This window comes from Sorex araneus, chromosome 4, assembly GCF_027595985.1.
Source record: "Sorex araneus isolate mSorAra2 chromosome 4, mSorAra2.pri, whole genome shotgun sequence".
Taxonomy (NCBI): Eukaryota; Metazoa; Chordata; class Mammalia; order Eulipotyphla; family Soricidae; genus Sorex; species Sorex araneus.
Window position 1 is genome coordinate 205418533 of NC_073305.1, and position 68779 is coordinate 205487311.

The window sequence follows — 68779 nt, forward strand, 5'->3', positions numbered from 1 at the left end:
ACAGAGACACAGGCAGGAAGGCTGGAGCCAACAGGCGGCTCCCTATGGAAGGGCCCCCGTTCCTTGCTGGGCTGCCCCGCCCCCCCCCCCAAGCGCCTGTACTCCTGCCAGCTGAGAGATGACCAGGTCCAAGCCAGGATGAGGGGACAGAGGCATTAGGGACCGTATAGGTTTGGACACGGAGCCAGGTGAGGGGGCGCCGGCGGGAGGCTGGCCGGGGACCAGCCCAGGATTTGGTCCTTTTTTTTTTTTTTGGTTTCTGGGTCACACCGGTGATGCACAGGGGTTACTCCTGGCTCTTCACTCAGGAATTACCCCTGGCGTTGGTCGGCCGCGTGCAAGGCAAACGCCCTACCCGCTGTGCTATCACTCCAGCCCTTTGGTCCTTTCTGATAGGAAAGCGGGGGCTGAAGCAGACTGGACATGGGCGATAAAAGTTCAGCTGAGGACGGCTCAGCCAGAGAAGCTGCCAGCCCCGGCCGAGTGGGGGAGACAGAGCTGGACCCTACCCCACCCCACCCCACCCTCCGCCTGCACCCCACCCAACCTCCCGCCTGGACCCGATCCTTTGCCCCAGCAGCCTCCAGTCGTGAAGAAAGTCAAGATAGGTATCACCAGCCGCTTGCCCAGGACTGTTGGAGGTTTAGGCCCGGAAATCACCCGCCGTCTGGCAGTTCAGTTCCTCCTTCTCCCACCGCAGCCGTTAGGGGCCAGACGGATTGGACTGAGCACGCACTGGCAGGCGGCCCTGCTGGCTGAGTCCTTTGGGTGGGGCCGTCTTCTTCCATGGGAAAAACTGAGGCACAGAAGGGGCAATTGTCGCTAAAGGTGAGAGGCTTAGCCTGGCCTGCACGCAGGGAGTCTGCAGCTGGGTTAGTCCCTCAGCCACGAAGCCCACTTGATTGTGGGAGCAGCAGAAGCGGCTGCAGCAGGAGTAATGAAGGGCCCGGAGCAATGCGGCTGATCGGGAGTGAACCGGCACAGTGGACGCAGCTCTGGGGAGCTGAAGGCAGCGGTGAAGGCAGGAGGGATGGTGCCGAGACACAGCGCTCAGGCCTCTGTCTAAAGAGATGGCCAAGGGCTGGAAACGGTTCCTTTCCAGGATGGGGACTTCAAGGGGGCAGGGGAGGAGGGTTTCCATTTATGATGACACCCAATACTTGGATTAAAATGGAGAATTAGGGGCCGCAAAGGTAGTACAGTGGGTAGAGCGCTTGCCCTGCATGTGGTCAACCTAGGTTTGATACCCAGTACCCCATATGGTCTCCCAAGTACCACCAGGAGTGATCGCTGAGTGCAGAGTCTGGAGTAGCCCCTGAGCATTGCCAGCTGTGCTCCAGAAACCAAATAAATAATAAAAGAAAAGAAAAAAATCAAGTGAAACGGGGCTGGAGCGATAGAACAGCGGGGAGGGCATTTGCACGCGGCCGACCTGGGTTCAATTCCCAGTATCCCATATGGTCCCCTGAGCACCGCCAGGGGTTAATTCCTGAGTGCAAAGCCAGGAGTAACCCCTGAGCATCACCAGTGTGATCCAAAAAGCAAAAAAAAAAAAAAAAAAAGTAAAACAAAATGAAGAATTATATGAATTATATTCAGTGAATAAACTCCTCTGTCCACCCCATTCCTTCCATGGAAGATCTGCCGAGGCCAGGACTGCTGGACTTGGCGGCCCGTCCTGGCCAGGGCTGTGGTGGAAGGAGAGTCCTTGGCCCTGAAGTGTGCTCAGACCCCATAGTTCTGGAGCCTCTGAATGGACCAGTTCTCCTATAACATCAGCTGCTATTTGTTTATTTTTTCTTTTCTTTTTCTTTTTTTGTCCATAGGTATGCTTTACTCTGTGATAAAGAGATTTGTCTTCTAGGGTACTCATCACTAAGGTGGGAAGTAAGACCAGATTTTTTTGCTTGTTTTTTTGGCTACACCCGGTGATGCTCAGGAGTTATTTCTGGCTCTTTAATTAATTTAGTTAATTTTGTAATTCTGTGCTCAGGAATTACTCTTGGGGGAATATATTCTTGGGGGAATATATATATATATATATATATATGTGTGTGTGTGTGTGTGTATACATAGATAGTGTTAATATAAAAAATATATATAGTGTTTATGGACTGGAGTGATAGCACAGTGGGTAAGGCGTTTGCCTTGCATGCGGCCGACCCAGGTTCGATTCCTCTGTCCCTCTCAGAGAGCCCGGCAAGTTACCGAGAGTATCCCACCTGCATGGCAGAGCCTGGCAAGCTACCCGTGGTGCATTCGATATGACAAAAACAGTAACAACAAGTCTCACAATACAGACATTACTGGTGCCCGCTCGAGCAAATCCATGAACAAGGGACGACAGTGCTACAGTGCTGTAGTGTATAGGGCAACAGGGATCAGTCACTCCTGGCAGAGCTCAGGGGACCATGTGGGATGCTGAGATGGAACATGGGTCGGCTGTGTGCAGTACAATCACCTTACCACTGTACTCTCTCTTTGGCCCCAGGAGCAGATTTTAATTCATTCTTGGGCTTGGAGTGCCAACTTTCTGCCTGCCCGTCACATGAGCGAGCATCCAGGTTCACTCACAATCATGCACTTTGGCTCCGAACCTGGTACCTGATGAATGCCAGCTGTGTAGATCAGAGTTTCCCAAGGACTAATACATATCTGTGAACTTGAGGGCACTGACAGTTTTGTCAAAACTTCCTTTGGCTTCGTTGATTTTTTTCAAATATTGAGAAACTGAGGGAATCTTTGTGCAGTCTCTTCTTATTTGCTTTTGTTTTTGGGTCATACCCAGTGGTGCTCAGGACTTCCTCCTTGGTCCTGGTTCAGGAGACAGAATGGGATGCAGGGGTTGAACCTGGGTTGACTGCATGCAAGGCAAGTGTCCTACTCGCTGTATTATCTCTCCCCACCACACTTCTGCCCTTTGAGTGTCGCCCTCTGGACCCCTGAGCCCCCCTGCCTCCCGCAGTCCTCCTTGTCTGGGGGGCTTCCTTTGGCAAGTACTTCCTGGAAGTTCTTGGGGCAGGAAGTCCTTATCTATCAATCTCAGGACTTCAGACCTTAACAGAATCACCCCCTCCCATCTCTTCCTCTGCACCCCTAGTTCTCCAGCACACACTGCTGTCCCCCAGCTCTGACTCCCCCCCCCCCCCCGCCCCATCCCACTTCACGCCCTGCAGTTCCATTCCCTGTTCAAACCAGGGGAGTCTTGTCCTCGGCCACGCCCACCTGAGCACCATTTTACGCCCCAGAGACTCCCCGTGCACTAGTGGGAAAGTGGGTGGGGCAGGATGCGGGGTGGGTGGGTGGGTGGAGCCAGGGCCACTTCCTTTCCCCTTGGGGTTGCTGTCTGCCCAGTCCTGTTCCCGCTTTGTCCGGAGTTGAAGCCACCTGACCCTTAACGAGGGAGCAGGTAAGGGAGTGTGATTTGGGGAGCAGGGGGGCTAGGGGTGGGCCATGGCTGAAAAAGATGCTGCCAGGTGATGGAAAGGCACCCCAGAAGCCACTGACGCTGCGGACGAGGAGGGCGGGCGGGAGGGAGGGACGGCGCTGCGGGGTCTAAGTGGCATGTGGGGGGCGGGGGAGAGGAGAGCTGGTGGGGGAACCTGCCAGCCTTGGTTCCCTGGTTATTTCTGATAGCGGTAGAAGCAAGGGTGGGAAAAGCCGTTAAACCGCAAGTCGGGCCTGGCAGTTGGCAGGGAAGTGGGCAGGAGGGAGGGCTGCGCCAGGTCCTCCGCACCCTCCTGTTGTTGTATTTCTCTGACTTCCTCCCAGGTCCCAGTTCCTGCTCAGGCCTGTCGCCATGGAAGTCACACTGCTTCTCCTCCTCTCCGTGGGCACCTGGGCCCAAAACTCAACGGAGCTCCAGACCCAAGACTCAACGGTGCTCTGGACCGAAGATGTAACGGACCCGTTGTACGATACAAGTCCTTGGCCGACATCTGTGGTTCTGGAACCTTCTGCTTCTTTGGCCACGGAGAGCACTGCAGTCCCAAGCCTCAGTTCAGGCAAATCTGATCCTGTGCTAACCGGGGACCCTGTAAAGGAGGATGCCCCTGGGGACCATATCAGGACGCCGCCTCCTTCAACTACCTCCTCAGGCCATGCTGTGCCCTCTTCAGAGACCCCCACTGACCGCCCCGTATCTGTGCCAACAGTCATCCCGGAAATTTCCACCCAGAAGTCTTCAGTGTTCCTGGACGTCTCTGCCACAACCGATGACTCTGCTGTCTCCATAGCAACACACTCTCCAGGCAGCCAGACTGTGGCTGGTGAAATCCTGGCAACCGGCTCTCTGGAGCCCTCCACTCGGGCTGATGGATCGCCTATATCCATGACAACCGGCTCTTTGGACCTCTCCAAAGGGACCAGTGGACTCCCTGTCTCCATGGTAACTACTTCCCCGAATATCTCCAAGGAGACCATTGGCTCCCCCACTGCCCTGGTTAAAATATTGACCACCGCTTCCTTAAGCGCCTCCACAAGCATAGTCAGGTTGTCCCCAAATTCAGACGAGGGGACGAAGGGCAACTTGCTGCCTGTGCTGGTGACCCTGCTGGTGGTCATCGTCCTCGTGGCTCTCCTCCTGCTATGGCGTCGTCGGCAGAAGCGGCGGACGGGCGTCCTGATGCTCAATGGGGTGGCCAAGCGCAATGGGGTGGTGAATGCCTGGGCCGGGCCTGCCCCCATGTCGAGTGAGGAGGCGCTGACGGTCACAGTGGCAGAGGCTGGAGGTGACAAAGGCTCTGGGAGCCCCCCAGGGGAGGCGTCGGGCCGGAGACCCACGCTCACCACATTCTTCAGCAGACGCAAGTCTTGCCAGGCCCCTGTGGCTCTGGAGGACCTTGGGCCCGGGACAGCCCCTGGGCTGAAGTCGGAGGAAGAGGCGCTGATGGCGCCAGATGCGGCGGCGGAGGCCCCCCCTTCTGACGGGCCAGAAGCTGGTGACGGGGGGCACCCGAGTTCGTGTGAATGAGAGACTGGAGGGCGGACTCATTTCCAGCCTCCTTCGCTTCCCTCGACATCACCTCCAAACCCTCACAGAGCTTTCCACCCACACAAAGTCCTTTTTGGATTTTGTTTTGTTTTTGTTTTTCATTTTGGTTACACACCTGTCAGTACTCGGGGCTTGCTCCTGGCTCCATGCTCAGCGATCCCTCCTGATGGGGACCGGGGGGCCATATGGGGTGCTGGGGACAGGACCTGCAGCCAGGCAAGCCCCCTATTGGCTGTACTATCTCCCTGGCCCCCCATTTTTTGGATTCTCAGAGCATCTTCCCTCTCAATCCTTGTCCATCTCTGAAACCGTGATCTCCGGGCAGCACCTACACACGGCACCCATATGCAGCACTTCCCCCAGCACTCCCATCCAACTCTGCACCCAGCACCCTCATCCAACTCTGCACCCAGCACCCCCATCCAACTCTGCACCCAGCACTACCATCCAACTCTGCACCCAGCACCCTCATCCAACTCTGAACCCAGCACTCTTATCCAACTCTGCACCCAGCACCCTCACCCAGCTTCCACCCAACTCTGCACCCAGCACTAACGCTGGGGCTCCCACTTGCTAATGCTTGTTTATTCTTTCCGAATCCACCTCTCCCCTCCCCAGCACCTTTCCCCTCTGACTTTTATCCCTGGGGAGAGGGATGGAGGTTTGTGGCCATGCCTGGAGGTGCCAGGAATGAATCCTGGCTCGCCGCTCAGTGTCACTCCCCGCAGTGCTCAGGGAAGCATGTGCTGCTGGGGGTTGAACCCAGGCTTCAGCTGGCAGAGCTGAAACGGTCCGGCCTGGCCCTCTGCACTGCTCTCGACTCCATGCCAGGTGTGAACGCCCGGGCCCAGGGCGGTGTTGGAAGAAGGATACTCAGGATGGAAAGAACTCTGGAAAGAACTCTGGGCTCCATGCGGGACAGACTCCTGGCCAGTCTGTACCCGGCCACTGGGGGGCCATCTCGGGAAGTTCTTGGAGGTGCTGGACTCTGGACGGGCCCCGGCCCAGTGACTCCCCGTTGTCTGTGCTCCTGGCGGCAGAGTGAGACGATCCTGCAGGCCTCCTCTCTGCGGGGGTGCGGTTTGCCACAGGAGGTGAGGATTTGATGGTGTTCATGCCGGGTAGTGGTGGGGACAGACGGCACGAGGGAGGGGGCGGGAAGGATGGCAGAGCCCGAGATGCCAGCCCGAGGGTGGAGGATGCAAGGGCTCCTGCGAACATATGTGCCCTCGTCTCTGCTCAGATGGCGCGGCGCGGAGAGGGGGTGCTGGCCGCTGAAGGCTGCTGGTGGGGCGGGGGGGAATGGGGGCCTCGGGCACACTCCGGCGGCATCAGGACAGCAGGACCCCCACGCCCCTGCTGTGGCCTGGGCCAGGCCAGGCCGGGGACACACGGGCCCAAGGCATTTGGTATTTCTCCAGGCCAAAGAGGAAAGTTGCGAAGAGGAAGTGGTTGAGTCAGAGGGTGAGCGGATGACTAGGGAAGAGGCCACGTGGCCTGACCTGCAGTGAGGCAGGAGTAGCAGACTCTGCTCACGGGGGCTGTTCACCTGTCACCAGGCGGTCGCACTCACCCCTGGTGCTGAGCTGGTGTGGAAATCTGGCAACTAGGCGACACCCCAGTCTGGGCCATTTCTTACTGCTCAGAGGTGCAGCTCGGACTAATTGGAACCCCAGAATGGCAGAAGTGAGCCCCAAGTTCTCAGATTTGCTTAACCAAGTAACCCAACTGCAAGTCTTGGAAATACTGTGGCTGCGCTCAGAGGTCACCCCCGCCTCTCCCGACATGGCCTCAGGAGGCCTCTCGCGCTTCCCATGCGGCGGCTGCCGAAGCCTGAGGAAACGCCCATGGCAGTGGCTACGGCGCCTGGTCTTGCTCTCACAGCCCAGGAATGTCAGAATATGGGAACCGTATCCAAGCAGAGACACCAGCATGATCTTAGAAGTGCAGAAAAGGAGGGGAGTGGCCCCCAAGGGGTCCCCTTTTATAGGATCTTTGTCACATGCCCTGTGGTTGGCCTGGCACGGAGTCTTCAGTGAATATTCAGTTAAATGGATGAGCGAGAGGAAACTGTGATCGTGAAGAGTGAGCAGGGTGTTGCCAGGCTAGAAGCAACGTCACCTGCTTTTGAGACCTATGGCGACAAACATGGAAAACAGGCTGTTGAGTTCCCAGGGGAGGGGTCTGGGGAGGAAGCAGTGGCTGTTACAAGCCCAAACACAGGAAAAAGAGAAACATCAAGGACTGAACATATGGCTTATGAAGATAATTCTAAATGGGTTGTTAGACTTGTTATAATTGTTTAAAATCAGGTTTTCAGAAGCTCTGAAGTGACTTTTAAATTTGAACACAAAATTTTAAGGGGAGGAAACCAGTTATTAATCTGTAAATATGTCTGATTCTAGTTTTATAATAATAAAACTGGATGCAAAACATAGGTCAACGGGGCTAGTACAGGGGTCAAGGTGTTTGCATTCCTTGTGCCCCTGGCACTATGTTTGGTCTGCCAAGTGCTGCCAGGGATCACTCCGGAGCACAGAGCCAGGAATAATCCCTGAGAACTGCCAAGTGTGGGGGGGGGGGGTCAAAAAAATAAAAAAAAAAAAAGAAAGAAAGCATAGAACTTTTATAGAAATTAAGATTGGGAGGAAATATCTGAAAAAAAGTTTACTATCACTATGTATATGATAAACTTGATGATTTTATTTTGTTTATACTTTTCTGATTTTCCAGATTTTATACAATAAACATCACTTTTCACTTGTATCACTTGTATCACTTGTTCCGTTGCTCAGATTTGCTCGAGTGGTGCCAGTAACGTCTCCATTCATCCCTGTCGCGTGCTAGTGTAGCCCAATGGCATCTGCTCTCTCCAGGAACACGAAGAGCCTCAAACAGTTCGTTCAGGGTCTTGACGAAGAAGTCTGACCATGTCGTAGGTAGGCGGTCAGGTGTTCTTTTGACGTCCGGTGGAATCCAGTTGGTAACGGCTCTAGTCCAGTGGTTGTTTCTGAATCACATTATGTGTCCGGCCCACCTGATTTTCGATGCTTTGGCAAACGAGGCAGCATCCCTGATCCTCTATTGTCCACGGAGGTGGGAACTCCGGATTCCTTCTCTCACTTGAGTGAAACATGATACTCCAAGCATAGCTCTTTCGATTCCTCTTTGGGAGACCTGAATAGCGTTCTTATCCTGTTTTCCTAGGGCCCAGGTCTCTGTGGTGTATGTTAGTGTGGGAAGAAAGGTGAAGTCGAAAAGATGTTTCTGGAGCCAGAGGTTCTTTTTCCTCTTAACAACTTCTTCAATGCTCTTGAAGGCGTTCCATGCCGCTCTCTTCCTCCTGCACAGTTCTGGCTCCAAGTGGTTGGTCATATTGAGTTCTCGACCAGGTACTCCGCCTCCTCGTGGCAGAGAGGGTGGCAATGGTGCCAACGGGCAAAGAGTGAGCCAACAGGTGCTGCCCAGAGATGCAGGCAGGTGCGTGTTTGTCAGTGTGCAAACATCACTTTTACATTTTGAAAAATACAAAGTTATTGGCCGGAATGGGGAAGGAGGGTGTCTGCTTTGAGGAGGATTATGGGAGAGGAGACGGGGAGGCAGATTGGAGCTGAGCTATGCAGGGCTTGAGAATCCAGACTTAGTTCTGAAAACAAAGGGGGCAAGTTCAACCTTAAAAGTTGGTTTAAGGGGCTGGAGTGACAGCACAGCGGGTAGGGCGTTTGCCTTGCATGCAGCTGACCCGTGTTCGATTCCCAGCATCCCACACTCCCCTAAGCACCGCCAGGAGTAATTCCTGAGTGCATCCTGAGTGCATGAGCTAAAGAGTAATCCCTGTGCAACACCGGGTGTGACCCAAAAGCAAAAAAAAAAAAAAGTTGGTTTCACTGCTTTCTCCTGCGCCTCAGCATGTAGTAAATACATACTGACCCAGTGAAATGTGAGAGCCGTAGGAAACCCCCTCCCATGCTGCTCATTGCCTGGACCAAGTTCAGCGACATATCAGAGGTCTGAGGGCTCAAATCATTTTCTCTCTTCAGTCTCCATCATCCTCCACCGGGCCCTGCCTCTCCTTTGCCCACACTTACCCTGAATCATTCCTGCTCACCCTGACCGGCTCCCTAGGTGCAGTGGGCTGAGGGGAGCCACTCAGATCTGGGTACCATCAGGGATGGGGTCTTCCCCGAGCTCAGGGACATGCTAGAGGCAGCTCAGTCTAGAATGGCTAGCAAAAGAGAGGCGCACATCGGACCTGGGAGATAGTGCAACTGGCTAAGCACTTGCTTAACTCTGCCTGCAAGATGCCGGTTCAATCCCTGGCACAGCATGGCGCCCCAAGAATAGAACCAGAAGGTTCTAAGATTCTCAAAGGGCAGACCTCAAAAAAATATAGAGAGGGGCTGGGGCGATAGCACAGCGGGTAGGGTATTTGCCTTGCACACGGCCGACCCGGGTTCGATTCCCAGCATCCCATATGGTCCCCTGAGCACCGCCAGGAGTAATTCCTGAGTGCATGAGCCAGGAGTAACCCCTGTGCATCGCATCACCGGGTGTGACCCCAAAAGCCAAAAAATATATAGAAAAACATTTTTAAAAACTATTTTTGTTTTAGGTTATACCTGGGAGTGCCTTGGGGGACCCTCTCCAGTGCCAGGGCTCCAACCTGGGTCAGATCCATGCAAGGCAAATGCCTTAACTGCTGCACAATCTCCCAGAAAACTTCCAACCTATCCAGGCTGAGGAACCCATACAATGGTGACTGTCCTTGACTAGCGGGCTTGGGGCTGAGCCGGACAAAGAAGCCTCTGTTCTCCAGAGACCGTCCACCTGCTCCTAACGATGACCTGCAGATGGGCACCTGCCATGCCCATCCGACCTGAGGCATCAGACAGCCCTGTGGGACCATGACTCAGGTCCCAGGAGGTGTCCTCGTGGAGACCTTCCTGCGTTTGTGCCAAGGTGGCTGGAAGTCAGCCCATCCTGCTCGGGCCCACAGCACACATACCCACATAGCTTGACTTCTGGCCAAACTCCTCCTCGCTCGTCAGGCTTCAGCTCAAATGTCACTGCTTTGGCAAAGCTGTGCTCGCTGCCTCCACCCTGAACGCACAGTGTGTTTCTGCTTCGTGTGACCGGGGAGAGCTGGCATGAGTAGACAAGTCCTTCACGCATTAAAGTGTCATCCTTGTGGCTCCTGCCAGAGGAGCTCCCCATATGCAGCTGAAGATGGAGAATCAATGAATGAGCCAGTGATTTGGGGGGGGCTTCCAAGCAGTGCACAAGGAATCTGGTGACCAACGAGGATGGGCAGTTTGATGTGAGGACTCCGGTGCCAGAGACCAATAGGGCCGTGATGTATGGGACCATGCAATGCTGAGGTTCACACTTGGGTCTCAGTGACCCTAACTACTGGGTTATCTCCCCAGCCCCGATTGTGATTATTATTTTTTTTTCTGGATCACTCCTGGCAGTGTTTGAGGGGTCATATGTGGTGCTGAGGATTGAACCCGAGTTGATGCATTCAAGGCAAGCACCTTATTTGCTGTAGTATCACTCCGGTTCCCAATAGTGATTATTGTATTTTGATTTTTGGGCCACACCTGGCAGTGATCAGGGCTTACTCCCGGGTCTGTGCTCAGGGATTGTTCCTGGAGGGCCTCAAGGGACACGATGGGGTGTTGGGAGTCAAACCCAGGTTAGCTGTGTACAAGGCAAGGGCCCTACACAGTTATGATTAAGAGTGATTATTTTAATGGGAAAATGTCAAGATCAGATCTTCCTTTTGACATCTGGCATCCAGAAGGAAGGCTGGAGGGCCCAAGGTGAGAGCCTTATTCTAGTCCAACTATCTTGGGAGTCTGGCGTAAGGGGAAAGAGGAGGTCAGGCTTGCAAGATATTTACCCTGAGCATAGATTTTTAGAACTAATTTGGCTATTGAGGTAATTGGGGAAGAGGAGGTTAGATTTCAAAGTTCTATCTTGGGAAATCGAGATGCTGACATCATTATGTGGAAATGCAGAGATGAGCGGCTTTTCTGGGGGAAAACATGAGTTCATTTTTAGAACTGTCAGACGGAGTATTTTGGAGATGGCTAGAAGAGTCGTGACCTGGAGCTTGGGAGGGAGATGGAAGGCGGAGGAGAGAGTGAGGAAGAATCCTCTGCTCTTCCACCGCACAGATGGGCACAAGCATAAATTATCTCATTCCCTGCCTGGCATGAGCGAAGAATCTTATATGAAGCTGGGGCAGGCGAACCTCAGCATCATTCAAATGCCAGATCTCGAGTATATAGAGGGAAGGGTCAGTGTGGGCCTCTGGAGGGGACCTTCTATAGGGTCATGCAGACTCCTTGCATCCAGTGATGGCCATTCCCGGGAGTGGCAGGAGGTCCCTTTAGTGGGACAGATTTGGAAGTGGCTCCAAGCCCAATCACATGACTGATCACATGACTGCCTCAGTGCACAGGTGTCTGGGAAACGTAGTTTATCTGGAAGCCCTGGAAAAGAAAGGTCCCACTTCTGGAGGAAACAAAGGTCTGGGGGGCTGCATGGAAGAACAAGTGCCTGCCAGAAGTGGGAGATCTCTGTTCGGTTTTTATTTTTTGGGGGGTCACATCCGGCGATGCACAGGGGTTACTCCTGACTCATGCACTCAGGAATTACTCCTGGCCGTGCTCAGGGGACCTTATGGGATGATGGGAACTGAACCCGGGTCGGCCGCATACAAAGCAAACGCCCTACCCGCTGTGCTATCACTGCAGCCCCTCTGTTTGTTTTTATTTTGGGTCACACCCCTAACCAGGAGTAACTCAGGGGTTACTCCTGGCTCTTTAGTCAGGAACCACTGCTGGCGGGGCTGGGGGACTATATGGGATGCTGAGGATCCAACTGGGCCTGCGCATGCAAGGCCAGCGCCCTGCCCGTGGTACTGTCCATCCGGTCCCTAGAAGAGGGAGATCTGATCGTGTTGGGGGGGGAGGGGCTGTGACAGGTCCCTGGTTTTCTTGCTCCCCCCGCCCCCCCACCCTGCCAAGTCTCTGTCCTGACCTGTGCTGCCCAGAAAATCGGGCAGTGGGGAGGGGCACTGCGGGCGCTCTGGGGAGGGACAGTGGGAGCGCCGTGTGGTCTCTGGGTTCCTAGTGTCCCGGTCAGGGGAAGGTCAGTAGGTATTTGAGATTAGAAAGGGCAGAAGCAGCAGGATCCAAGGCGCTGCCGCTTGCTCCTGGGGCAGGGCTGAGGGCCTGGGGCGGGCCGGGCCTCACTCGGGGGCCGGGTCTCCGCACCGACCAGCCGGCTCCGCCTCTGAGGTGGGAACAGATAGGGGTGTGGGTCCCCCGGGTCCAGGGGAGGCCGAGGGCACCCAGGGAGCTCGGCTGAGGGGCCGGCCAGCCGTCCCTCTCCTCCCCTCGATCCACCCCCAGCCCGCGCTGGGCAACTGTCAGTCTTGGCCGCGGCCGCCTGCTCCGAGCTGACATGGACCCTGAAGGTAAAGGAGACCCCGACCTCTGTCTCCTGGGCCCCTCCGCCCGTCTCCGCTCGTCTGTCCCCTCTGCATTGTCTCAGTCTCTTTCCCCCTGCAAACCAAGTCTCTTACCTCCTCTTACAACCCCCATCTCTCTCCAGTGCTCGGAACTCCGGTCCCCCCAAACACCTCTGATCGCAGCTTCTCTCTGTAGGACTCCCTCCCCAGCCAACTCTTGGAAAGAAAGCTGCTAAGTCCCAGGAAAAATGGGGTGACCTCAGGGGGACATTGCCATTAGGGGGCGCAGGGGGCGCAGGGCCCCGGGAGGCGGGCAGGAATTGCTCTGGACTTTGTCCCCCGCCAGCAGCGCGGGTCCCCTGCGGCTGCAAAGTCCAGGCAGCTGCGGCCGGCCGGGCAGGGCAGCGGGTAGAGGTGGGGGCGGGCTGGAGTCCTGTGATTGGCAGGCGGTGGGGGTGGGCCGGAGCCTGTGATTGGCAGGTGGTGGAGGGTGCCTCTAAGAAGGCCTACACTGAGCGAGAGGGGCCTCATTTAGGGCTAAAGACTCCGGTCAGAGTCCCGGCGCTTTGGCGCACAGGCTACGTGACCTTGGGCAGGCGACCCACTGCACAGCGACCATCAGCTCACCTACTTTTCTCACCAAGTCTTTTCTCTTCCTGGGCCCCTCAGACCTCCCTGACCTGGGGCTCCCCCCTGGCCTGGGGCTCCCACACCCAGCCTCTCTGACTTGCCACGGAACCGTTTCTTAGAAAGAATCTCAGTCTGAGCTGAGTTCCAGCTGATCTCCTGCCCCTGCCCTGCTGTGGGCTGTGTGACCCCTAGGCCTCGGGGTACCTGTCACCGCCCACGTCCCCAGCCCCTCCCCAGACCCTCTCTGACCCCCCCTCCGCAAGGCTCCCGATTCTGGGGAGGGTAAAGGGAGTTTCTACTGTCCCTCAGGGCCCTCAGGCTCCCGTAGACTAACCTGTCCACCAAGACCTCTTGTTCTTTCTCCTGTGTGTGCTCCCTACCAAGTTACCTAGCCCCCCCAAAAAGCAGGGTGACCTGGAGGGGGCATTGTCTTTTGGGGGCAGGGGGCGGTACCCCTTTTCTTACCCCTTGGAGGGCCTTCTCTGTGCCCTGCACACGGCAGCAGCCTCAGTCCCCCGTGTCTTCTGATATGACTTCCTCTTCTTTTATTTATTTATTTTTTCGGTTTGGTTTTGTTTTGGGGTCACACCGGTGATACTCAGTCAGGGGTGACTCGGCTCTGCCCTTGGGAATTACTCCTGACAGTGCCCCGGGGACTGCACCACTTGTGACTTTGTATAGAAAGTCCCAGCCCCAGCGTGTGGCAGCTCCTAGACTCTCCCAGCAGTCTGACTGCTCCTGGCTCTGTTCCAAATCACTGTTATGTCGCCACATTCCAGAACAGTTATGTCACTCCCCCGGGAAGGGGCTGAAGCCACGGTGCTTGCAGAGCTGCCTCCAGGATTCCACGGTGCAAAGCTGAGAACATCCCAGCACATCCCAGCAACTCTTTTTTTTTAAAAAAAAAAAAATATATATATTTTTAGGGATAGGTTACGGGTGGTTGGACACTAGGAAAATAATAAAAAAAAATTCATTGATCTCCTGAGGTATACGTTTGCAACACCCCAGAAACTTGGCTGTCTCAGAGAGGGCCCTCTCGCTCCTGTGCCTCTTTTCCTTCTGTCGTTACAGAGATTTTCCTTTGGTTTGGGGCCACACCTGGCGGTGCTCAGGGCTGACTCCTGGTTCTGTGCTCAGGGGTCACTGTGGCAGGGTCTAGGGGACTCTGTGGGCTGCCGGGGATCGAACCTGGGTTGGCTGCCAGTGAGGCAACTACCCGACCTGCTGTACTACCGCTCCAGGCCCATTTATAGAGAATTTCCCTGCTAGACAACGTACACACAAAAGTAGAAAAGTGACAATTCTGCGATCTCTCCCACCTCGGTGCCCAGGGCCTTCCCCGGCCTCCCCTCGGGAGTTGTGGCTTGACTCGAACATGCTGGGTCGCATGCCGCCTGCGGTGCTCCAGAGGCTGCTCGCTGATGGCGCCAGGGGTCCCAAGACACTATCCTGGCTCTCGAGGTGCCCTGGGCCCTGTGAGCCTGTGGCCTCACACTCACAACCAAATATATTTTTTTGCCACCGTATCTTCATCAGGCCCCAAGAACTTTTCTTTCTAATCATTATCCAACAATCACAACTAAACTTACAAAATATTTCCTTAAAGTTATCACTTAGGGGGCCAGAGAGACAGTCCAGGGAAGAGGACACATGCATGCAGCGGCCCGGTTCCATCCCTGGGTACCAGAGTCCCCTGAGCACTGCCAGGGGAGGAATTCCCAGCATCCCACGCTTCAGCCACACCTCACCTCAGGTCCTTTCAGGGAGCCTCAGGCCTGGCTGGCTGAGAACCCCGGGAAGAGTCATTCCTCTCCTTGAGCCCTTGGTCAAAGAAAAGATTTTCTGCCCAGGTTTTCAATTCTCAATGTTCTAATTCGGTTTCACTGTGTTTGAATGAGGTTGCAAATAAGAGCCTTATCTTGCATTTGGTTAGTTTCTGTATTGCCATGCTTTATTCTCCTTTCTGCCGTGCTGTTTGTTGACGAAAGCAGGTTAACTGTGTTTCCTGTGGTCTGACGCTTGCAGTCTGCGCCCCATTATACAATTCTGCTGACCTGATTTCCCTGCAAATTGGTGCTTACACCCAGCAGTCCGCTCTGACCTGCCAGCTTTATTGCCAAGGCTCGAGTGTGTGCGCATGTGTCGTGTGTTTGTGTCAGCCGGCAGGAGGTTGGGACAGTCTCCTGTGACATCACCCCGTGTTAAGCTGAGCCGTCTGTCCCCTCCATGTTGACTTTTGAGGTTTAGCACCAGGATCTGGTGATGCTGAAACAAGGTTCTTGCCTTTGGGCGGAGTGTTAGCTCTTGTGTGCTGGTTCTTTGTTTGTTGAAGTCAATTTACAGAGTTGTGTACTGTCACCATGGTCCGCTGCCCGGGTCCTCACCTCCCAGATCTCCTGGCTGTGCGGCTGTGGCCTGCGGCCCCGCCTGGGCACCCGGACTCACCGCAGAGGTCCCTCGGAAATCCCCGACGGCTTCCACACCTCTGCTGCCTCTCACGGCTCTTTCTGTTGCTCGACAGCCTCTGCGTGCCCTTTACTGCTGGGTTTTCCAGGGCCGCCTCCTCCGCTTATCTGCCAGCCGATCTCACCACTGCAGAGCGCGGGCACACCAGAGCTCCACCCCCCACCCGAAGCGCGTTTGAGCTGCAGAACCCCCACCTGGGCATGGGCGGTGGGTGCCACCCCGCCTTCCTGCGGTGCATCTCCACCTTAACATCTGCGAAATCGAACCAAATCTTTTTGCCAGCTCTGTTGCCTATACGCTGAGCCACCAAGGCAAGATTTCGGGATCTTTTCTCTCTTTTTTGGTTTTTGGGCCACACCCACCCAGCGTCGCTCAGGGCTACTCCTGGCTCTCTCTGCTCTCTGGGACTCACGGTGGGGGGTGGACCATCTGGGGTGCTGGGGATCGAACCTGGGTTAGCCGTGTGCAAGGAAAGTGTCTTACCTACTGTACTACCATTCTGCCCTTAAGGAAACGTCTTGGGTTTCTGTGCTTGTAAGATGAAAATAATTGCCACGGTGAGTTTCAGATGAGAGGGTGTAAGAGAAGGGCATTGCCCATGCTGGCACCCCATGGGCAGTACCTTCTGCTGCCCCATCCCGGCGCCCCTCACTGACTCTTCTTTCTAATGCACTAGCTCCTTGCATCCGTTCTCAGCATCCTGGACTAGAACCCTAGGCTCCCTCTTGTGTGCCACTGGCTCCGCCCAACTCTGCGGCAGCAAACACATTACCCGCCTACAACCCTAGTCACTGCCCACGTTTATGGCGGTGAACCCGCCTTTTGCCTCTAATTCCATCTCTAGTAGTAGCTGAAATGAACCTTCTAGAAGGAAGCCATATTATGAAATCTGTTTCCTTGTTTAAAATTCTATCGGGGGTCGGAGCGATAGTACAGCAGCTAGGGCGTTTGCCTTGCACGCAGCCAACCCAGGTTCCATCCCCGGCATCTCATATGGTTCCCTGAGCACCACCAGGAGTAATCTGAGCACAGAACTAGGAATAGGTCCTGAGCACTGTTGGGTGTGGCTCCAAACACCAAAACTTAAAAATTAAAAAAAAAATTTCTGTGGCAGTTCCTAGGAGTTATCCCCCCTCAGGCTATGTCACCCCTGAACTGTGCTCTCACCCGCTGCCAGTGTTCCCTGAATCCTCCTTCCTCCTCCCTTCCCTCCTGCTGTGTTTTGAGCCTTAGACATCTGCTCTTTCCGTCTGAAACGCCTTGCCCTCCCTTGCCCCCACCTCTACCGGCAAACATTACTCATCCTTCCCCAGGGCCTCGGAGTCACCTTCCTGTCTGTCCCCACAACCCCCCTCCAACTGCCTCCCTCCGGCAGACAAGCTCACAGGTGCCAGCGGCGGCGGCTTTGCAAATCGGAGCTCACTTAATTTCCACTATGGGGTGATAGTCATTACTCTGCCTGGTATTCATGAGGGACCAAAGGCCCCAGGAGGTTGACTTAATTGTGACTTAATTGTCCAGATCACTTAGTATAAAGTGGCAGGTTGGTACCCAGGCGTTAGGGCTTAGAACCCGGGCCCTGATCCACACCCTCACCCACATCCACATTATCCAATGTGGCTTGCTGATTGGATAAGTATCTCTGAGTACCTAATACCAAGCAAAACAACACGAACATGCCAAGAATTGACCTCTTTTTGACCTATGAAGCAGCGCCTCTGTGAGGTTCGGCGTGCCGGGGAGAGGCTGGGGGTGGGGGGGCACCTGTGTTTCCCCCACAACCCTGAGACAGACAGGTAACCTCTTGCCTTGCATATGGCCAACTAAGTTAGGTCCTGGCACTACGTAGGGTCTTCTGAACCTTGTCAGGAGTAATCCCAGAGCCAGTGGTATGCCCCAAGCACAGTCAGGTGTGACCAGAAAACCAAACCAATACATGATTTTTAAGAGGCTGGAGAGCCTGGCTTTCCTTCAGTGTGATGGGAGGAGGAAGGCCTGAGTTAGGGTCTGTGCGCGCCCCCTACTGAGCAGACCTGGAAGAGGAATGAAGCGAAGGGGGACGGGGGTGGGTGGAGATTATGCAGAGGGAATTCCAGCGTGGTGCCCAACGAGCAGCCCCTCCGCCTCCTCTCCCGCTGCAGTGAGAGGCTGGCACAGGAGGAATACACTGGGAAGAAGAGAGCCGGAGCTAATTGTGGAGCTGGGGGTTTCCGTCCGTCTACTCACTGATTATGATTATTTCGGTTTGGGGGCCACCATTGGCGTTATTCAGGGTTTACTCCTGGCAGGGCTCGAGGGACCTTTTGTGGTGCCAGGGAATAAACCTGGGCCCCCAAAAGAGCGAGAACAAAAGGGATTACCTTGCCGCAGAGGCAGGGTGGGGTGGTGGGGGTGGGGTGGGGGTGGTGAGAGGGATACTGGGATTATTGGTGGAGGAGAATGGGCACTGGTGGAGGGATGGGTAAATGATCACTGTATGAATAAAATGCAAACACAGGGGCTGGAGTGATAGCACAGTGGGTAGGACGTTTGCCTTGCACGTGGCTGACCCGGGTTTGATCCCCGGCATCCCATATGGTCCCCCAAGCACTGCCAGGAGTAATTCCTGAGTGCAAAGCCAGGAGTAACCCCTGAGCATCGCTGGGTGTGACCCAAAAAGCAAAAAAAAAAAATGCAAACACAAAAGTTCATCACTTTGTAACTGTACATCACAGTGATTCACTAATAAAAAAATTTAAAAAATAGAAAAATAGTAAATAAACCCAGGTCAGCCGCATGCAAGGCAAGTGCTCCACCTGCTCTTCTTTCTGGCCCCTACTCGCTGACTGTTTGGTTTAAAGTCAGGCTTAGGCCAGGGAGATGGCTCGCCAGGCTACTGTACATGCAGGAGGCTACATGTCCCCTGAGCTCCGCTGGGAATGACGAGGAGTAGCCCCTGAGCACCGTTAGGTGCGGCCCCCAAATAATAATAATAATAAAATTGATGATCATAAACAACTCAAGCTTAATAAGCTTAATAATAGACAGGAAAACTGACTCCTCCCCTTTTTTGTCTTGGCAAATCTGCCATGTAGCTACCGTCATAGGCAAGATGTAGACTAACTCAATCCTATCCCTGAACAACTTGGCGTTGTCCTTTAGTGGCCGATCCCTGGCTCTGACCCCAGCCACCTAGTGATCTCTTCTCTGCATCTGCCCTTTCTCCTTTCCCAGCCTGCCATGCGGATGGACTATAGCATGTACCCTTTCGATTCCCGCTGCTGCCTTTTCTTTTTCTTTCCTTTTTGTACTATATCCAGTGGTACTCAGGGGCTACTCCTGGCTCAGTGCCCAGGGATCACTCCCTTGGCCCTGTAGCCTGACACTCCCTTTGTTGTGATCACTCCCTATGATGCTCGGGGGACTAATTTTAATGTTAGGGATTGAATTCAGGCCTCCTGCAAGCAAGGCATGTACCGCATGATTTGACTCTCAGCCCTAGTTCAGGCTTCTTTATTTAGAACAATACATTTGGGGCTGGAGCGATAGCACAGCAGGTAGGGCATTTGCCTTGCACGCGGCCGACCCGGGTTCGATTCCCAGCATCCCATATGGTCCCCTGAGCATCGCCAGGAGTAATTCCTGAGTGTAGAGCCAGGAGTAACCCCTGTGCATCGCCAGGTGTGACCCAAAAAGCAAAAAAAAAAAAAAATTATAGAACAATACATTCAAGATGTCTCTCCGCTGTGGGAACCAGCAGTTGATTTTGATTCCTTCTCTTTTTTGGGGGGAAGGGGGTTGGGGGCAGTGATTTGGACTATACCTGGCAGTGCTTGGGAGTTACTCCTGGGTCTGCACTCAGGAATTACTCTTGGTAGTGCTCTGGGGACCATGTGGGATGTGGGGATCCCCGTCCGCCATGTGCAAGGCAAGCGCCCTCCCTACTGTGCTAGGGCCCCGGCAGCAGCTGGTTCCTTCTAATTGCTATGGAGGTTCTATTATGCAGGCATCACAGCTTGTTTATACGATGCTCAGCTTATACCATGCTCAGCAGCTGAAGGGGTCCAATACCTCCTCCCCCCTTTTTGTGGCCACAACCAGTCGTGCTCAGGGCTTACTCCTGGCCCTGTGCTAAGGGATCACTCCTGGCCGGGCTTGGGGGACCAGGTGTGGGGTACAGGGATTAAACTTTGGTTGGCTGCTTGCAAGGTAAGCACTTGACCTGCTGTACTATCACTGCAGTCCTACTCCAATTCTCTTTAAGAAGGAACGGGGGCGGGGGGGCTGGAGCAATAGCACAGAGGGTAGGGAGTTTGCCTTGCACGTGGCCGACCCGGATTCGATTCCCAGCATCCCCTATGGTCCCCTGAGCACTGCCAGGGGTAATTCCTGAGTGCAGAGCCAGGAGTAACCCCTGTGCATAGCCGGGTGTGATCCAAAAAGCAAAAAAAAAAAAAAAAAAAAGAACCGGCACTGCCCCTAATCCAGACACACCAGGGGCTCTGCTTTTTTCTTGGTTCAGCTAACAGTGAATTGTGACATAGGTCCAATTACAAAAAAGGCCAGGACACTGCTGGTTCTAGAAGCTTCTCTGGCCGGTTGAGGAAGGAAGAGGGCCAGGTGCGGTTACTGAGGCCCTTGATTGGGTGTGAAGATTGAGGTATTTGTCATTGGGGAAGAAAGGCCGGACCAAAAAAAAAAAAAGCTGCTTCTGAGAGTACCGCAAGCCAGTATGCCTGAGCTTAATGTCAGCTTGAAGCAAACGTGAAATGAATAAAGCAAACCCAACCCCCCTCCCCACTACCCCTCCCCTGGGAAGCCAAGCCCATCCATGGCGCGGAGCCCAGAGACGTGCTGCAGGTCTCATGACCAATAGATGGCGCTGTTGCACCGTGCCTGACTGCGGCCTCTACAGGCCCGGGGGCCCCAGGGGCACAGGGACCCCTGGGTGCAACACTCCAGCAGGGGTGGGAACTGTTCTCTGCTGAGGGCCACGTGGATATTTATAATATCAGTCCCGTACCATCTGGGCTTGGGCCAGACTGCAGGACGGTGCAGGCCCGAAGTTCCCTACAGCTGCAGAGGAAGATGCTCAGAGCTCACCAAGCCCAGACTCTTACGTTATAAGATCTCTGGGCTAGAGCGATAGTACAGCAGGGAGGGTATTTGCCTGGCTCATGGCCGACCCAGGCTTGATCTCCAGCATCCCATACAGTCTCTGAACACCGTAGCAGTGATTCCTGAGTACAGAGCCAGGATTAACCCCTGAGCATCGCCGGGTGTGACCCCCAAAACAAAACAGAACAACAGCAACAAAAACAAAAAAGAAAAGTGGGTCTCCCACAGTCTCGAAACTCTGTGCGACAGGCAGAGGCCCAAACCCACTACTGCCAAGCGCTTTCCTGTGGGGGCAGCCCCCATGGACAGGGAAACACCCTGACACATCAGGTGGACAGGAAGGGTCCGAGGGGAAGGACGGTTGTCAGGCTACAGGGCCAAGGCAGAGGGACAGATGGCGGAGGCCTCAGATGTGGCTGGTCCGACTGTGTGACCTTGCAATTTGCCTTTCCTTTCTGCTCCTGGTTCCCACTCAGAGCTGGCGGGAAGAGCACGCGGGAATCCCACAGGATTGCAACCGAGAAGCTCCCAGACAGCTGGGAAGGCTGTGGGCGTGGGCAGATCGCTGCAGCTGTAGCATGGTCAGGAGAAATACAGGACTTGCACTGAAATCAAAATCTGAGTGTCAGATAAACCACGGTCTTTTTTTTCGCCCCAGGGTGGTAGGGAGGCACAGCTGGTGGTGTTCAGGGCTTATTTCAGGCTCTGAGCTCGGAGATCACTCCTGGTGGGCTCCAGGCTGGTGCCCCGGATCCACCCCGGATCAGTTGCATGCAAACAACTTACTGGTTGTACTTTCTCTTCAGCCCCGGCAAAGATAAACTTAAAGTCTAAGGATTTCTAAATATCGCCTAGGACATCCTTATCATTTCATATTTGGCAGAACTATCTTGGTGGGCGGAGGAGGGGGGATGGGGGAAACACCCTGAAGTGTTCAGGGCTCTGAGCTCACTTGGGGAACCGCATAGGGTGTCGGGAATTGAACACGGGTCAGTACCTGCAAGTCCAGCGCTCTACCCGCTGCACTCTCTCTCTGGCCCCCGGAAGTAGCCATTTAAGCCCTGTCCAGTGCTTTTATCACAACTTCGACCTGAGGCCCAGATCTGTGCCCCAGTTGGCTGCTGCTGAGGGCACTAGAGGAGTGTTGGGCATGGGGGAGGCGGCCAAGGCTAAGGTGATTCTCTCTCTGCCGCAGGCCTGGCGCTCCTGCTGCCTCCTGCAGCTCTGGCCACCCTGGTGGAAGGCTGGCTCCGCGAGGACTGCCCGGGGCTCAACCCCGCCGCCCTGGTCACCGGGGCTGCCCCTGCGCGCGCCGTGCTGTGGGCCAAGTCTCCCGGGGTCCTGGCTGGGAGGCCCTTCTTCGACGCCGTCTTTGCCCATGTCAATTGCCAGGTGACGTGGTTCCTCCCAGAGGGGGCCACGCTCGCGCCCGTGGCCCAGGTGGCCGAGGTGCGGGGCCCCGCGCACGGCCTGCTGCTGGGGGAGCGCGTGGCCCTGAACGCACTGGCGCGCTGCAGCGGGGTGGCCAGCGCGGCGGCGGCGGCGGTGCAGGTCGCCAGGGGCACCGGCTGGGCCGGGCAGGTGGCGGGCACCAGGAAGACGACGCCCGGCTTCCGGCTGGTGGAGAAGTACGGGCTCCTTGTGGGCGGCGCCGCCACGCACCGCTACGACCTGGGCGCGCTGGTGATGGTGAAGGATAACCACGTGGTGGCCGCAGGCGGAGTGGAGAAGGTGAGGTCCAGAGCTGCCCTGCCCAGTGGACCCCGTCACTGCCGTCCCTCCCCTCTCCCCCCCCCCCCCCCGCCTGGGCCCTCAGTTGTTGTGTAGATGGGGGTGGGGGTTCTTCGCTCCTGCGCTCTGGGTACTTGCTCGTCTGTACATGAGGGACGACTGTTCTGGGTGGTCTTGCTGATGTTCAAAAGAAACACTCTAGGGGCCTGAAAGATAGCACAATGGTTAGGGCACTTGCCTTGCACCAACTCAGGTTTGATTCCAGCACCCCATATGGACTCCCAAGCCCCACCAGAAGTAATTCCTGAGTGCAGAGCCAGGAGTAAGCCCTGAGCACTGCCTTTGTGGCCCAAAAACTCAACAGAGAGAGAGGGAGAGAGAGGGAGAGAGGGAGAGAGAGAGAGAGAGAGAGAGAGAGAGAGAGAGAGAGAGAGAGAGGGAGAGGGAGAGAGGGAAAGAGAGAGAGAGAAAGAGAGAGGGAGAAAGGGAGAGGGAGAGAGAGAGGGAGAGAGGGAGAGGGAGAGAGGGAGAGAGACAGAGGGAGAGAGAGAGAGAGAGAGAGAGAGAGAGAGAGAGATGCGCTCAGCCTGGAACTTGATGCTAATGTTGCCACAATCCTGGGTAAGTCTCAGGTCTCGCTGGCCCCGGGACCTGGCACCATATGTAAAAGTGCTCTTGAACACCCTTTCCTGTTTTGTTTTGGGGCCACACAGAGTGGTGCTTAGGGGTCCTCAGCCTTTTGACTAACTCTCCATCTGACTTTTCAGTATGAAGACTCTTGGTCAAATAGTTCTTTTTCTTTTGGCCATATCTGGCAATGCTCAGGGGTTACTCCTGGCTCTGCACTCAGGAATTTCTCCTGGCTGTGCTTGGGAGACCATATGGGAAGCCGGGATTGAACCCGAATTGGCCACCTGCAAGGCAAATGCCCTACCCGCTGTACTATTATTGCTCCAGCCCTCAGTCAGCCCTAAATGCCGGTTTGGCTGCTATTTGGCTACTGTTTGACCTACAAAAGTGGCCACCGTGTGTGTGTGTGTGTGTGTGTGTGTGTGTGTGTGTGTGTGTGTGTGTGTGTGTGTGTGTGTAGGGGGGCAGGGGTATGGGAAGGCCGAGTGATAGTGCAGCCAGTAGGGTGCTTGCCTTACACACTGACAACCTGGATTCGATCCCTGGCATCTCCTGAGCACCATCAGGAGTGATCCCTGAGCACCAGTGAGCGTGGCCCAAAACCAAAATAAATAAATAAATAAACAAACAAACAGGCACAGGGCCCGGAGCAGTGGTGCAGTGGGCAGTCTGTTTGCCTTGCAAGCGAAGGACCTGGGTTCAGTTCCCGGCATTCCATATGGTTCCCCGAGTACCACCACTCCTCAGGAATTACCCCTTAATTCCTACTCCTTAGTTCCTGAGTGCAGAGCCAGAAGTGACCCCTGAGCACGGCCAGCTGTGGCCCCCCAACAAAACCCAATAAACACATAATAAGCAAACAGGCACGGCAGAATCCACCCCGTGCCCTCTGTCCTTGTCGTTAGCTCTCAGCTTCTCACACCCCTGGGCCATCTGGAATGCCAGCCCAGGGCGGGTGCCCACCCTCACCCTTTCCCCTGTCCCCTGGCCTGCCCGCAGGCGGTGAGCGGGGCCCGGCAGGCCGCGGCCTTCGCGCTGAAGGTGGAGGTGGAGTGTAGCAGCTTGGCCGAGGCGCAGCGGGCGGCCCAGGCAGGTGCCGACCTCCTCATGCTCGACAACTTCCTGCCTGAGGTGAGGGGCTGCGCCCTGGGGAAGGGTGGGGAAGGGGGGCTCTGGCCTCCCCTTGACTTGTGTCCCGCAGGAGCTGCACCCAACGGCTGCGGCACTGAAGGCCCAGTTCCCGAATGTGGGTGTGGAGGCCAGCGGGGGCATCACTCTGGACAACCTGCCTCAGTTCTGTGGACCCCACATTGACGTCATCTCTCTGGGGATGCTCACCCAGGCCGCGCCCGCGCTCGATTTCTCCCTCAAGCTGTTCGCTGAGGGCACCACGCCCGTGCCCCATGCCCGCCGGGCCTGAAGGTCAAGAGGCTGAGAGGGGCCGTTAGCTGGAGACCCTCGAGAGGTCACTCATCTTTAAGGACCGTGCCGGGAGAACTCGCTCTGCTCTGGCCTACGCTGAAATCCAGCTGTGCCACTTCTGGGGGGGTGTGGCTGCTTCTCGGAGGTCTCCCCTTACTTCCCGTGTGACCTCTGTTCACCCCAGCTCCCTTTTCTGTAAAGTGGGGTTAGTCAGTGGTGGACCTCATGGACTTGGGATGGGGGTGGGGTTAGTATCACTGAGTAAGTGCTCAGTAAATGACAGAGTGACTGTTTCATCTAGTCCAAGACTGATCTCTGGAGTCTAGCCGTGTCAGTAATATCTCACCGTCACTGTCAGCATGCAGGGTCATGGCTGCCGTGTGCAAGCCACGTGCAGATCAAGTACAATAAAAATCCCCACTGAGGGGCTGGAGCAATAGCACAGCAGGTAGAGCGTTTGCCTTGCACGCGGCCGACGCGGGTTCGATTCTCAGCATCCCATATGGTCCCCTGGGCACCGCCAGGAGTGACTCCTGAGTGCAGAGCCAGGAGTAACCCCTGTGCATCGCCAGGTGTGACCCAAAAAGAAAAAATAAATCCCCACTAAAACAAGGCCCAGAAGCTCTTTCTCTGAGCATCTCATAGAAATCATGATGAGGTGAGAGCGCAGGTCTGGCCCCTTCTGCGGAGGCAAAGAGGCATCGGAGTCCGAGAACATCCCCGTGCTTTGAAAACGTTTTTGAGGCCATTGTGTGGGTTGCTCCTCACTTTGGCTCCGGATTGCAGCTGGACTGGGGGTAGGGGCCTATCCGTTCCTCAGTTCCGGGGTCTCCCTCATGAGCCCTCCAAAGGTAACATGCAGCGCTTACTTGCGTTGGGGGCTGCAGCCTTTTCCAGCAGACCCCGAGCAGAGGCTGGGGCTGGGGTGGCGGGGGAGGTAGTTTTCATGTTCAGCGAGGAACTTTGAAGGGTCTCTGTCCAGCTCCCACACTTGCACATGAGCTCTTGCTCCGCTGGGGGCCGCCCCTGAGTCTGGGACTGGGTGCTCGAGGCCTGTGGGGTGCAGCCCTGGGGGGAGCCCCACCTCCCTGGGAGCCTCTTCCCCTGACTCCCGGTCTGGAGCTGCCTCTTCTCGCTTGGGGGACACACTCTCATTCACAAAGGCTCGGTCTGTCCCCTTCTGCCTCCAGAGACCATCAGGGGGCCTGGAACAGGGCCAGACACCCCCCCCTCCCCGAGTTCACTTCAGATGCCAGCCAGGCCGCCCAGCGCAAGGACCACATTCAGCACATACAGGGGCCACAAACTCACATCATCTGGAGCTGGAGCGCTAGCACAGCGGGTAGGGCAGTTGCCTTGCACGCGGCCAACCTGGGTTCGATTCCCAGCATTCCATATGGTCCCCTGAGCACCGCCAGGGATAATTCCTGAGTGCAGAGCCAGGAGTAACCCCTGTGCATCGCTGGGTGTGACCCAAAAAGCAAAAAACAAAGAAAAACCCAAACAAACTCACATCATCTGACCCTGGACCGGGTGCCATTCCCACAGGACACAGCACTGAGGTGTCCCCAGGACCTCCACCTAACCTTCCAGCTCCAAGGAACGGAGTGTGGAGCCCCATCCTCAGACTCGAGGGGGAAGAACGACTGACACCCCCCCCCCATATAAAACAGGGGCACTTCTGAATGTCAGGACAGGGACATTGCAACCCATGGACACTGCAACCCATGGACAAGCTGGGAACTGGAAGGGGAAAGGCTGACATCTAACAGAGCCTGTCAGAGGGGCAGGCAGGAGCTATGGTGGAGGGAAGGCAACTCTGGTGCTAGAACATTCTATGTTTTTTTTTTTTTTTTGCTTTTTTGGGTCACACCTGGTGTGACCTAGCACAGGGGCTACTCCTGGCTCTGCACTCAGAAGGCACTCCTGGCGGTGCTCAGGGGACCATATGGGATGCTAGGAATTGAACCCAGGTCAGCCGCGTGCAAGGCAAACGCCCTACCCACTGTGCTATCGCTCCAGCCCCTATGTTCTAGAACGATGAACTACGATCTAAAACTCAACTATCAATAACTCTGTTAATCGCTGTTCCTTAAATAAATAAAAGAGCCGAACAGAGGCTGCAGGGAGCAGCTGGCAGGAGGCACGGCTTGGGCCCAAGCAGATACCACAAAGGGGGACGCTGCAAGAAAATGGGAGGGTGGGTTGGAGCCACGGGGACACACGTTCTGCACCTGAAGCAGCCGATGGGAGAGGGAACCCCCCAGGCCGAGGATCCAGCTCAGACTCAGAGATGGGTGAGCCCTGCCAGCACTGGGAAGCGGGAGGAAGGGCTCTGAGTGGCCAGGGCAGCGCGCGCCTCCCTCGCGGGGAACGGATTTCCAGGCAGAGTCGCCAAAGCGCAGAGGCAAGGAACGGCTTGGCTGGTTTGGTGTATGTAAGCTTTGAAGGTTGAATCAGAGAAGGCCAGAGGGTTGGGAGCTGGGAGGAGGCCAGACCACAAAGTGGTAGGTCAGAGCACTTGGGCCCCGTTCCGAGAACAATCCGATTGGGGCTGTCGAGTGAGCTCAGCAGAGCCGGGGAGGCGGTGGGGGGAAGGAGGGGGTCCTACTTCCCAGCATGCCTGAGCTCAAGACGGCCTGAGTGGCTGCAGGGAGGCCAGGCAGTGGCCGCTGCCACTCAGAGGCCTGGACTGTGGGCCCAGAAGACAGCATTTGCCCCCACCCCCCCAACACACACACACACACACACACACACACACACACACACACACACACACACATCTCCCGGGCTGCAGCCTGCTGGCCACTTCAGGGCAGGGCAGAGCTGGGAGGGGCCCGGAGGCCAGAGGAGGAATCTCACACCTTTCCTGCCTTTTACCCTCCCAGACAGCTGTTCCTTGCAAGGTCAGCCCCAAAACAGGCCTGCGTAATGGCCCAGCAAGGCCCACGCCCTGTCCACTGCTGTGCCCCTCAGGCTGGGGCTGTGGGAAGCCTGAGCTGCGGCATGGCACAGGGTGGAGGGTGCGGGTGAGTGCGAGCATCTTCATTTTACCCAGGGGAAACTGAGGCTTTCAGTGGCTCCAGGGCACATATACAGAAAGTGGAGGACCTAGTTTTTTTTTTTTTTTAACCACACCCAGTAATGCTCTGGGGTTACTCCTGGCTCTGCACTCAGGAATTATTCCTGGCAGTGCTCGGGGGACCAGATGGGATGCCAGGAATTGAACCTGGGTCAACCACCACATGCAAGGCAAGTACCCTACCCACTGTACTATCGCTCTGCACCCCCACACCCCCTCCAAACCCCCCACGCACTTGTAAGTTTTTTTGGACCATATCTGGTTGTACTCAGGGCACCATATCTGGTGCCAGGGATAAAGCAAATGCCCTCCCCGCTGTCCTATCCCTCTGGCCCTCAGTGGTTCCCGCACTTCTACTATGAGGCAGGCATGATCAAGAGTCAACAGACAAAAATCCCTGTCCTCTACAAGTTTCTCTTCCTCCCTCAGGGGGGCGTAGAGAGAATAGACCAGGAGACGGACTACCAAGTGTTGGACCCCATTGTAGCCACCAGAGGGCTCTGCACCCGCACTGGCTCCTTGTCCAGCTCTCAGGACCCAAAGATAGTTCAGGGCTAGGAATACTCCGAGCATCTGTTCCCGAGGGAAAGCTGAGGGGGTGTGCAGCAGGTTCTTCTACCAGCTCCCACTTTGCTTTTTCTGTTTTTTGGGGCACACCCGCTGGTGCTTGGGGGACTGCTTAGAGGCAGCGCTTGGCCATGCCGTGAAACTCGGGTATACACTCCAGCCCCGTCTCCCACTTGTCCCGCGTGACCGTCTCCTCCGCTCCCTTCCATTTCTCTCTCTCTTTCTTTTTTTCTTTGCTTTATGGGTCACACCTGGTGATACACAGGGGTTACTCCTGGCTCATGCACTCAGGAATCACTCCTGGCGGTGCTCAGGGGACCATATGGGATGCTGGGAATCGAACCCGGTCAGCCGCGTGCAAGGCAAATGCACAACCCGCCATGCTATCGCTCCAGCCCTCCCTTCCATTTCTCAAGGCCTCTTGCGGTCCAGAGCTCAGCTGCGCTTTGCACTCATGCACCAGCCAACCCACTTCCCTGCCTGCCCACCCGTCTGCAGGACCCTCTTACTCACCACTCACCCTGTCTACTCTCGCCGCTCTCGTCCATCCTGTTCATCTGCTGTCCCCTCGCCCCTCCTCCCTTCCATCTGCCCCTCTCCTTTCCTGCCCCTCTGCTCGCCCACCCTCTGGGGACTTCAGGCTGTTGGCCCCGAGATTCGTCTAAGCCAGTCACTGTATGCAGCGGTCATTGAATTCCACGGACCCGAACTCTAGAGTGCCGCGCCCTGCGATTGCTGAAAGCATTTAGAAACGGCAAGACGTTATTAGCAAATCAAGCCGTATCTGAAAACAATTTAACTTTGGCTCTTTAAAAAATCCCACTGTGGTATTATGTGGTATGGACACACATATTAATTTACTGCTGCCTTTCAAGACGGTAGAGTAGGTAAGATCCCATAAATGTTTCAGCACCTCTCTACTTTGTTCCCATGACTTCCTGAGTAATCGATCATTTTGGCAGTTACTCAGTTACATTTAAGATCTGCTTTCTGGGGCCCTAAGTAGCTCAGCTTGTAAGACCCAACTTTAAAGTGCTGAAGAAACCTAACCTTGAGGCTATGAATAACATCTCCTCCGTTGCTGTGCAATTAGGTTTGGCCCAGAATAGCAGCTGTTCTTTGCTTCAGACGAAAAGTGCTCTTTAGACCACCAGGACGGTGGAAGCGAGGAGGGATAAAGGGGGCAGATGGTTCGGTGGTTAGAGCATTCACCTTGTGAGTGTGAGACCAAGAGTTTGATGCCAGGTGCCAGACCCTGTGCTCCAGGCCATTATTCCAGGCCTCGCCACTGCCAGGTGTGTGTGAGCACTGCAACTAGAGGGGTGTTCAAGCACCTCACTTGGAGGTCCCACTCCAAGACATGTGGAAGCACCTCAACTAAAGAATATGGCCCCCTGGGGCTGAACCGATAATACAGCAGGGAGGGCATTGGCCTTGACACGGGTTCTATCCCCAGCACCCCAGAGGGTCTCCCCAGCTGCAGGCGTGATCCCTTAGATCACACAGCTGGGTGTGACTCAAAAAAAAATAAAAAGGGTATAAAGCTTGTTGAGTACCTCAGGCAAGAGCGCGGGACCCCTGTCTCATCTCAACATCAAAGGAGGGGAACGAAGGGGAAGGGGACTGCTAGCGTCAGCTGGGCAGCCCGAGGAAGGCCAGGCTCTGTGGTAGAGGCCAGGGTACTGCCTGGGTTGGCCGCATGCAAAGCAAACGCCCTACCCACTGTGCTATCACTCCAGCCCCTCCTCTCCCCACCTCTGCTAGAAGATTCAGCAGCCTCACCTGGCAGGAAGACCTATTCTGGGTGGGAGTGGGTCACTTCTTGATGTTTGTTACTTCTTGATGTTTGGTTACTTCTTGATATGTGGTTACTTCCTGGAAGCAGCCCGCAGCAGGGGCTGAAACGGGACCCAAGATATCACCCACGCAATGCCGAGCTCTCTCTTGGCTACTTTTTAAGCAAAATGAAAGTTAAATGTTGCAAGATTATATCATATCTAGGGCTCTGCTGTTCTCTTTATACTTTTTTTTTTTTGAAATGTCAGTACTGATTTATAATATTGTTCATAGATTTCAGACGTACAATGTTTCAACTCCACACAACACTGTTATTAAAACCAATTTAAAAAAATGTTTCTTCTTTGGGGGCTGGAGCGATAGCACAGCGGATAGGGCGTTTGCCTTGCATGCGGCCGACCCGGGTTCGATTCCCAGCATCCCTTATGGTCCCCTAGGCACCGCCAGGAGTAATTCCTGAGTGCAGAGCCAGGAGTAACCCCTGTGCATCGCCGGGTGTGACCCAAAAACAAACAAACAAAAAAATGCTTTTTCACAGCCAAAGAAACAGTACAGCGGGTAGGCATTTGCCTTGTACACGGCCAAACCAGGTTTGATTCTGGGCGCCCGATATGTTCCCTTGAGCCCTCCAGGAGTAATAATGTCTGAGCATAGACCCAGAAGTAATCCCTCAGCATCGCTGGGGCGGCTCAAGAACAAAACAAATATACTTACTCCTCCTATTAAAATCAACAATGAGGGGCTGGAGCGATAGCACAGCGGGTAGGGCGTTTGCCTTGCACGCGGCCGACCTGGGTTTGATTCTCAGCATCCCATATGGTCCCCTGAGCATTACTTGCCAGGAGTAATTCCTGAGTGCAGAGCCAGGAGTAGCCCCTGTGCATCACCGGGTGTGACCCAAAACGCAATAAACAAATAAATAAATAAACAAAAATAAAAAATAAAATCAAGAAAGGACCTTAACTGTGATGACCAAATTCTTGTGTGTGTGTGTGTGTGTGTGTGTGTGTGTGTGTGCGCGCGCGCGCGCGCGCATGATCTGCTTTTTTTTTTTCTCAGTTCTGAGCCAGAAGGGGAATCCCCTGAGATTTGGCAGCTTTTGACATGGAGAATTTCAGTTGACACATTTTTGTATAACCACCAAAAAATGGTGGAAGTTTTCTAAGGAAAAGTGAAGCCCTGCATTTTTAATTTTTTTTAAATGTATATTTTGGTTTTTGGGACACACATAGCAATGCTCAGAGCTTACTCCTGGCTCTGCACTCAGGGGTCACTCCCGGAGGTGCTCAGGGGATCATATGGGGTGCCAAGGACTGAGTCCAGCTGCATGCAAGGCAAATGCCTTGCTGGCTCCACCATCTCTCTCTGGACCCAATTAATTTTATTTTTAGATTATCTGAGGGGTCACACCTGCTGGTACTTGAGCGATACTCTTGGACGTGCTCTGTGGGACAAGTGATGCTGGGGAGGGCACCTACCCGCACCCCTTGTGCCAATCCTGTTCTAGCCCTTTGAGCCATCTCCCTGGTTTCAAGATTGTCATGCTTTATTATTATGAGATTTTTTTTTGCAGTGCTGGGGATCGTATATGCAAAGCAAATTTTACCTCTGAACCACATTCCTGGCCTCTAACCTTACAATTTCTTAATTCCAGTATAATTAATGAAAACCAATTAGGGAAAACAGAAATGCAAAAGGAATTGTGTGCATGACCTACTTGAGGCAACAATTTAATGACTTTGTGGATGCAGGAAGAAAAATAGAACAAAAAATACCATTCAGCATTCCTGACAGTTAATTTATCTTCTATTCTCTTTTCACTTCCTTTTCACTTTTTAATTTGCTTAGTTATCAGTGTGTACAATGAAGTAAAAGAATTGAGCTCACTATGCTTTGTTTTTCTTTCTTTTCCTTCCTTTCCCTTCCCTCTTTCTTTCTTTCTTTCTTTCTTTCTTTCTTTCTTTCTTTCTTTCTTTCTTTCTTTCTTTCTTTCTTTCTTTCTCTCTCTCTCTTTCTTTCCTTCCTTCCCTTCCTTCCTTCCTTCCTTCCTCTCTTTCTTTCTTTCTTTCTTTCTCTCTCTCTTTCTTTCTCTCTTTTTCTCTCTTTCTTTCTCTCTTTCTTTCTTTCTTTCTTTCTTTCTTTCTTTCTCTCTTTCTTTCTTTCTTTCTTTCTTTCTTTCTTTCTTCTTTCTTTCTTTCTTTCTTTCTTTCTTTCTTTCTTTCTTTCTTTCTTTCTTTCTTTCTTTCTTTCTTTCTCTCTTTCTTTTTTCTTTTTCTTTCTTTCTTCCTTCCTTCCTTCCTTCCTTTCTTTCTTTCTTTCTTTCTTTCTTTTTTTTTTTTTTTTTTTTTTTGCTTTTTGGGTCACACCTGGCAACGCACAGTGGTTACTCCTGGCTCTGCACTCAGGAATTACCCCTGGCTGTGCTCAGGGGACCATATGGGATGCTGGGATTTGAACCCGGGTCGGCCGCGTGCAAGGCAAACGCCCTACCCGCTGTGCTATCTCTCCAGCCCCATTTCTTTCTTTCTTTCTTTCTTTCTTTCTTTCTTTCTTTCTTTCTTTCTTTCTTTCTTTCTTTCTTTCTTTCTTTCTTTCTTTCTTTCTTTCTTTCTTTCTTTCTTTCTTTCTTTCTTTCTTTCTCTGTCTTTCTCTCTTTCTTTCTCTCTCTTCTCTCTTTCTTTCTCTCTTTCTCTCTTTCTCTCTCTCTTTCTTCTTTCTTTCTTTCTTTCTTTCTTTCTTTCTTTCTTTCTTTCTTTCTTTCTTTCTTTCTTTCTTTCTTTCTTTCTTTCTTTCTTTCTTTCTTTCTTTCTTTCTCTCTTTCTCTCTTTCTTTCTCTCTCTTCCTTCCTTCCTTCCTTCCTTCCTTCCTTCCTTCCTTCCTTCCTTCCTTCCTTCCTTCCTTCCTTCCTCCCTCCCTCCCTCCCTCCCTCCCTCCCTCCCTCCCTCCCTCCCTCCCTCCCTTCCTTCCTTCCTTCCTTCCTTCCTTCCTTCCTTCCTTCCTTCCTTCCTTCTTTCCTTCCTTTCCTTTCCTTTATTCTTTTTTTTGCTTTTTGGGTCACACCTGCTGATGCTCAGGGGTTACTCCTGGCTCATGCACTCAGGAATTACTCTTGGAGGTGCTTCGGAGAGGGAGATCATATGGGATGCTGGGAATCTAACCTGGGTCGGCCGCATGCAAGGCAAATGCTCTACCCGCTGTGTTATCACTCCAGCCCCTCTTTCCTTCATTCTTTCCTTTCTGGGATGAATTTATGAAGCAGGTATATCCCTGACCCTGAAAATATATTTTGGGGGTTACTGATTGCTTGGTACTCAGGAATTGCTCTTAGCAACACTCAAAGGACCTTGTGAAGTCAGGGATTGAGCCTGAGTTGGCTGTATTCAAGGTAACGACAGCGTTAGTCATTAGAAAAATGAGAGCCTTACTGGCTCTACCACCTCTCTGGACCCAATTATTTTTTATTTTTAGACTATTTTGGGGGGGTCACACCTGCTGGTACTTGGGAGCCACTCCTGGAGGAGATCTGTGTATTATGTGTCCTGCCTCCAGCCTCCTGGCATATGATACACACCTCAGCTCACTGAGTTTTAAGCTTCTTTGGGGTATATACCTAGAGAGGTCATTCCTGGGCCATGTTTAACTTACTGAAGATCAGTCAAATTATATTTGTTCCAAAGCCATTATACTTAATGTGACATTCCCACCTGCAATGCCCATGGGTTTTAATTTCTTCACATCTCACCCCTGTCGTTGTCTATCTTTCGTTTAGCCACCTGAGTCCTTGCAATGGTCTTTACTTTGATTTTGCTGCGGTCTTTACTTGGATTTTCCTAATGACTGTTGAATATCTTTTTGGGCACTTAAATGTATGAATAACCAATTGTGTAGCCTGCAAACTCGACAGATTCATTAGTTCTAATGATATTTTGTGGATTTCTTAGGATTTCCTTTATACAAGATCCTGTCACCAGGAAAAATAGTTTTGCTTTTTCCTTTCCAATATGGGCCGCCTATTTTGTGTGTGTTTTCTGGCCTTAAGCAGTGTTCTTCAGCCTTTCTTTTGATTTGTTGGGCCACACCTGGCTGTGCCTGCAGGAGTCACTCCTGGCAGTGTTCAGGGAACCGTATGAGCTACTGAGGATTGAACCCCGGTTGAGGAGTGCAAGGTAAGCGCCCTCCCCGCTGCGCTATCCCTCGGGCCTCTTCAGCTCTCTGCACCTGCAGACAGGCACTGGTCCCAGGACCTGCAGTTGAAAACCACTGTCCAGGATTGGGAGACAGTACAGCCGCGCACCTGCAGCTGACTCAGTTTGATATCCGGCACAGCCCCTGGCGTTTCCCAGAAAGTATCCTTGGAGGCCCCTAGCACTGTGAGACTCACCGTACAGTATGAGGGGCCTGGAGAAGCTCCGCATGCAAGGCCAAGAAGCAACACGGCTCAGGTCAATGAAAGTCCCTGGTGGGCCCTGGCTGGCCACTGAGGACCCTTGGCCCCAGCCCCTTAGCACCTCATGGAAGTCCCCTCCTCTGCAAAAGAGTGAAAAGGAAAAACATGGAAACCACTGATCTAGACCATTCACTTTTTTTTTTTCAATTATTATTATCATCGGGCTGGAGCAATAGCACAGCAGGTAGGGCGTTTGCCTTGCACTCGGCTGACCTGGGTTCAATTCTCCGCCTCTCTCGGAGAGCCCGACAAGCTACTGAGAGTATCTCGCCCGCACGGCAGAGCCCGGCAAGCTACCCATGGCGTATTCGATATGCCAAAAACAGTAACAATAAGTCTCACAATGGGGACCTTACTGGTGTCCACTCAAGCAAATAGATGAGCAATGGGATGACAGTGATACATTGACAGTGATTATTATTATTATTATTAGCTTTTTGGGTCACACCTGGCAATGTACAGGTGTTACTCCTGGCTCTGCACTCAGGAATTACTCCTGGCGATGCTCAGGGGACCATAGGAGATGCTGGGAATCCAACCCCGTTGGCCGCGTGCAAGGCAAACTCCCTACCCGCTGTGCTATCGCTCCAGACCCTAGACCATTCACTTTTGATGTGGTAGTTGATATCAGTCTATCATCTTCCTAATTATTTTTCCCTTTGTCTCACCTGTTCTCACTTCTGTCAACCTTCTTTTGGAAATTGAGCATTTTTATCTTTCATTTTGTTCTCTTCTATTGACTTCTTAGTCACAACTCTTTGCCTTTATGGTTGTTTGGTTTGGAGCCACACCTAACCATGCTCAGGTATCACTCATGGTGGACTCAGGGGACCATCTATGGTGACAGGAACCCAACCCCGGGCAATTGCCTTATATGCTGTGCCATCTCTTTTAAAACTTGGTTTCATCTGGAGCCAATAGCCTTCATCTTTAACCTTTGAGGGATCTCACGTCGTAGCATCTGGAATATAAAAAAATTTATAGAGATTCGCATTTCTCTCTTCCCTGCCTCTAGTCAAACTTTATTGTGGGGCTATACCTATGGGTGCTCAGGGTTACTCCTGGCTCTGCACTCAGGAATTACTGCTGGTGGTGCATGGGGGACCATATGGGGCATCTGGGATCCAACCTGGGTAGACCGTGTGCAAGGCAAACGCCCTCCCTGCTATACTATCCCTCCAGCCCCTATTGTCACGCTTTTAACATCGTTGTTGTTTTTCTTATACAGCCTTTTAGAGGTATGCATGTGTCTCTGTGTGTGTATTTGTGGGGGACTGAGCCCAAGGCCATAGATGTGCAGTGTGCACATCTGCAGAGCTTATGCCTCCTTCCTGCCCCAGATTTCTAGCTTCTGCTGGAAAACCTAAAGGATGGACATGTTTGAGGGAGCCTGGGGGCAGTTGACCACTGGCCAGTGGCCTCTTCCCAGCTCTGTCTCTTCCTCCCACCACTCACACATGCCTCCCGCCTGCTCATGAAGGCTGTGAATTCATGACTCATACGTATTTGCGGGGAGGGGCTGATTTTATCTGGGGGACAAATACGTGTTTCTTTTTTTTTTTTAATTGGGTTACATCTGATGTTTTTTTTTTTCTTTTTGGGTCACACCCAGCGATGCTCAGAGGTTACTGCTGGCTCTGCACTCAGAAATTACTCCTGGTGGTGCTTGGGGGACCATATGGGACGCCGGGGATCAAACCCAGGTCGGCCGCATGCAAGGCAAACGCCCTCCCTGCTGTACTATTGCTCCGGCCCACATCTGGTGGTTCTTGGGGGTTACTCTTGGTGATTCTGGGGGACCTTGTAGTGCCAGAGATGAAACTGAGGCTTTCACATGTGAAGGGTAAAGCATGTGCCTTTAGAGCCTGGCCCTGGGGTCACTACTGACTGTGGCATGGAACGGTCGTGGAGCAGTTCCGAGAACCTCTCTGGGCTATATTCTCCCCCACTGGTATTACTTTGGAGTGTTACTCTTAGAGAGTACTGAGCACCATAATGCCACAGTAGGAGCCTGGGGTTCATTGGGGGCATGAGAGGAGCGCAGAGGAGTGCAGAGGAGAGCAGAGGAGAGTAGAAGAGAGCAGAGAGTAGAAGAGAGCAGAGGAGAGGAGAGCAGAACAGAGCAGAGTAGAGGAGAGCAGAGGAGAGCAGAGCAGAGTAGAGTAGAGCAGAGCAGAGCAGAGGAGAGGAGAGCAGAGGAGAGCAGAGCAGAGGAGAGGAGAGCAGAGCAGAGCAGAGGAGAAGTAGAGGAGAGCAGAGGAGAGTAGAGGAGAGCAGAGGAGAGCAGAGAAGAGCAGAGCAGAGCAGAAGAGAGCAGAGGAGAGTAGAGGAGAGCAGAGGAGAGCAGAAGAGAGCAGAGCAGAGCAAAAGAGAGCAGAGGAGAGCAGAGGAGAGGAGAGCAGAGCAGAGCAAAAGAGAGCAGAGGAGAGCAGAGGAGAGGAGAGCAGAGTAGAGGAGAGGAGAGCAGAGGAGAGCAGAGCAGAGGAGAGGAGAGCAGAGGAGAGGAGAGCAGAGCAGAGCAAAAGAGAGCAGAGGAGAGCAGAGGAGAGGAGAGCAGAGTAGAGGAGAGGAGAGCAGAGGAGAGCAGAGCAGAGGAGAGGAGAGCAGAGGAGAGGAGAGCAGAGGAGAGCAGAGCAGAGGAGAGCAGAGGAGAGTAGAAGAGGGCTGTGGGAGGGGAACTGAGGTGAGAGAAGCCGAAGGGAGGGGCAGTGTCAGGAGGGAGCCGGCCCTTCTCTGCCCACAGGAAGCCGGCACGGCCTTCAGTGGAAACAGGCGGGCTGTGTGGCTTCTGTCAGGCCACTGCCAGGGTGTGCAGAGGCCCCTGGTGGTGGGCTGAGAGAGGGGGGAGACTCGACAGCTCTGCAGAATTCGGGGTGTATGTGTGTGTGTGTGGGTGAGGAATGGAGAATTATTTGCTGGTTGAACTGGTTAAAATGCGGAGATTTTAATAGGTTCTTTTCTGACCTGAAGGAATCGGCTGACAAGTATATTCACCATGAAGCATACTGAAATACAGCCTGAAGTCAAGCAGACAGCGCCAAGTTTCAAGAGAGTAAAGGGGAAGCCCAGGAGGCCTCTGTGAAGATGAAATTGAAAGCAGGCTGTGTGCGGGGATGGGGCTGCTTCCCACCTGGAGGGTGGAGATAAGACAGGTGGAAACTGAGGCCTAATAGAAAAAGTTGGTGTCGGGAGAGGAGCCCAGACAAACCCCACCCCAGGGGAGCACTGCATCTGGCCTGTTGGGGTGGGAGAGGGTACGGGGCTTCAGGCTCTTCCCTGCCCGTGTTCACACCCTCTGAGCACCCATGGGAGTGACCCAGGGGCACTGCTGGGAGTGGCCCCAAGTATTCCTCCCCCCCTCTGAAACCAAAACAAATCAAACAAGAATCTTGTCTGTCTTAAGAATCTTGACATCTTGGGGCTGGAGCAATAGCGCAGCGGGTAGGGCGTTTGCCTTGCACGTGGCCGACCCCCCGGGTTCGATTCCCAGCATCCCATATGGTCCCCTGAGCACCGCCAGGGGTAATTCCTGAGTGCAGAGCCAGGAGCAACCCCTGTGCATCGCCGGGTGTGACCCAAAAAGCAAAAAAAAAAAAAAAAAAAAAGAATCTTGACATCTGGAGGCAAAGACGGAGTCTCCTCTGAAAATCCTGACCCAGGGTTTTCTGCTTAATTTGTGATTCAAATTTACACCACCTGGATGCCCAGATTAAATGAGCAAACAACACAGTGCAGGCCCGGCAATGTCGGGGAGCAACACCGACCCCCTTCAGAGGATCACACCCCTGAATCTGGTCGCTTGGTTCCCGGAGAGCTGAAACTGGGTTCATAGTGCCCATAGGAGAGCCCCCAAGAGGAACCATGTGTCCCGGATGAGGTCAGCAGACTCGCCCACGCTAGAACTGTGCTTAGGGGCTCTGGGGGAAGGCCTGGCGTTGGTCTCCGTGGCTGCCTCAGACAGCAGAGGACCCCACAGGAAGCTTCGATGTGGTGTCGGGAAGGAGCAGACAGGGGTGGGGAGATAGCTCTGCATGCAAGAGGCCTGGCTCCATCCCTGGCACTGGTTAGTCCCCTGGGCATTACTAGGAGTGAACCCCAGGTACAGGGTGCAGCAACCCTAGGAGCACCACTCAGTGTGGCCCCCAAACCAACAAAGTTGGTTTTTTTTTTTTTCTTTTTGGATCACACCCGGCGATGCACAGGAGTTACTCCTGGCTCTGCACTCAGGAATTACTCCTGGTGGTGCTCAGGGGACCATATGGGATGCTGGGAATCAAACCCGGGTCGGCCGCATGCAAGGCAAATGCCCTACCCGCTGTGCTATCACTCCAGTCCCCAAACCAACAAAGTTTTAAAAAAATAGAAAGGGGGGGCTGGCGGTGCGATAGTACAGTGGGTAGATGCTTGATTTGCTTTCAGCCAGCCTGGGTTTGGCATCCCATATGGTTCCCCATAAGCATCCCATATGGTTCCCCATAAGCACCACCAGGAGTAATTCCTGAGTGCAGAGCCAGGAGTAACCCCTGAGCATCGCTGGCTGTGGCTCCCAAACAACAAAATTAAAAAATAGAAAGAAGATGGTGAGTTTGAAAAATAATTAGGGCCGGGGTTGTCACAGGGTTGGCGGGCATGGCTGGCTGCACATGTGTCCACACAGTATTTCCCTTGTGGGGGAGCTCCACCCAGATAAAGAAAAATTAAAGCTAACAGAGAAAGGGGAAGTGCATGAGTCCTCTTTTTATCCTTTCGCTCTGTTGGGCTTTCTTGTGTTTGGTACCATGTCCAGGGTCCAGGAGCAAAGCATTGGGCACAGGAGGGTCATGCTGCCCCATGCCTCCCTCCCTCCGCCTCCCTCTGTCTCTCCCTCCCTCCTTCCATCCCTCCCTCCTTCCTTCCCTCCTTCCTTCCTTTCTTCCCTCCTTCCCTCCCTCCCTCCCTCCCTCCCTCCCTCCCTCCCTCCCTTCCTTCCTTCCTTCCTTCCTTCCTTCCTTCCTTCTCTCCTTCCTTCCTTCCTTCCTTCCTTCCTTCCTTCCTTCCTTCCTTCCTTCCTTCCTTCCTTCCTTCCTTCTCTCCTTCCTTCCTTCCTTCCTTCCTTCCTTCCTTCCTTCCTTCCTTCCTTCCTTCCTTCCTTCCTTCTCTCCTTCTTTCCTTCCTTCCTTCTCTCCTTCCTTCCTTCCTTCCTTCCTTCCTTCCTTCCTTCCTTCCTTCCTTCCTTCCTTCCTTCCTTCCTTCCTTCCTTCTTTCCTTCCTTCCTTCCTTCCTGTCTGGTATCACCCTCAGGGTTACTCCTGGCAGGGAATCAATGCCTCTGGTGGTGCCAAGGATTGAACCTGGGTCAGCCACATGCAAGGCAAGTGCCCTACCCACTGGACTCTCTCTCTGGCCCGAGTTTGAGGTTCAGCTCTCATACAGACAAAGAGCATGAGGCATAGTAATGGACATGAGTCACTTTTTCTGTTAACAGATGACACAGCAGGGTCCTTCGTGTCCCTCCCACCCGCCCTGACTCTGCTGAGCATTTGGCACGCAGGTACCTAACCTCTGAACACTGCACATCACTCCCAGTCCTGACAGCAGATGGTGACAGTGAGGAAGAACAGATGGGCCAGGAACTGGGGACTCTGCCGTGGAGAGTTGGCCCAGTTTTATCTCACATCACTTAAGCCCCCACAGTCACCACTGCCACCCCCAAGAGATGCTGGAAGCTTCTTAAAGCAGGACCAGGTCTGATTCCTCTGCCCCAGGTGAGGGCTCCTGGGGGGGGAAGTAGCCCCCAGCCTTGGGGCTTCTCGCCCTCCCTCCCCACACCGCCCCCCTCAACCGCCTTCAACGTCCTGTGTTCAAATGGAGGGAAAATGAGGCCTAATTCCTTGAGTAGGAGAGCCAGGGGCTGGCTTTGGCCATCTGTCCCTCTGGTTGCGTGACCGTGGGCCTGCGCTGCTTCTCGGATGTCTAACTGCCCTCACACCTGGCGGTGCTGGGGGCTATTTCCAGGTCTTTCTCAGGGGTCACTCCTGGTGCTATTCTGGGGAACATCTTGCAAGGCGAGCCCCTCACCCCCTGCGCTGTCTCTCCCTGTCCCCCTTTACAGGATAATTGGCATAGAACATCGTTTCCATCAGTGACAAAGAACATTATTTTCATCCCAGGGCCTTTTTATACATTGTAAAATGATCTTCGCAATGTCTCTTTACCAACTTTTTTTTTTCTTTCTTTTAATAAACTGAAAATCAGATCTCTGCTGGATCAGCGCCTCGAGCAGGGAACACCTTCTACTTAGAACTGGATATCTCTGTTTACGTTGTATTAATTTCGTGTTTAACCTTGTGTTTAAGCCAGTGATACGGCTTTCTGTTTACAGAAGCTGATACCAAAAAAAGATTCCTTTTGAAATCAATTTATTAAGCAAATAGAAACCTCTACGGGAGGGACAAAAATATAAAGTAACTAAAAGCACAGGTGAAAACCCAGCAAAATTCCTAACATGATGGCTGGGATTTGGGAGATGTCAGGCTTCCCACTGGGAGGAGGTCAGCTGACCCGGAGGCTGCGGCCAAGGCCATTGCATTATAAGTAAGATTGTCCTGGGCTGGAAGGTGACCAGGCTGACTGGGCAGCTGTGGTGGCCGGACAGCACTGCCCACACAAGCTCAGACTCTCCCGGACCCGGCCTCCCATGCCATGGAGAAAAGATGCCCAGGACTGCCGTGTGGCCCTGAAGAGCAGCTCGGGGTCTTCTGGTCAGGAGGTCCCGGCTCCAGGCAGGGGAGCCCCCCCCCAGTGTGGCCCACTGAGTTCTCTGTTGTGAGTGGGGGTCAAAGCCGCAGTGTGAGGGTAATAAGATGGTCCTCGGCCTGGTCTTGCCCTTTCTTCCTGCATTTTCCAGGAGGGGTGATCTGGGGCTTTGGGGGCTGGATGCCTGTCTCCTCCGGTGGGCTCAGCTGGCTCGGGTGGTCCCTGGAATCTGGTCTTCAGTGCCCACAGTGCCCCTTCACTGAGAGGCAGGAGAGAGCGGACGAATGGGGAAGGCTGGCTTGGATGCTATTTCCAGTTTGCCTGGCACTTTGAATTCTTGATCTGGAACATAATCCTGGTGTCTCCTGGCCCCGGGCCGGCCCATGGTCCAGTTCTCTGCCCACAGAGCCGCCAAGCAGATGCATCTTTAGGATCTTCCTGCTGCCACAGGGCCAGTCCGCACCCAGCCGGCTACAACCAGCGCCAGGGCCTGACATGTCAAAGGTTTGGGCACCTACCTGGGCCTTTAGGTGGCGGCCAGGGGCCTGCCTGGAGCCTGAGGTGGGGGTGGGGGAGTCAGGCCGCTGGATCCCGGGGGTTCAGAACCCGACGCTGGTGCGGCCTTCACGCCTCCAGAAAGCCGAGATCTGCTCCTGGGTGACCCGTGGCTGGAGGCCCCACTCGGGCTCGGGGCTGCCCGGCCGCAGCCTCTGGGCCGGGGGGCTCCCAACGTGGATACTGGTGTCTGGCTGCGGCGCAGGCTCTGTCCAGCTCACCAGGCCGGGGCCGTGGGGCCTGGCTTTCCAGGCCGGGGGCCCCCAGAAGGTGCTACCATTGGGCTTAGGTGGGACCGGGGGTGGCGAGGGCCTGGGAAGGATGTGTGGGACTGAGGGGTCAGGGGGTGCTGTGGCTCGGAGCTCTAAGGTGCCCCCGGGGCTGGGGGGGTCCAGGGCCCTTTCGGTCAGCAGGGGCACCACGGAGCCATACCAGTCCTCAGAGCGCTGCCGGGCGGTGCCCGTGGGCTCGATCCACAGCTCTCCTCCGGGGCGCCAGACCAGGGTGGGCGCCAGTTCCCGGGGGGCTGCACGCAGAGAACGGCGGAACAGGCGTTCGGCCAGCACGGCTGTCGTCAGGAGGAAGAAGGCGGCCAGGCTCGCCAGGGCCAGCATGATGGGGATACAGGGCCCGCAGGGCAGCGGGGGCCACGGGGTAGACTCCGACGTGGGGGTCCCCTCCATTAGGCTAGAGGGCTGCTGTGGAGTGCCAGGCATCTGCGAAGACAAGATGCAGAGGAGGTGGGGGTGGCACAGATCAGGGAATGTTCCAGAGCGCCCAGAAGCCGGGAGAGGGAGAGGGGAGGGGCCGGCTACCTGCAGAGAAACAGGCGCAAAGGGACCCCAGAGAGAACAGGAAGTCTGAGCGCCCAGAGCGGGGGCCGCCTCAGCCCGCCCCGCTAACCCAGGGCTGCGGTGGGTGTGAGAAGCCCCCTCAGCCGGTCCCTGGGATGCGCCCTTACCTCACAGCCCTGCTCTGGGTCGTTCTTGCTCCCTGCAGCCCCTGAGCGAGGCCTGTCCACGCTGCTGTCTCCAGCCCAGACCCTGCGGCAGCGGCTCGAACCCGCGCTCCTCAGAGCTGCTCCTCCAGGGCCATGCCGGAGGGCTCAGGGCGGTCTCCTCAGATAAGGGCGGAAGGGGCGCCCTTTGTTGTTGGGCAACGGCACCCCAACTCCCCTGCCCCCATGGAGTGTTTCCAAGGCAACCCGGGGGATGTGGTCACTGCTGCGGTGAGGAGGCGTTTCCGGGGCGAGGTGGGGCCTGCAGGACGGCGGCAGTGTTGAACTCCGCGCAGGCCCCAGCCCCAGAACGTTCTTCTGGAAGTCAACAGAGAGGAGAGGGAGATGGCCGCTGGCGTGCCGGGTCCTGCCAACTGGAGCCCGCCACCCCGCCTCCAGGTGCCCTGGTGCCCAGGCTTCTCCCGTGCCAGGCAGAGATATGTGTTTCGGGAATAGGCTCTGTTCTGGGCAGGGGCGCGGTGGGGGAGGACACAGCCAGCGGTGCTTACTCTTCCTCCCGACTCTGCTCAGGGATCCCTCCTGGCAGTGCTGGGGGGCCCTTGTGGTGCCCCAGATCTGACCCCGATCAGTTGCATGGGAGGAAATTGCCTTAACCACTGTCTTATCTCTCCAACCCCCAGGAACATTGTTCATAGGGCAACCCAGTGGTGCTCAAGGATTACTCCTGGCTCTGTGCTCAGGAGTCACTCCCGGCAACGGAGCTAGATGTGGTGCCAGAGATTGAACCCAGGTCAGCCGCATGCAAAGCGTTTTACCAGCTCCATGATCTCTCTCTCTCTGGTCCAGGAACATACTTTTTTTGTTTTGTTTTGTTTGGGGGTGACACCCAGTGATTCTGAGGACTTACTCCTGGCTCTGCATTCAGAAATTACTCCTAGTGGTGCTCAGGAAACCACGTAGGGTGCCGGGGATCAAACCAGGGTCGGCTGTGTGCAAGGCAAACGCCCTCCCTGCTGTGCTCTCTCTCCAGCCCCAGGAACCTACATCTTGGTCTTCAGACAAAATTTATCCCCATTTTAGCTGGAATAATCTGTGAGGGAACTATTGAACAGCAGACGTCAGGCCTCAGGGAGAGGCGGGGGATGTATCATAATATCGCTCCTATGTATTTGCTGATGCTGGTCGGAATGAAGGTCCCAGGGCTGGGAGCAGGGCCCATGCCTTAGAGGGCAGTGTGGCTGCCACACTGATAGATGACAAGGCAGGAGGGGTGGGGGTCCTGCCCAAACCACATATGAGGAATGTGGGCCACAGGGCTGGCCTGAGCCTCTGCCGGAGCACCAGCAACTGGGATGAGCTAGTCATCTTTCCTTTGGCACAGAGGCAGCCACTTCACATGGAAGGTCACATAAAATGCTGAAACATCAGTGAATTATTAGCTAATATTATTAGCTAAAAATTACTGAGAAATTAGACCATTGCTAAAGGTGGTCACAAAGGCAAATGGACTCAGTTCCGCCCTGGCTTTTCCCCTTATCCTTTCTTTTCTTCTCTTCCCTTCCCTCCTTTGTTCTTGTTGATGCAACGAGCAGGGCCGCATGCTTTAGTTGCAGTGCTTGCCCGGGCTGATACGTGGTTGTGCTGTTCTGATAGTTTTGAGGAAGGTGCCGGAAGGAGGACGGGGTGGGTGCAGGGGGGGCAACCAGGAGGAAGGGGGAGAGTCTCAGGGCTCCGGGGCTTATGACATATGCAGAAACCCGACGGCTCTCGAATGTGATGGAGCCCTTTGCCTTAGGAAAGTTGAGAAGGGGCTGGAGAGCACATGTTCTGTGTGGGTAGGACCCGGGTTTGATCCCCTGTGCCAGGAGTGGCCCCTGAGCACCATGAAGTGTGTCCCCATGATGATAATAATGAAAATAAAATAAAGTCAAGGGGTCAGGGAGGTATACAGGGCTTAGGGAGAACGCTTTGTATGAGGGTGACCTAGATTGGGTTCATGGCACCACAAGGACCCCCTAAGCATTGATTGTCATGTGTAGCTTTGGGAGCCCCTGAGCATTACAGGGTGTCGCACTGGATGCTCCCTGAGCACTAGATGTAACCCCAGAGGCCTGCGGGTACTAGGTGTGTGGGGCTAGTGGCTGTCAGCAAGGCCCTGGGCAGCACCACGGCCTCAGCTTCTAGCACTGAGCCAGCTGCTGTCCGAGTACTGCTGGGAGTGGCCCCTGGGGCCCCTGAATACCACTTGGGAGCCTCCCCAAAATAGGTCTGAGTTTGGTACCATTGTACTGGACACAAAAAACATTTTAAGAGGCAGGAGCAATAGACCAGTGGGGAGGGCACTGGCACTGCCCAGGGCCAGTCCGGGTTGGATCCCTAGCACCCCAGATGGTCTCCTGAGCCTGCCAGGACTGATCCCTGAGTGCAGAACTGGGAGAGAGCCCTGAGCACCGCTGGATATGGCTCAAAATACAAAACAGTTCAAATAGAAAATGTGTTAAAAGGGGTCTGGAGTGAGAGTACAGGAGTTAAGGTGCTTGCATGCCTCCTGCACACCCTGGTTCGAATCTCCAGCACTGCACGTGGATCCCTGAGCACTGTCAGGGATCACTCCTGAGCACAGAGCCAGAACAGCCCCTGAGCACTGCCAGGCATGGCCCCCAAGACAAAACACCTGAAACAAAGCCCCAAAATCTAAAGTTTTTTAAACTAATTCATCGCGAAATATAAAGTAATCCTGTGATTCAACAGTCATACTTCTACATATAGACACAAGAATTGGAAGCAGACTCCAACAGAACACACCAGAGTTTATATAAGCATGATTCATGGTAGTCAGAGACGGAAACAAATGTCATTAGGGGCGAAGAGAGACAAAATGTCCTATGACCTCAGTAAAATGTTATTTAACCCCCTAAAGGAAGGAAATTGTTTTTTGGTGGAGGAGGGTGCCAGGGATTGAACCAGGGTTTCACATGATACGGGAACTCTCCTCTGGACTTCACACACGTGTGCTCCAGCTTGGAGCCATATCCCTGGCCAAGAGGAGGAAATTCTGAGAGACTGACGAGATGCTGAGCCTTGCAAACACAGTGCAGTCAAACCAGCCAGGTGCAAAGATCCAGGACACCGTGGTGTCAGGAGATGCATCATCAGCCTCAGAGATAGAAAGAGGAATGTGGGTGCTGGGGAGGAGGAGAGGAGAGGTGAGCATTGGGGAAACATATTCAGCTTGAGGAGCTGAAATGTTTCGGAGCTGAAATGTTTTGGAGATGGATGCTGGAGCGATGGCTCTGCGACAATGCCCATGTGCTGAGGGCACCCGCTGTGCCCTAGAAAGAACCCCTCGATGGGTTTGTTCAATAAGAACTTTATTTGTTTGTTTGTTTTGGAGTCACACCCAGCAATGCCCTGGCACTGCACTCAGGAACTACTCCTGGCAGTGCTTGGGGAACCATATGGGATGCTCGGGGATGGAACCTGGGTCGGCCGCATGCAGGGCAAACACCCTTCCCGCTGTGCTTTCGTTCTTGCCCCCAGTAAGAACTTTAATACTCTCAGAAGTTGAACCAAGTATTAAAAGATTCTTTCAGGGGCTGGAGCAATAGCACAGAGGGTAGGGCATTTGCCTTGCACGCGGCCAACCCGGGTTCCATTCCCAGCATCCCATATGGTCCCCTGAGCACCGCCAGGAGTAATTCTTGAGTGTAGAACCAGGAGTAACCCCTGTGCATCACTGGGTGTGACCCAAAAAGCAAAAAAAAAAAAAAAAAAAATTTCAGCGTCCTCACTTCCAGGAGTGCGGGTTAGTGACGGGGCTGCAGAACGCAGCTGTCCTGATTGAAGGTCTCATGCCACTGCTCAAGAACTGCTGGGAAAAGGAACCAGGAAACGACTCGCAGACAGCCCGGAGCCTGGGAGGCAGACCTGCCTCTGGGTTGGGGGCTGCCCCGGTGGTCAGGGCTGAGCCCGATTGTGCTGGAACCACGAGGGAGGAGGTTCTCAGGGCTGGGTGCTGGGTCAGTTCCGCTCGTCGGGCTGTGCTGCTCTCCTGCGGGCAGATTCCCTGACTCGGGAGGACTGAGTGTGGCCCTGTCTCTCAGGGCACCTTAGTGCCCCCTAACGACCCCAGTGGCAGCCAGGCCTAGAGCTGCTACGGCAGGAAAAAGGGAAAGGGGCTGAGCTGCTGCCTGGCTTAGACTCTGTCTGTTTGTCTGTCTGCCTGTCTGTCTCTGTCCGTCTCTGTCTCTTTATCTCTGTCTGCCTTTGTCTCTGTCTGTCTCTCTGTCTCTGTTTCTGACTCTATCTCTGTCCATCTCTTTGTTTCTGTCTATCTCTCTCTATTTCTGTCTGTCTATCTCTGTCTCTGTCTGTCTCTTTGTCTGTCTCTCTGTCTCTTTGTCTGTCTCTCTGTCTCTGTCCGTCTCTCTGTTTCTGTTTCTGCCTCTCTATCTCTCTCTGTCTCTCTGTCTCTGACTGTCTCTTTCTCTGTCTCTATCTGTCTGTCTGTCTCTGTCTCTTTCTCTGTCCATCTCACTGTCTCTGTCTCTCTTTGTCTCTGTCTGTCTGTCTCTCTTTCTCTGTCTGTCTCTCTGTCTCTGTCTATCTCTGTCTGTCAGTCTCTGTCTTGTTCAATCCCCGGCATCCCATATGGTCCTCTGAGCCCACCAGGAGTGATTCCTGAGTACAGAGCCAGGAGCCACCCCTGAGTATCACCAGTTGTAGCCCCAAAACAAAACAAAATAGAACAAAGACGAGGGTTCCGTTTTCTAGAACATCTGACGGGGCTGGGCATTCGAAGGCACCTGGCAGGAGAGTAGGGAAGCAGACATTCCCAAGCCTGTCATGTTGCACAGCAGAGTCTGGACTACCTCAAGGCCATGAGCACATCTGAGATATATTCCCAGGTTACTAAGGTTACATTTCCACCCCTAGGAGGAAATCAGAACCTCAGGGGCAGAACCCAGGTTTCAATCTTTGTTAGCTTTTCCAGGTGATTCTGATGTGTGGTGGCAGGCGAACCCCATTATATCTGTGAGGTGAGGTGGCGGGCGTTAGAGAGACAGTTAAGGACATCCAAGAGCCGGAGCGATAGTACAGCAGGGAGGGCATTTGCCTTGAACACAGCCAACCCAGGTTCAATCCCCGGCATCCCAAATGGTCCCCCAGACCACCCGGAGTGATCCTGAGTGCAGAGTCAGGAGTAACCCCTGAACACCTCTGGGTGTGACCTAAAATTAGAAAAAAAGAAAAGAAGGAAGAAAAGATTAAATCTTGCCTTTTGCTACAATTTGGATGGAACTAGAGGGGTGCCGGTGTCCACTGGCCAGGACCCTGACATCTTCCGGCAGAGGGGGCCCTTTATTTATTTATTTATTTATTTATTTATTTATTTTATTAGAGAATCACTGTGATGTACAGTTACAAACTTATGAACTTTTGTGTTTGCATTTCACTCATACAGTGACCGTTTACCCATCCCTCCACCAGTGCCCGTTCTCCTCCACCAATGATCCCAGAATCCCTCTCACCACCCTTATCCCATCCTCCCCACCCCACCCTGCCTCTGCGGCAGGGCATTGCCTTTTGTTCTTTCTCCTTTTGGGTATTGTAGTTCACAATAGAGGTATTGAGTGGCCTTCATGTTCGGTCTATAGTCTACTTTCAGTTCGCATCTTCCAACCCGAATGGGTCCTCCCGACATCCTCTACTTGGTGTTCCCTTTTCTATCTGAGCTGCCTTTTCCCAGAGGGGGGCATTTTTAATGAAGAGGGAGAAGCACACATGCTGAATGAACTCACTCGTACAGGGTGTGTGAAGAGGCAGCACAAGGGAGTGACAATATTCAATGACGGTGACCTTCTGGACTTTGACACCTGAACTGAAGTTAGCAAGGGTGTGGTGGGAGGGCAGGGACAGCAAGATGGTGCTGGGGGTATTGGACAATCTGGACGATGTGGAGGGGCCGGAATTGTGCACACCCCAAGCTTGTAATGTAAATTATTACAACCATGTTATCTCAACTCCAGTAACACAAAGCTTTGTTTGGGGACTGGAGAGACGGTATCAAGTGGACTGGGCGCTTGCCTTACATGTGGCCAATTCTGGTTCAATCCCTGGCAACTCAGAGGCTCCCCTGAACACTGCCCAGTATGACACAGTGATCCCTGAGTGTAGAGCCAGGAGTAAACACTGAGCACTGCCAAGTATGGCCAAAGAGCAAACAAACAAACAAAAAAGAAAAAAGAAACCCAAACCCAAATGCTTTGTTTGGGGGCCAGGCAGGTAGAACAAGGATTAAGGCATTTGCCTTGTATGTGACTATTTCTGGGTTGAGCCCTGGCCCTCCATATGGTCCCCCAAACCCTGCCAGGAGTCACTTCTGAGCACAGAGCCAGTAGTAAGCCCTGAGTACTGCCAGATGGAGCCCAAAAACCAAAAAGAAGAAGCTTTCAGGGGTCCGAGGCGGTGGCTTCACAGGGTTTAAAGCCTCTGCCCAGCAAGCACGAGGCTTCGAGTCCAAATCCCAGTTCTGCCGCATACTCCAAGGGGACCCAGACAGGCCTGTGGTCCGGAGTCCCTGATGGAAACCCCGTCCTCCTCCGTCTAAGCCCCTCTCCTTTATGTCTGCGAGGCACACTTCCCTGACTTGCTTGGCCCATCCCCTTTTCAGAAAAAAAAAATCAGTGGCCCCCTGGAAAGCTACCTTCTTTAAGTGAGAAAACAAAAGGCGCCCCAGCTGTACTGAGGAGGGCCCCATCTTCCTGGGGAGACACTGATTCTGAGCTAAAGGCATCACTGCCTGCGAACAGAGGAGCTTTCCCGAACCTTTCCTCTCCCTCAAGCCCCGCAGTCCCCAAGTGCCCGTGTGTAAAAGTGCAAACATGTGGCCCCTCTCCACGTCCCCCATGTGAGCCCTGCTCTATCCCCCACTGTCTCTATAGCCTTGCGCCTTCTGCTCCTCTTCTCCCTACTCTTCCCCCTCCCGCTGGATCATCTTTTTATTTATTTATTTTTTTTTTTTGCTTTTTTGGGTCACACCTGGCGATGCACAGGGGTTACTCCTGGCTCTGCACTCAGGAATCACTCCTGGCAGTGCTCAGGAGACCATGTGGGATGCTGGGAATCGAACCCGGGTCGACCGTGTGCAAGGCAAACGCCCTACCCACTGTGCTATTGCTCCAGCCCCGCAGATATCTTTTTAAAAGACCATTTTCATTCTATCACCTTCCTGTTTTGAAATCTTTGAAGGCAAGGGGTAGGGGTGACAGTCCAGCGGTCAGCTTGCCTTGCATGTGATCTACTTGGGTTTGATCCCAGTACCTCATGGGGGCCCCCTGCCAGGAGTGATCCATGGGTGCAGAGCTAGGAGTAATCTCTGAGCACCCTGGGAGTAACCCAAAGCAATAAATAAATAAATAAATTGTTCATTTCTACTGCTTTCTACTGCTAACAAGACCAAGTTGAAATTTTTTGCTCTAGGGCACAAGGTCCTTGTTAGTCTGGCTCCAAAGCTACCGTCTTTACCACCTGTGCCACTCTCACCCTCAGACAAACCCATGTTTCCTGAGCCCCCTGTGTACTCTTTTCATAAATCTACTGATCCATCCATCCAATTCACCCATCCATTCATCCACCCATCACCCATTCATCCATCCATCCATCCATCCATTCATCATTCATCTATCCCTTATCTATTCATTCACCTATCCATTCACTTATCCATCCACCCATCATTTATCATTAATCCATCCATCTTTTCATCATCTACCCTCCCATCTATCCATCCCCCTATCCATCCTCCATATACCTATTCACCACTATCAATCCAGACACCAGCCAGCTCTACAAGAGAAGTTTAATGATGTGATACTTTACTGGGTACTGGGGATACAGACTCCCTTTCCTTTGGAAGTGGAATACTCTTTGTCCAGATAAATTATGCTAATATTTCAAAACTCAACAGCAACAAAAACGGCAGCAAAAAACAAACCCTGTTTCTTTGGGAAGTGTTCCTTGGACTCCTTCAAAGGCTAAATGATGAAGTTTTCTCTTTATCACTGACTGGACAAAAAGGGTTTGCAGAGAAGACTTCCAAAAGTTGATGATGATACTATTCAGAATCTATTTCTGGGCTTGAATCCAATAAAAATCACCAGGAAGGGGGCCAGAGGGATAGCACAGCCAGCTGGGCACTTGCCTTGCATGCGGCCAACCTGGGTTCAATCTCTGGCACCCCATATGGCACACTTGAACCTCACCAGAAGTGACCCCTGAGCACAGAGCCCGGAGAAAGCCCTGGGCACAGCTGGATGTGCCGCATCCAGAGAAGAGAAAAGAGGAGAAGAGAGAAAAGAAGAAAAAAAAGAGGAAAAAGAGAAAAGAAGAGAAAATTTAAACCAGAAATGATCTAAGATAGAGTCACCTGGATTTCAAAAAAAAAGGCAGCCAAGTCAAGTTCACTAGCAGATGTGTTGGAAATATGACTGGACATGTAATTTGAGGAAAGATAAAACAATGGATGGGAGTGTGAGCGTGTGTGTGCATGTGCATATGTGTTTGTGTGTTTTATGTATTTGTTTTGCATAGGTATCTTTGCTTCATGTATGTAATGTGTACGCATGTGTGCTTCCATAGATATGTGAGTTCTCATGTGTTCCTGTGAACCCATGTGCATGTTTGCTCCCATGTGTGTATATATTGTACGTGTGTGCATGTATATTCTCCTGTGTGTGCATGTATGCTCCCATGTGTGTTTGTATGTGCCATGTGCCTGCGTGCTTATATATGTGTGTGCCTGTGTGTTCCTGTGTGTATGTGTGTGTGTGTGTGTGCACGCCTGTCTGTGTGAACATGCTGGTGCACCTGGTGTGCAGGGTCTCTGCTGACCAAGTGCTTGCAGGATGCCCCCTGACATTGGCACACCCACAAGAATACACAATGACTTATTCATCCTCCTTCTACGGGGTTCCAGCACTAAGGGTCAGTGGTGACCAATCAGACCTGCCCCAGTGCTCCTGACTCCCGGCATGGGGCAGGGCAAAGACAAGCAAGTGAGGTACAGGAAGGACCCAGCAGCCAACCGGCCCCCGGCTCCTGCTGCTCTCTGAATTAGGTGACTCTCAGATGTGCACATGTAGACCAGCTTCCTGAACACAGCTGGCTGAGCGACTGGGGAGTGGGCAGAAGGGGGAGGAGGCTTTCCAGTCAGATGGGGGAGGAGACTTTCCAGTCAGACAGGGGAAGAGGCTTTTCAGTCAGATGAGGAGAGAATGCTTTCCAGTCAGACAGCCTCTCTGAGGCAACAGGTGTTCACAGACCCAGCACCATGCTTGCAGGTTATGTCCACTCCAGTCAGAAGCCTCAGATGTTACCAGGCTCTGAGGTGAATAGAGAAGAGGGTGCTGGTGGACCCCCTCACTTCAGCCCAAAGGACTTACACCTGACCGCCCTCCACCTCCTCTACTTCCGCTTGGTTCCCACCCTGCGGTCTGACCGCCCCGTGCCCTCTGCAGCACCCACAGAAGCTGATATGCAGGGGCCTTAGCCTCCCAGGACGCCTTCAGGTGAGCCAAGTCTGCAGGGCCTCTGCCTCACTGCTATGGTGAATGGGGCTGGGGTCCCCCCCAGCTGTGAGGCCCCTTGGAAAGTCACAGGGGCCTGGTCCACGCTGTCGATGCCTGTCTTCTGGCCCTACACCTTGCGACATGTTGCATCCCACCTCGGGGGAAGGAAGGCCCAGGTGCCTTCTCTTCTCCCAACTCCTCAGGGCCACGAGCCCGACCAGACTTAGGTGTTTAGCCTGCCTCAGGAGGAAATAGATGCACTCAAGAAAGAGCTTCACGGGTCCCAGCCATAGAACAGCGGGTGGGGTGTGTGCTTGCATGCGGCCGACCTAGGTTCAAGCCCCAGCATCCCATATGGTTCCCCGAGCACAGCCAGGAATCATTCCTGAGTGCAGAACCAGGAGTAACCCCTGAGCATCACTGGGTGTGGCCCAAAAAGAAAAAAGAGAGAGAGAGAGAGGGGGGGGAAGAAGGAAGGAAGGAAGGAAGGAAGGAAGGAAGGAAGGAAGGAAGGAAGGAAGGAAGGAAGGAAGGAAGGAAGGGAGAAAGGGAGGGAGGGAGGAGACACAAAGGCCCGTGGGATGGACCAGATGAGTAACCTGGACGTTGGTGCCTTGGCGGGGAGGAAGGCAGGTCTGGCTGCTGACAGGTTTGGAGTTTCTGGGTTTCTCTGGAAGATGAGATCTTTTTCTTTTGTTTCTTTGGGCCACACCTGGCTGTGCTCAGGGGTCATGCCTGGCAAGCTCAGGGAACTAAATGTGGTACTGGGATGAAACCCTGTTCAGCCACATGCAAGCCAAGTGCCCTACCCACGTTACTATCACTAGTAAACAGCATTTTCCCTCCCATCAATCAGCTGACAGACACGCGGCGGGACTGTGTCCAGACAGTGAGTAACCGCGGTGAGCAGTCATGTGCCGGTTGTTGTGTGGACACAGGTTTTCAGTTCCACTGAGCACCCTCCTGGGCGCGGACTCTCGGTCATATGGTAGCTCTATGTTTAACTTTTTTGAGGAACTGTGCACGGGCAGGATGGCAATTGCTGAGTCCCTCCCGTCTTCCCTTCTGCTGGGACACGCCCTGCTTGTTGCGCCTGCTCCTTCCCTCCACACCCTGGAGAGCCCCTGTGAGCCTTGACCCGTCAGCCTGCGGGACACCTCTGCTCTCCTTCCCGACAGGTGACTCGCCCCACCACGCCCGAAGCCCACAGACCCCTCCTGGGTAACACTCTGTGCCGATGGTTCTAGTTGATGTGTTTCAGACACCTTCATCCGGGGCGTCTCGCCACGGCCAACTGAGCACAGAACCTGGGCTGACCAAGCCTCCTCATGGGGACAAACAGCAGCAGAAGCCCTGGGGGCCCAGGGGGGGTGCTGTGCACTACCTCGGGGCCGCAAGCAGCCGCTCGCAGTGAAAAGTGGCTTTGCATCTCACACATTCTGCTCCGGAGTCTCCCAAGCAGGCGGACTTGAGTCCCACAGGCTGCGGTTTGGTTCCCCACCGAGCAAGCCCTTGGCTGGCGAGCAGAGAAGCAGGCAGGGCGGGGCCTGTGCTATACTAGCAAAGTGCAATTTGGAGGATTTGGGTAGCCCCTCGGTTTGCCTGGGTCAGTCATAGTTTTATTTATTTATTTGCTTTTTGGGTCACACCCAATGATGCACAGGGGTTACTCTTGGCTCTGTACTCAGGAATAACCCCTGGCAGTACTCAGGGAACGCTATGGGATGCTGGGAATCAAACCCAGGTCGACCGCATGCAAGGCAAACACCCTACTCTCTGTGCTATCACTCTAGCCCCAGTCATGGTTTTAGCGTGGAAGGTTTCATGTCCCAAAGACATAGTACAGAGAGTAGGCATTTGCCTTGCACACAGTCAACCAGGATTCAATCCCAGAATCCCATATGGTACCCTAAATCCTGGCAGGAGTGATCCCTAAGCACAAAACTAGGAGCAAGCCCTGAGCACTGCCATGTTTGGCCCCAAAACAAAAACGAACAAACAAGAAGAGTTTCACATCCCAGAAAAGCCTTAATTCTATTTTTTTTTGTTTGTTTTTGGGTCACATCTGGCGATGCACAGGGATTGCTCACATCTGGCGATGCACAGGGATTGCTCCTGGCTCATGCACTCAGGAATCACTCCTGACGGTGCTCAAGGGACCATATGGGATGCTGGGAATCGAACCTGGTTCGGCCGCGTGCAAGGCAAATGCCCTACCTCCTGTGCTATTACTCCAGCCCCAAAAGCTTTCATTCTTGAGCAAACTAAGAGTTTTGTTCAATCCAGAGTTGCACCTTGCAGGTTCTGAGCTGACCGGACCGAATCTGAGCGTTCCCTAAATTCTCCCCCTGCTGCAGGAGGCCCTGAGTACAGCACTCAGGAAACAGACTTGGAGCTCCACCAGATCCAGATGCTTCCTGTTGCCCCACGCTGGCAGCCTCCGGGGCCCTTCCAGCACTCCCCACAGCCCTCTCACTAGCGCCTGCAGGGATAAAAGCAGGACTGCGGCCCGAGAGAGAGTTCAGGGGTCCAAGCTCTTTCCTGCATGTGACCGACCCTGGTTTGGTCCCAGAGCTGCACGTGGGCCTCGGAGCACAGAGGAGGAGCTGCAGGACCAACTGCCCGGGGCCGACTGACCCCACCTCCCTGGCCACCAAGACCCCAGAGCAGAAACTCCAGCCTCCGGTGCTGTGAGGGGTGACCTCTGGGGAAAGCTGGGAGGGGTGCTGCAGAGAGAACCCCATCTGAGGCTCACCAGCCCTGGGCTCAAATCTGAGTTACCCTCCGTGGCTGGTTCCCTGCAATCAACCCACCTTGTGACCCCATTTCCGTGTCTCCTGCGCCTCCAACAGTTGGGGGCTTACTGTGCAAGGATGGTGGGACTGACACAGCTCATCAAGGAGCCCTTCCCTTGATCCGACTCTGCTTGTCACCTCCGAGAGGACACATCAGTGGGCTTGAGTGTGGTTTGGTTTGGTTTTGGGGTCATACCGAGTGGTGCTCGGAGGCGACACCCAGCTCTGTGCCTGAGGTTGTTCCTGATGAAGCGGGGACTCCCGTACGCAAAGCATTTGCTCAGCCCACTGAACTGTCCCCCACCTCCCGTGGCCCCCACCGTATGTCTTCCTCGAGTCAAAATGGCTCTCTGCTGACCATCCCCGCGACCGTCACCCACTGCACCTACCGCTCTACCCCATGGATGCTTCCTCTTCCCTGCCTCCCTGCCTGCACCCCACCCTTCCTAGGTCTAGTGTTTTGCTTCCACCCTCTCCTTCCTGCACTTGCCAGCCTGGCCTTGGGTCGTGTCTCCGCCAACATTCTTCCTTGCTTCAGTCTGGTACAGGGGATGTGAGTCTACAGGTCCCAGGCCGCACACTTCACCCCACCTGGCCGCGTGGATCTGGCGTCTTGCCCTCTCCTCCTGGTGCTGTTCCAAACCAGCAGCCTTGAGCCCTGGCCAGGAGAGGCCCTCCCTGGGGTTCTCAGCCTCAAGGGTCGGGCTGGCCCCTAATGCCCCTGACCCCCCAGCAAGAACGGATGAAGAATCAGAAATGTCCCTGTCAGGGGCTGGAGCGATAGCACAGAAGGTAGGGTGTTTGCCTTGCCTGTGGCTGACCTGGGTTTGATTCCCAGCATCCCATAGGGTCCCCCGAGCACTGCCAGGAGTAATTCCTTTCTATTTTTTTCCTTTTTGGGGTCACACCCAGTGATGCTCAGGGGTCACTCCTGGCTCTGCACTCAGGAATTACTCCTGGCGGTGCTTGGGGGACCCTATGGGATGCTGGGAATCGAACCCGGGTTGGCTGCATGCAAGGCAAACACCCTACCCACTGAGCTATCACTCCAGCCAGGAGTAATTCCTGAGTGAAGAGCCAGGAGTGACCCCTGTACCTCACCGGGTGTGACCCAAAAAGAAAAAAAAAGTCCCTGTCAGCTCTGGGCGCCCTTCCCAGCTGGCCTGGGGTTCTGGGGCTTCCTCGGGCCCGGCAGCTCCACCAGCCCTGCCGCTTTCCCCTTCGCACCCTCCGCTGCCCGTCAGCCTGGACCGTGACTGCATGCACATCTGCTGGGTGTAGCCACACACGGATCACGCGCTCCTGTCTCCCTCTGCCCCCCAAGCACACGAGCTCAGAGCCTTGCACTTGCCCAGGTCAGCGCCCGCTCCTTGCTGATGCCAAGGCGGGCCGCGCGGGACCACCGCCCTCCCAGGGCCCTTCTTCCTGGTGTTCTGTGAAAGTGTTGGTCTCTTCTCCCCAGGCAGGGCCCCACCTCCCAGTTCCAAGTGTCTCCCGAATAAGCTTTTGTGCAAGCCCCACAGTCGGGCAGTCAGTACCGGGTTCTGCCGAGCGTTTTGCTCTTATTTATAAAATGAGTGGGTCTGAGACAGTGACGCCAGTTTCATCCATGTTGGTGGCGTTGGCACAAAGCTGAGAAGTGCCGTTGAGGGTCACACACAGGGACCCCGGGGAGGCATGTAAGTGGGAGAAGGTGGCCAGGACTACTTAGATCAGGCCACCTAGCAGGTGATGGTCATTTGGTGGCAGAAGGCCTGCTTTTGCTTTTGTGATCCCTGGGAGCACTCAGGGGTCACTCCTGGCAGGCTCCTATGAGATGCTGGGGATTAAATCCAGGTCAATCACCTGCAAGGGAAGCACCCTACCCACTGTACTGTCACTCCGGCTCCCTAAACAAAGTCATGCACCTCCACCATCACTGGTGCCCAAACTACCAACCACTGTCCCCATGTCACTCCTAGTGGCCCTGTCTCTCTGTGATTGTATAGGGTTCACTCTTCTCTTTCTCTCCTCTTGAGTATTTTTCTTTCTTTTGGTTATTTTTGTTGCTGTTGTTGTTGTTACGCAAAATAGTTTTTTACTGAAAAAAATTTAGAGTGTTGTGAAGGAGAGAACCCGGATTCTCCAGAAGGGAAAATGCCTCCTCTCTCATTTCTTCTGTGAAACTATTTTTTGCCCTGAAATGCTTTACCATGTGAACAGATGGTGGGCCTAGGGGCAGGGGTGGAGCTCAGGGCACGCTGTCCTGCTCTCTCCAGGGCAAGCAGGAAGGCTTCGCTCTCTCTCCTTCTCGTTCTCTGCCCGACTCCCAGAAATGTCTTTGGACTGGCACAACTCTAGGAAGTAGGCTGAGATTTTGCACAACTTCAACTAGAAGTTTTTTTTTTTCTTTTTGGGTCATACCCAGCGATGCTCAGGGGTTACTCCTGGCTTTGCACTCAGGAATTACTCCTGGCAGTGCTTGAGGGGCCATATGGGATGCTGGGATTCGAACCCGGGTCGGCCGCGTGCAAGGCAAACGCCCTACCCGCTGTGCTATGACTCCAGCCCCTTCAACTAGAAGTTTTTAAGCAGTGGGAGAGCCCCTGTTGGTCGAACGAGGACCTGAGGAATAGGCTTCGAGTGCCTGTCTTGCAAGCATGTGGTCGCTAGTTCAAATCCCTGGTGTCCCACATGTGCCAATCATGATCCAGTCAGCTCAGTGGTCTGTGATTTGTGGCATCACACTTAGTTCTGGCTGTACCACAGCCAGATGTGTGCAAGCACTACACAACAAGGGGCACCACGGTCGTGTGTGCAACAGAGCCTGCTGGGTAAGCCCCAGTAAGCACCATAGCCAGACATGTAAACATGTGTGTAAACCTTGTCATTGCAATAATAACAATGAGGGAGGGAAGGAGGAAGGAGGGAAGGAGGGAAGGAGGAAGGAGGGAAGGAGGGAAGGAGGAAGAGGGAATACATTTTAAATTTAAGTTATTATTACTACTATTATTATTTGAGCACACTCCTGGGAATACAATTTTTTTTTAATTTTTCTTTTAATATCCTGGTGCTGGAGCAATAGTACAGCGGGTAAGACAATTGCCTTGCACAAGGCTGACTCAGGTTTGATTCCCAGCATCCCATATGGTCCCTCACACACTACCAGGAGTGATCCCTGCGTGCAGAGCTAGAAGTGACCCCCCCCCCAAAAAAAAACTTAGTATCCCAAGGATATTTTTTAATTTAATTTTTAAAAAGTATTTCAAGGATTTTATTTATTTACTTATTTTGTTCGAGCAGGCACCAGTAACGTCTCTCATTGAGAGACTTATTGTTACTGTTTTTGGCTTATCCAATATGCATGGGTAGCTTGCCAGGCTCTGCCTCTCGGGCTTGATACTCTTGGTAGCTTGCCAGGCTCTCCGAGAGGGGCGGAGGAATCAAACACGGGTCGGCTGCGTGAAAGGTGAAGGCCCAACCGCTGTGCTATCACATTTATTTTTTCTCTTTGGGTCACACCCAGCGATGCACAGGGGTTACTCCTGGCTCTGCACTCAGGAATTACCCCTGGCGGTGCTCGGGGAACCATATGGGATGCTGGGAATTGAACTCAGATTGATTTACCGGATTCGATTACTCCTGGCTCTGCACCGGAATTACCCCTGGCGGTGCTCAGGGGACCATATGGGATGCTGAGAATCAAACCCCTCTTGCAAGGCAAACGCCCTACCTGCTGTGCTATTGCTCCAGCCCCAGATTTTTTTTTCTTTTTGGGTCACACCTGGCGATGCACAGGGGTTACTCCTGGCTCATGCACTCAGAAATTACTCTGGCAGTGCTCAGGGGACCATATGGGATGCTGGGAATCAAACTCAGGTTGGCCGAGTGCAAGGCAAATGCCCTACCCACTGTGCTATTGCTCTTATCCCCTTTAAAATCTCAGAGGAGATGACAGCTGAGGGAGGGTCTGGCATCCATGATCATCACCTTTTTCCTTTGGCCCTGCATCAGCAGATTGACCTCAAACAAAAAGCAGTGGCTGTTTTACTAGTGAAACTAGTTTAGGCTTGGGCTGGAAAGACAGTGCAGTGGGAAGGGCATTTGCCTTGCACCCAGCTGACCTGGATTTGATCCCTGGTATTATATTCCATGCCCTGAGCCACGCCAGGAGTAATTTCTAGTCCCAGAGCCAGGAACCACCCCTCAGCACAACCATGCGTAGCCCCCAAACAAAAGGAAAAACAGTTTAGGCTCACTCTTCAAATCTGTGTTCTCTATTATTATTATTGTTTTTGTTGTTGTTTATTTTGGTTTTGGGGCCACACCTGGCCATGCTCAGGTGTTACACCTGGCTCTTCAGTCAGAAATCATTCCTGGTGGTGCTCAGAGGACCATATGGGATATCGGGGATCGAACCCAGGTCAGTGGCGTACTATGGCTTACCTCTACTATGGCTCCAGCCCCCATGTTCTTGTAAGGATGAAACTGACGCCACGACAGGCGGCAGAAATGAGAAAAATCAGGTAGGACTCAGGTTCAGTTCCTGGAACTGAAACAGATTCAGTTTCCCAGCAATAAAAAAATGTGTAACTAGCCAACCTGAACCTACCTGGGAAAGTTCCTGGGCTCAGCAAGTGGGCTCAATTAATCAATTCTCAATGCCCCAGAGTTGCCTTCTTCTTTTTTTTTCTTTTTTTTTGCTTTTTGGGTCATACCAGTGATGCACAGGGGTTACTCCTGGCTCTGCACTCAGGAATTACCCCTGGAGGTGCTCAGGGACCATATGGGATGCTGGGAATTGAACCCGGGTCGGCCGCATGCAAGGCATGCTACTGTTCCAGCCCGCAGAAGTTGCCTTTTGTTAACCTCTAGAAGTGAGAAGTCTATGTAATCATAAAATTGGTACTGATACTGGAAATTATTGTTTAATTGTTGCCTAACCACTGCTACTCTAGACACTTGCCAAAACATTTTTCTTTGGTAACTAAGTAAGATTCTTTTTGGAACAACAAGACATGTACTACTTGTCTCCTCAGACCCTATATAAACTGCTGCCTGAAGTTGGGGTCGCTACCAAGAGACCACTGTGTGGGTGAGATAGCTGACCCCAGTATACTGGAATAAAACTACTGCTTTTGCATTATCATGTTCGTGTCTCTGTCCGTCTTGCTGCTTGGGAACCCAGAATCCCGGGCTTAACATTCTCTCTTGAACTCATGTCTTGCTTGCTTGTCTCTTATCTCTTTTCTCCCTTTTTTCCCCCCACTCTGGAGAAGCCTGTATTCTTTCTTGAACACATGCTTCCTCTCTTTCTCGCCCCTCATGCCTTTCTCAGATATCCTGCATATTGGAGGAACCAGGGTCACTCCTGGCATTAACTGAGGACCGTATGTGGTGCTGTGGATTGGAATGGCTTTGGCTGCATGCAAGGTGGAATTTCAGAGATCCTTGAAGCACCTCCCTCTCTACAGATGGTGGCCAATCAGTTCTTCACACATATGCAACTGGAGGGGTGACAATACATTGCTGTGTAATAAATGATGAGGTTGAACATTACAACATCAAAGGAGTTTGGGTCACTAAAGAGAATCTCTCAAGTTGGGAAAATAAACTGGTTTATTCTGAAACACAATAAGAAGAGATTATAGGGCTGGGTAGAAAGCTCAAAAGGCTGAGTCTCTTCTTCAAGCTGTAGGAGGCCACAGCTTGAGTCCCAAAACTGCATCATCCTCCTAATACTGCCAGGAGCAGCCCCCAAGCACAGAGCTGGGAGTAGCCCTTGAGTACCACTGGGTATGGTCCCTAAAAAAACAACACCCAAAAAGAGGTCAGAGAGATAATACAGAAGTTGAGGGGCTTTCCTTGCACACTACTGACCCCAGTAGGATCCCTGACACTGCGTAGGGTTCCCTGAGCACCGCCAGGAGTAATCCCAGAGAATAGAGCCAGGAGTAAGCTCTGAGCGCAGATGAGCATGGTCCCAAAACCAAGACAAACACAACAACAAAAAAGAAAAAAGTACAGGACTAGAAGATAGTGCAAAAGACTGGTGCAGGGAGCTGGAGCAATAGCACATCGGGTGGTGCGTTTGCCTTGCATGCGGTCGACCCGGGTTGGATTCCCAACTTCCCATATGGTCCCCTGAGCACTGCCAGGGATAATTCCTGAGTGCAGAGCCAGGATTAATCCCTGTGCATCGCTGGGTGTGACCCAAAAAGCCAAAAAAAAAAAAAAGAGAGAGATGGTGCATATTCTTGACATGCAGTAGCTTCAATCTCCAATACTACACGGTAGCCCAAGCACCAAGCCAGGAGTGACCTCAAACACCACAAAAATGTGCCCCCCCATTCATAAGAGAAGACATTTTGTGCCTATTCCAGATGGAATCCCGGTGACCAAGAGTTTCCACAAGCAAGGTCCAGGTATTTGGGTTCCAGGACTCAATCTCCAGGCCACATGGCAGCAGAGGATCCGTGCTGTCCCTCCCTGGGTCCCTGCCCACCCAGCAGACTGGCTGTCATGCCCACAATTTGCCTCTTGGCGCCATCTTAGCGCACCAACAGCCCTGGCCCAGAGACTCCCAATTGGATCCCAAAATGGATTAGTGCCCTACAGAGATGTCTCTGGAGCCCAAACATTTACAATCTAGAAATTTACATTTACAATTGCAGCCACATGGGCTCTGATGATATTCTAAATGAGCAATGGAAAATAAATTACCTAGCATCTGACCCTGGCAGGCAGGCTTGAATGGTGGTGGGAAATTTCAAGCAAAACATAATGCCCAAAATTAGAGAGACAGTATTGGAGAAATTGTCTGCCAGAGATGCAGGGTGAGGACTGGGATGTGGGGGGTGGAAAATGTGCACTGGTGGAGGGATGGGTGTTCCATCATTGTATGGCTGAGTCTCAAACATGAAAGCTTTGTAACTCTATCTCACGGTGATACAATTAAAAAAAAAAGTAATGTGGAGTTCATGCCCAATTCAATCAGCTTAATCAATGGCTGAACAAATAGCAGTACTCCTTAATTATTGTTTTTTTTAAAAAAGAAGACATTTTACACTATCCTCCTGAAGTCACTTACACGCACTTCTGCAAATCAAAAACTAGCACCAGTTAAAAGAGCCTTTGGGGGGCTGGAGCAATAGAACAGCGGGTAGGGCGTTTGCCTTGCACACGGCCGACCCGGGTTCGACCCAGCATCCCATGTGGTCTCCTAAGCACCGCCAGGAGTAACTCCTGAGTGCAAAGCCAGGAGGTAACCCTTGTGCATTGCCGGGTGTGACCCAAAAAGCAAAAAAAAAAAGAGAGAGAGAGAGCCTTTGGAGGGGTTCCTTCTTCCTCCCCTTCCTGTTCCCTTCCGTCCTTCTTCCCACCGGAGATGCAAGGCCTGCTAGGTCCTGCTGACTGCACATGCTTAGTCACTCCACCCTTCCCAGCTGCATTTAAACCATTTCTGGAGGACCAGGGAGATACTACAAAGAGTTGGAGCATGTGCTTTGCATGATAAGTTCCAGATTTGCTCCCTCTGGGCTGGCCCCTCAAGCACCATGCTAGGAGTAATCCCCAAGCACCACCAAGGGGTGACCCAAAAATGAAGGTATTTCTGTATATGAATTTCTGTAAGCATAAACCCTAGATGGAACAGCCCTGGCATACAGTCACCTTCCAGCTCTCTGGGGCCAACAGAGGCTGGAGGCTGAGACAGACAGCTCTGTGCCCAGGGCCAGGGGCATGCGTCTCGCTGTGGGGAAGCAGGGGGTCAGTGCAGACATAACGGAGACTCTGGTCTCCACATACAGGGGGTCCCAGATATGCCTGGAAACCTGACTATGAGCCCTCACGGCGCTTGCCACCATCCTGCTCGTCTGGGTGGGCCATATTCCCTCACTGAGGAAGAGGAGACAGGGAAAGAGATGGGGGGACCTATGGCAGATGGAGACCGAGAGAAGGTGGAGAGAAGCAGCAGCAGATAGGCATGGAGAGGGGAGTGTAAAGGAAACGCTCAGGGGGGCTGGAGCAATAGCACAGCGGGTAGGGCGTTTGCCTTGCACTCGGCCAACCCGGGTTCGATCCCCGGCATCCCATATGGTCCCCTGAGCACTGCCAGGGGTAATTCCTGAGTGCATGAGCCAGGAGTAATCCCTGTGCATCGCTGGGTGTGACCCAAAAAGAAAAAAGAAAAAAAAAAGAAAAAACCCTCAGGGCTCCTGGAGCGACAGCACAGCGGGTAGGGTGTTTGCCTTGCACGTGGCTGATCCGGGTTCGATTTCCAGCATCCCATACGGTCCCCTAGCACTGCCAGGAGTAATTCCTGGGTGCATGAGCCAGGAGTAACCTCTGTGCATCGCCGGGTGTGACCCAAAAAGAAAAAAAAAAAGAAGAAGAAGAAAGAAGAAGAAGAAGAAGAAGAAGGAGGAGGAGGAGGAGGAGGAGGAGGAGGAGGAGGAGGAGGAGGAGGAGGAGGAGGAGGAGGAGGAGGAGGAGGAGGAGGAGGAGGAGGAGGAGGAGGAGGAGGAGGAGGAGGAGGAGGAGGAGGAGGAGGAGGAGGAGGAGGAGGAGGAGGAGGAGGAGGAGGAGGAGGAGGAGGAGGAGGAGGAGGAGGAGGAGGAGGAGAAGAAGAAGAAGAAGAAGAAGAAGAAGAAGAAGAAGAAGAAGAAGAAGAAGAAGAAGAAGAAGAAGAAGAAGAAGAAGAAGAAGAAGAAGAAGAAGAAGAAGAAGAAGAAGAAGAAGAAGAAGAAGAAGAAGAAGAAGAAGAAGAAGAAGAAGAAGAAGAAGAAGAAGAAGAAGAAGAAGAAGAAGAAGAAGAAGAAGAAGAAGAAGAAGAAGAAAGAAAAGGCTCAGCGCCAGAGATGCGGGACAGAGAAAGACCTAAAGAGAAAAGGCAAACTGCGGGGAAGAGGCCCCACAGAGGGAGAACAGACAGCACAGAACAAATGGCTGGCCTGAGGAGAGATGGTCCAGCGGGCAGGGCCCTTGCCTTGCACACGGCTAACCTGGTTTTGACTCCCAACACCCCATAGGGTCTCCGGAGCACTGTCAGGAGTGATCCTGGAAAGCCGGAGGAAGCCCTGAGCACAGCTGGATGTGCTCCCCAACACAAACAAACAACAGCAAAGATGGCTGGCGAGGCGAAGGCGGGGGCTGCAGGCTAGAGCTGGCTGGTGGGGGGCTGGGGAAATGTGAGTCAGTCTCACCTGACACCTTGCTCCCACAATTTCTGGCCCAGGATCCCCATTTCCGTCTCTGGGTGGAGCTCCCTTATTTCTGGGTGCCTCCTCAGTCCCAGATGGTGAGCCTGGGTGGGGTGGGGAGCCCTGGATGACCAGCTCACAGTGATTAAGCCTGAGGCGACGCCCACAGGCCCTCCCTGGGTACCATCCTTGCCCACATAGGAAGATCTGGTGCCTTTCAAGGTCTTCATGAAGGGCAGCTCTAGAGGGGCCGGGGGGCTCCGAGGCAGTCCCAGGGGGGTTCATAGCGAGGAATGAGCCCTTGTGGAGAGGGTCTACAGAGAGAAGAAATCCAGGACAACCCCCCACTCCCAGGAAAGTTTTGGACCCACAGGAAGGAACAACTTCCGGTGTAGAGCACTGTGTTCCGAGTCCCCAGAGCTGTCCAGGGGACCTGTGGCCGCAGTTTTCCAGGGTCTCACCTGTTCAAAGAAGTGACTGTTCCTGGGAGAGCTGTCTGCAGGAGTTCTGGATCCACCTGTAGCCCCACGTTACTGTTCTCAGAGGTCTGGCAGACAGAGAGATGGAAAAAACAAAGAACAGCCAAACAAGAGCAAGATGGATAGTACAGCAGGTAACCTGAGCACCATATAGGGTCCCCTGAGCACCAGCAGGAGTGATCCCTGAGCACCACTGGGTATTGCACAATCCCCACCGTCCTTCACCACACACAAAGACACACACACACACTAGAGCTGTCTAATATTAATATTAATCCTGGTAAAACATGTGAGTATGGCAGTGCCAATGCTTTCAATTTTTTTCTATATGTTTGTTTGTTTTTTAATAACAAAATATTTGAGGAGAGCATAATGACTCAACAGAGACACTCCTAAACGGAAGGGATCAGGCTATTGGGCTCGGAATCCTGCTCCAGGACAATTTCTCTTCCAGGTGACTGGAGAGATCAATGTTTAGCCCGGACTACGACAGATTGCAGGTGAGGGCGTGCACAGGGCGGGGGCTGATTACTCACGGTGCCCACCCAAAGCTGCTGGCCCTTCGCTTGGCCATCCCTGTCTCGAGTTTATTCTGCCCCTCCTGAGATCTGGGCCTTGACCCTGCGTGGACCCCACCTTGCCACCTGTAACCCCGGGGGGAGGGGCAGGACAGGATGTTCCGGGCCCTGCTTCACACCTGATGCTGTTTGCTCAGGAGGTGAGGTTCACACGATAAAGAGCAGAGGGGCGGCTCAGGCTGCTATAAAAGAGCTGCAGGCTTCTGGGGGGTTAGCTCGCTCGCAGCTCGAACTGCCAGGTGAGGCTGGCAGCGCGCCTGGATGAGAATCGGGGGCGCTGAGTGCTTGGGGAGTCTGGTGTCAGTTTGCTGGGGCTTCTGGCTCTGAGTTCATATTGAGGGCTCTTTGGGGCTCAGTTGAAGGACAGGGGACTCCCGGGAAGCTCGGGGGACAGATATGGCCAGACCTGTTGTCAGCAGAGAAATCTAGACAACTGGATCTAGCGCCTTGAGCTGTTCCCAGTTCTTCCTTCCACCCCATTTCCATTTCCCTCTGGCCAGCTCCACCGGTGCCACTTCCAGACCAGGGCTGGCGGACTCTACTGTCCTCACCTCTGCTCCCTAGGGGCTCAAGACACCCTCTAAAATACTTCTATCCTTCTGATGAGGCCAGGGGGATGCGAGGGAGTTAAACAATGTCCCAGGGGCCCAACACAGCCGGCCACCCTGGTCGACTTCAGTTAGATTCTGCTCAGACTCCTGGTTTGGTAAACTCAGTTATCTCTATGACTTGAGGATGCTCCCGGCTTCTTCTTCTTCTTCTTTTTTTTTGTTTTTACTTTTTGGGCCACACCCGGCAACGCACAGGGGTCACTCCTGGCTCTGCACTCAGGAATTACCCCTGGCGGTGCTCAGGGGACCAAATGGGATGCTGGGATTCGAACCCGGGTCGGCCATGTGGAAGGCAAATGTCCTACCTGCTGTGCTATCACTCCAGCTCCACTCCCAGCTTCTTGAAAACGCCTTTCTTTCCTTGTCCTAGGAGGGGATAGGGTTGACCCAGGCTAAATATTGGCCTTGGGACTCGCCCTGAAGAGGGGGCGTGGAGGAGTTCTGAAGATAGGATTTGGGCAGGGTGTCTCTAGCCCGTCCTTCTGTGGCCAAGACCTGGTTAGCTGGGTCTGAGCATCAAGAAACCTGGGTCACCACTTGCAATCAGGGCTGTCCCAGGAAACGGTGGCCGGGGGGGAGGAAGGACAAACCCTCACTCTCCTCTCCCACCCCCTGCAGGATGCTGAGCATCGCTCTCCTTGCCCTTCTCTGTGCCTCGGCCTCGGCCAATGCCAGTAAGTGAGAAGCGGGGAACCCAGATCTGAACATGGGCAGCTGCTGGCTGGTCAAGGCTTTGAGAAGCTGCTGGAGGCGGGGAGGGGTGCTGGAGTCACCCCCAAAATAGGGCTGATGGAGAGAAGTTGAGCCCTCCAAGCGCCCTCTTTCCCTCCCAGTCCAGGCCAGGACCTCCTCCTACAACGGTGAGTACGGCGGTGGCGGCGGAGAGCGATTCTCTCACTCCGGGAACCAGCTGGACGGTCCCATCACTGCCATCCGTGTCCGTGTCAATAAGTACTACATTGTGGGGTAAGAGGCTTCATTTTATAGGTTCGGGGACCTGCAGGGCCCTCACTGAGCTGGAAAGTTGTGTCACTTTGGGTCCCCTCTGTCTTCCTCTGTTAGTTCTGAGGGGAGGGTGTCACAGAAAGGCTATCAGGAGCTGAGAGTCTGGAGTCCCTAACCCGTGCAACCCTCAGCACCACCACATATGGGTTCTGGAGCACATGCACACATGCGCGCACGCACACACATGCACACATGCACACACATGCACTCACACTCACACACATGAGCCCTGCTCCATGCCTCCCCCAGAATGATGCACCTCGGACCCTCTTCCCCCACAGGGGCCTTAGAGCCTGGAAAATTCCTCCTCCTCTTTCAAGTCGAAGGGGCACAGGGGAAGCTAGCGGGCAGGGCAGCTCCTCACTCACTTTCGGGGTGTCTGTGAGCCTGTGTGCCAGCTGTGGGGAGATGAGGTCCCCGGCCCTGCTCCCAGCGCGATGGGCTGAGTGAGGGGCCAGCGGGCGGCTCCGGCCTGAATCCCAGTCACCTGCTCACCGTGACACTCTCGTCCCTGCTCACCCGCCCCCAGGCTCCAGCTCCGCTATGGCAAGGTGTGGAGCGAGTACGTGGGCGGCAAGCAGGGTGACCTGGAGGAGATCTTCCTGCACCCCGGCGAGTCCGTGATCCAGGTGTCCGGCAAGTACAAGTACTACCTGAGGAAGCTGGTCTTCGTGACCGACAAGGGCCGCTACCTGCCCTTCGGAAAGGACACCGGCACCAGCTTCAACGCTGTCCCCCTGCACCCCAACACCGTGCTGCGCTTCATCAGCGGCCGCGCCGGCTCCCTCATCAACGCCATCGGCCTGCACTGGGACACGTACCCCAGCGACTGCAGCAGCTGCTGAGCTGCCCTTCCCGCCGCTGCCCAACCGCATGGCTCAATAAAAGGACGTGGCTAACGCTGGTGGGCGTGTGTGTGTGTGTGTGTGTGTGTGTGTGTGTGTGTGTGTGTGCAGAGCACAGCTGGGCTCTGCCTCTGGACAGATGCTTGCGCCTGTTTGTAGGCCCACAACGCCGGGCAGAGGGGGAGCCTGAGGGAGCGAGGTATCGAACTCTTTAGGACTTACAGAGTAAAACACCAGCTTGCACCCACTCTGTTTCCCAGGATAGCTCCTGGGAATGTTGACCCCGACTGGTGTTCTGAGGCCCAGCTGCTGTCTGTGACCCTTTGTCTTTGGAGACTTCTGATGCACCCTATGTAGTCTTATCTCCCCTCCTGCTTACCAGAAACCCCAGGACCTTTGCTTAACCTTCTCAGAGCAGGGTTCGCCCCATAGCCATCACCTCTCAACAGTTTCTGCTCTACCAATGTCACCAAAAAAAAAAAAAAAAGGTGGGGGGAGGCTGGGAGATAGTTCAAAGGACTAGTCTGCAGGGTTTGCAAGTGAGAGGCCTGGGTTGCAACCCCAGCACCACCAGAACTGACCTGGTGAGGGCCAGGACTAGCTTCTGAGTACTATAAGGTGTGCCCCAGCGCCCCCTGCACCCCGGAAAAGGCATGGGGAGAAAGAGCTGGCTCAAAGGGGTGGAGCATATGCTTTGCATGCCCATGGTCCCAAGTTCAGTCCCAAATGGGTGCACAGTCCTGCCCCAGAACCACCTGTCTGACCCATGTCACTGGGTATGAGCATTGGACCATCAGGCCCACACTACTGGGCCTAGTACTGCAGGCGAAGCTCCCTAAAAAATGAAGCTTTGGAGAATAGATTTCCGTGGTAGGTGTCCATGAACATAACAGGTTGGGCAGAGTTTAGGGAAGCATGGATCAGGGCGAGAGTATCAAAGGTATAAAGTTGCATAAGAAATCATGGTGGTGGGGCTGGAGCAATAGCATTTGCCTTGCACACTGCCGACCCGGGTTTGATTCCCAGCATCCCATATGGTCCCCTGAGCACTGCCAGGAGTAATTCCTGAGTGCAAAGCCAGGAATAACCCCTGTGCATCGCTGGGTGTGACCCAAAAAGCAAAAAAAA

At 53.6% G+C, this 68779-nt stretch overlaps 4 protein-coding genes across 5 annotated transcripts; 3 read left to right on the forward strand and 1 right to left on the reverse strand.

The window, feature by feature from the left end:
* Positions 1–3378: 3378 nt before the first annotated feature.
* On the forward strand, positions 3379–7556 carry SPN (sialophorin). The gene is made up of 2 exons (XM_055136244.1): positions 3379–3409; positions 3772–7556. Exon 2 carries the CDS (start codon positions 3800–3802, stop codon positions 4970–4972), a length of 1173 nt encoding a protein of 390 aa, XP_054992219.1. The 5' UTR covers positions 3379–3409; positions 3772–3799; the 3' UTR covers positions 4973–7556.
* Positions 7557–12372: 4816 nt separating this feature from the next.
* QPRT (quinolinate phosphoribosyltransferase) lies at positions 12373–24571 on the forward strand. Its single transcript, XM_004615946.2, has 4 exons — positions 12373–12479; positions 21865–22400; positions 24030–24161; positions 24232–24571. The coding sequence occupies exons 1-4, from the start codon at positions 12467–12469 to the stop codon at positions 24448–24450; spliced, it is 900 nt and encodes a 299-aa protein (XP_004616003.2). The 5' UTR covers positions 12373–12466; the 3' UTR covers positions 24451–24571.
* Positions 24572–40862: 16291 nt separating this feature from the next.
* Positions 40863–42731, reverse strand: C4H16orf54 (chromosome 4 C16orf54 homolog). Its single transcript, XM_004615873.2, has 2 exons — positions 42597–42731; positions 40863–42351 (listed from the first exon to the last, which is right to left on the reverse strand). Exon 2 carries the CDS (start codon positions 42349–42351, stop codon positions 41680–41682), a length of 672 nt encoding a protein of 223 aa, XP_004615930.1. The 5' UTR covers positions 42597–42731; the 3' UTR covers positions 40863–41679.
* A 22360-nt stretch (positions 42732–65091) lies between these two features.
* Positions 65092–67699, forward strand: ZG16 (zymogen granule protein 16). 2 transcript variants are annotated; one of them, XM_055136955.1, is made up of 4 exons: positions 65092–65112; positions 66420–66475; positions 66635–66767; positions 67336–67699. In XM_055136955.1, exons 2-4 carry the CDS (start codon positions 66421–66423, stop codon positions 67649–67651), a joined length of 504 nt encoding a protein of 167 aa, XP_054992930.1. In that variant the 5' UTR covers positions 65092–65112; position 66420; the 3' UTR covers positions 67652–67699. The 2 variants fall into 2 exon arrangements, with proteins under 2 accessions (XP_054992930.1, XP_004615929.1); XM_004615872.2 differs by lacking the exon at positions 65092–65112 and adding an exon at positions 65418–65429.
* The last annotated feature ends 1080 nt before the right edge of the window (positions 67700–68779 follow it).

Bases quoted from the DNA above. Each gene is read 5' to 3' on its own strand.
- ZG16 (XM_055136955.1), top strand. From the start codon at position 66,421: ATGCTGAGCATCGCTCTCCTTGCCCTTCTCTGTGCCTCGGCCTCGGCC. The intron at 66,476-66,634 runs GTAAGTGAGAAG...TTTCCCTCCCAG, and splicing joins CTCGGCCTCGGCCAATGCCA to TCCAGGCCAGGACCTCCTCC. The intron at 66,768-67,335 runs GTAAGAGGCTTC...ACCCGCCCCCAG, and splicing joins AATAAGTACTACATTGTGGG to GCTCCAGCTCCGCTATGGCA.
- C4H16orf54 (XM_004615873.2), bottom strand. From the start codon at position 42,351: ATGCCTGGCACTCCACAGCAGCCCTCTAGCCTAATGGAGGGGACCCCC.
- QPRT (XM_004615946.2), top strand. The intron at 22,401-24,029 runs GTGAGGTCCAGA...GCCTGCCCGCAG, and splicing joins CCGCAGGCGGAGTGGAGAAG to GCGGTGAGCGGGGCCCGGCA. The intron at 24,162-24,231 runs GTGAGGGGCTGC...TGTGTCCCGCAG, and splicing joins TCGACAACTTCCTGCCTGAG to GAGCTGCACCCAACGGCTGC.
- SPN (XM_055136244.1), top strand. From the start codon at position 3,800: ATGGAAGTCACACTGCTTCTCCTCCTCTCCGTGGGCACCTGGGCCCAA.